This window comes from Cannabis sativa, chromosome 1, assembly GCF_029168945.1.
Source record: "Cannabis sativa cultivar Pink pepper isolate KNU-18-1 chromosome 1, ASM2916894v1, whole genome shotgun sequence".
In the NCBI taxonomy this organism is placed as follows: domain Eukaryota; kingdom Viridiplantae; phylum Streptophyta; class Magnoliopsida; order Rosales; family Cannabaceae; genus Cannabis; species Cannabis sativa.
This window is the reverse complement of record NC_083601.1, coordinates 46,876,426-46,948,514: the sequence shown is the minus strand read 5'-3', so window position 1 is coordinate 46,948,514 and position 72,089 is coordinate 46,876,426. Positions and strand designations below refer to the sequence as shown.

General features: G+C 32.5%; 5 protein-coding genes and 1 long non-coding RNA gene across 6 annotated transcripts; 2 read left to right on the top strand and 4 right to left on the bottom strand.

Annotated features, from left to right (window-relative positions):
- Positions 1-354: 354 nt before the first annotated feature.
- Positions 355-4,960, bottom strand: LOC115707880 (pyrophosphate-energized vacuolar membrane proton pump). Its single transcript, XM_030635971.2, has 8 exons — positions 4,571-4,960; positions 2,695-3,269; positions 2,223-2,602; positions 2,060-2,146; positions 1,650-1,980; positions 1,097-1,507; positions 947-1,006; positions 355-855 (listed from the first exon to the last, which is right to left on the bottom strand). Exons 1-8 carry the CDS (start codon positions 4,824-4,826, stop codon positions 649-651), a joined length of 2,307 nt encoding a protein of 768 aa, XP_030491831.1. The 5' UTR covers positions 4,827-4,960; the 3' UTR covers positions 355-648.
- An 8,060-nt stretch (positions 4,961-13,020) lies between these two features.
- LOC133034822 (protein FAR1-RELATED SEQUENCE 5-like) lies at positions 13,021-14,010 on the bottom strand. Its single transcript, XM_061110243.1, has one exon. It carries the CDS (start codon positions 14,008-14,010, stop codon positions 13,021-13,023), a length of 990 nt encoding a protein of 329 aa, XP_060966226.1.
- A 13,668-nt stretch (positions 14,011-27,678) lies between these two features.
- LOC133029302 (uncharacterized) lies at positions 27,679-28,311 on the bottom strand. Its single transcript, XR_009683447.1, has 3 exons — positions 28,029-28,311; positions 27,818-27,913; positions 27,679-27,703 (listed from the first exon to the last, which is right to left on the bottom strand). It is a non-coding gene; the product is annotated as an uncharacterized LOC133029302 (long non-coding RNA).
- Positions 28,312-42,300: 13,989 nt separating this feature from the next.
- On the top strand, positions 42,301-44,820 carry LOC115707879 (glycerol kinase). Its single transcript, XM_030635970.2, has 4 exons — positions 42,301-42,541; positions 42,633-42,854; positions 43,050-44,016; positions 44,381-44,820. The coding sequence occupies exons 1-4, from the start codon at positions 42,414-42,416 to the stop codon at positions 44,624-44,626; spliced, it is 1,563 nt and encodes a 520-aa protein (XP_030491830.1). The 5' UTR covers positions 42,301-42,413; the 3' UTR covers positions 44,627-44,820.
- A 5,481-nt stretch (positions 44,821-50,301) lies between these two features.
- LOC115704713 (VQ motif-containing protein 11) lies at positions 50,302-51,315 on the top strand. Its single transcript, XM_030631913.2, has one exon. The coding sequence runs from the start codon at positions 50,556-50,558 to the stop codon at positions 51,192-51,194; it is 639 nt and encodes a 212-aa protein (XP_030487773.1). The 5' UTR covers positions 50,302-50,555; the 3' UTR covers positions 51,195-51,315.
- A 482-nt stretch (positions 51,316-51,797) lies between these two features.
- LOC115707876 (protein REDUCED CHLOROPLAST COVERAGE 3) lies at positions 51,798-68,460 on the bottom strand. The gene is made up of 23 exons (XM_061118187.1): positions 68,022-68,460; positions 67,856-67,917; positions 67,668-67,760; positions 67,487-67,559; positions 58,795-59,094; positions 58,642-58,700; positions 57,740-57,871; positions 57,601-57,642; positions 56,994-57,509; positions 56,697-56,851; positions 56,119-56,584; positions 55,960-56,022; positions 55,778-55,879; positions 55,373-55,693; positions 55,189-55,281; positions 55,001-55,102; positions 54,808-54,912; positions 54,585-54,718; positions 54,273-54,456; positions 54,043-54,174; positions 53,836-53,948; positions 53,662-53,743; positions 51,798-53,569 (listed from the first exon to the last, which is right to left on the bottom strand). Exons 1-23 carry the CDS (start codon positions 68,092-68,094, stop codon positions 51,980-51,982), a joined length of 4,992 nt encoding a protein of 1,663 aa, XP_060974170.1. The 5' UTR covers positions 68,095-68,460; the 3' UTR covers positions 51,798-51,979.
- Positions 68,461-72,089: the final 3,629 nt, after the last annotated feature.

Below are 72,089 nucleotides of genomic sequence, written 5' to 3'. Positions count from 1 at the left end.
AAAACAGGAAAACAAAAATGGTCTTTATTTTTCCAAACAAATCAACATTCATGGTCTTATTAGTCAAACTTAGTGTACTCACTCTATTTATATGTTTATTACATTCTGAACCATCATATTGCAACTAGATGAACCCCACAAATTATTGAGTGCAAAAAATTGACCCAAAATAAGTTAATTAAAAAAGACTGAGAATCAATAATGATTATGTTAGTGGGGTGGTAGAGTATACAACTATATCATAAAATGAATTTTTACCTAATTATACTATGTTCTTATTGGCACTAAAGCAAGTAAATAAAGATATATAAGATGATCATATCATAGTGGATTATTTAAAAGGGACAAATATAATGAAAATGAAAATTGTGGGAGCCTATGTAAGCCCCATTTCAACAATCATTTAATATTATCAAAAGGTATTTTTTTTTTTAACTTTCGCAACTAGTGTTTGTAATTGATTCTCAGGGTTCATAATTTTATCCCAAACACTACCTAAGAAGAAGAAGAAGAGGTACCAGTACAAGTACTAGCACAAAGGAAGAAAGAAAGAAAGAAGTCAATTAAAATCTTTCTGCCCCTCAGGGACCAAAAATAGAACAAAATGAGAGATTACTACATCTTTTTCAAACCCATCATCATTTTCACTTAGAAGATCTTGAAAAGAAGTCCACCGTGGGTGGCAAAGAAGGGTGCGAAAACAAGCGACTCGACTGCCATAAGCTTGATGAGGATGTTAAGTGATGGGCCAGAGGTATCCTTGAGTGGGTCACCAATGGTGTCACCAATAACAGCTGCCTTGTGTGGGTCTGAACCCTTGGGGCCAAGACTTCTTGCGTGTTCCGAAGCACCGGCCTGAAAATTTAAAAACAAAAATGTTATCAACTAAATGCGCTTAAGGAGATAAAAAAGTAATCTTTACATGGTAAACTGAAACAATATTTACCTCAATGTACTTCTTGGCATTGTCCCATGCACCACCAGTGTTTGAAGCAGATATTGCGATCTGATAAGACAAGCAAAACGTAACAAAAAGATTAAGTATATCTATGTTTGTATGAATAATGTCTAAAGATGACTTTTTTATTAATGTTACCTGGACACCGGACACAAGGGAACCAGCTAGGACACCGGAGAGGGTCTCAACACCGAAGAGTGTTCCGACAATGAGAGGTGTAAGCATGACAAGGCAACCAGGTGGAATCATCTCCTTGATGGAGGCATCGGTAGAGATCTTGACACATGTAGCGTAATCTGGCTTAGCGGTACCCTCCATGAGACCGGGGATGGTGTTGAACTGTCTGCGGACCTCCTCAACCATCTTAAGAGCTGCACTACCCACACTCTTCATTGTCATAGCTGAGAACCAGTAAGGAAGCATAGCACCCACAAGCAGACCAATAAAGACCTTTGGTGTCAAGACATCAACAGTCGAAACACCTGCACGACTCACGAATGCACCGAACAAGGCTAGAGACACAAGAGCAGCAGATCCAATGGCAAACCCCTAAAAGAGAGACAAGCAGACAAAAAGTTCATGAGCATTTGCCAAATCATACGATGAAGAAAGCAGTTAAAAACTTAAAAAGGTGCACAAGCATATCATAAAGGTAAATGAATATATAATATTTATTTGAAAGAGGAACCACCTTTCCGATTGCAGCAGTGGTGTTTCCAGCAGCATCGAGAGCATCTGTTCGTTCACGGATACGGTGGCTCATACCAGCCATTTCAGCAATACCTCCAGCATTGTCACTGATGGGACCATAAGCATCAATAGCTAAACCAGTAGCAATGGTGCTAAGCATCCCAAGGGCAGCCACAGCAATACCATACATAGCAGCAAAGCTAAAACTAACAAAAATGCTGACTGCAATGGCGAAAATTGGAATGATGACAGATTTGTAACCCAAAGCAAGTCCGAAAATAACATTGGTAGCGGCACCAGTCCTGCAGGAATCAGCCACATCTTGCACTGGGCTGCAAACAGAAGAATGTGTCATGACAAGTGGTTGAAAAGACCTAAAAGAAATTCATTTGAACTCTTAAGAATAAGTACCTGTATGCATTGCTAGTATAGTACTCGGTCACAAATCCAATGATAAGTCCAGCCCACAAACCAACACCCACACACAAAAATAATTGCCTGCAAAACCAGAATAATGTCAACAAGTGAAAGAAACATTACACTGTCTACAAATTGAAAGAAGCCAAATCATTACCAGTTCTTTACTACTTTCTGGGTTCCAAAATTGAAAATTGTGAAGGATGTCGGAAGGGCAATCCAGCTAACAATTGCAATTGCAACAGTCATAAGTACAGTGGAGATGATAAGCTGCTTCTTCAAAGCTGGTTCAATTTCATTGACAGCCTTGATCTCAAAGAAATCAGTCGCAAAGAGGGTTGTGATCAAGCAAACAAGAATTCCTGTAGAACTGATTAGGAGAGGGTAAGACATTGCAGTGAAATCGTGGGTGATACCGAAAGATGAGATGGAAGCAACAACAAGAGCAGCACAAGATGCTTCAGCATATGAACCGAAAAGATCAGACCCCATTCCAGCAATATCTCCAACATTATCACCAACATTGTCAGCAATCACCTGAAGAGAAAAACAAACCAAAAAGTATAAGGAAAAGGAACCAGGAGAAATTAATTGAACATTGAACTCGAAAGAAATATGATATTGCTTACAGCTGGGTTTCTTGGGTCATCCTCAGGAATGTTCCTCTCAACCTTCCCCACTAAATCAGCACCAACATCAGCAGCCTTGGTGTAGATACCACCACCAACTCTACCAAACAAAGCCATGGAAGAACCACCAAGACCATAACCAGTAATAGCCTCAAAAAGACCTTCCCAATCATCACCATAGTACAATCTAAATAGATTGATTGTAATGTAAAGCACCAAAAGACCATTGGCAGCAAGAAGAAAACCCATCACTGCACCAGACCTAAATGCAACAATAAAGGCTTTTCCAACTCCCTTTCTTGCTTCCAATGTTGTCCTTGCATTGGCATAAGTTGCAATCTTCATCCCAAGGAAACCAGAGAGGACTGAGGTAACAGCACCGAGCACGAAAGACACAGTACTGAAGAGTGCAGTGGCAAGTGCTGGCTTGCAAGTCTTTTCCTTATCATAAGTGCAAGCCTTACTCTTAGTGCTGAAGCCCTCAACAGAACCGAGGAAGACGAAGATCAAGATTGCAAAAGCAACCATGAAAACCCCAACATACTGATACATGGTAAATAGAAATGAAGTGGAACCTGTTACATTCAATCAGAGCAAAGTTCATGAGTAAACAATTGGAAAAAGAAGTGACAATGCCATAATATCACTACCACTATATGAACAATCATACAATGTCCAAGACAGTAAATAAGGAAATAGGTAATGCAAAGAAGTAGCACTGCAAAACAAGTTGTTTATACAGCTGGGAGATTTCAACTTCCTCTCCATTTCAATAGTACTTAAAAGACAAGTTGTTAATCATCATGAAAAAAGAAAAACCATGCCAAATTTAAAAATGTCAACCACATGTAAAAGCTAAAGTTATTACTCAATACTACATACAGAAGTAGATTTTTATTTTAATTTTTTTTCCAAAAAAAAAAAAAAACATAGTTTTTCTTTATCAAACTTTTAGAAGTTAATGAAAAAGAATTATTAACAACACATTGTGTTTCTGTTTATTGAAAATTCCACAGATTTATTACACCATATTCCTACAAAAGTGCAAATTCAGAGCAGCAAGAAAAAGAAATAAAGATATAATTTAATCAGCAGATCACTGAAAAAGCTACTTCCAAAACAAATGAAACACTACCCCAAAAAAAATATATAAAAATATCATAGCAATACTCTCAAATCAATAGTACACATGCCAGCTGCCACCCATATAAGATGACATCTCGCACGTGTACTGAACACTCACCAATACTCACAGACAGTAGCCATATTCTAAATTATATCATAAATTGAACACCAGAAAGTGAAAATACCAATTTGCATAAGACGAAAACATTAACTGCGTTAATAATACCAACAACAACATCACGATAAAGATTAAATTTTTAATTCGCTGAGACTGAAAAGCGCTCCCTTTTTTGTTCTTGACAAAGGCTAGATCCACATAAAGTAAACAGAAGAAACTCTATAATAATAAAATAAACATATAAACAAATCAGAACCCTGTCTTCTGCTCAGATTAAACCCTAGAACCTTTGTAATAAAAACTATTCTCCTATGCTATTGGACCGACAAATGCCTCCAAGAGAAAAGGTGCAGAGAGAAAAGGCTACCGCTACTGGGATTTTCACCCCCTAAAACCAGCTTAAGAGGTTAGATTTAGGTTTCAAAACTTTCGCACTGGCAAATCAACTGAACATAAAAAGGGAAAACTACAGATTCAAACTTCCGTTTTGTTTTCCCTTAAACCAAACAAATCATATGTCTCCAATATTTTTGGAGAAACAAATATCAAAAAAAATGAAAAGGTAAAAAGAAAAAACAAAACTTTCAGATCTAAAAAAAATTGAAGCTTACGATCTAAAACTCAAATCTCTACCTTCAGAAATGGCATTCTGTATTTCGGCACACTTAAGGACAACGTTGTGGTCGTTGAGACCTTCTTCCTCTTCAATGAGGTAATCATTGTAGCCATTCTTGTTACTGTTAGGACCCGATGACGACGGGTTGCGCTCCGGCGTAACCTTCACGCGAGAAACAAGGAACCACTGCGCGAGCGAGAATACGATCCCAATGACAGCGCAAATCGGGATCACGATCTCCGTCCCAAGTTCAGAAAGAACCGTACTCCCCATCCTCGCCGGAACCCTAGCTCGACCGGTAATCCGTCGCCGGGAAATACAGAGAGAGCTTCAAACGCTATTAGAAGAGAGAAAAGAGTGTGAAGTGAGTAGAAAATCTGCAAGGCCTATCGCTCGATTTATATTCTAAAACTCTTATTATAATTATTATTATTCTATTTATTTATTTTATTTTCATTTAGATACATCACGTGAGCCGTTGATTTAATCCGCATCGAGATTCGAAAACTTGAACGGTTGAGATTAAAGGAATGGGTATTAAAACGTGGGGCCCGTGACTATTTTGTTCGATCAAGCGGGAACGATGAGCGCGTAGTTCGAACGCATCAATGTCGGAGCATTTTTCTCCTTTTTTTTTTTATTCACTTTAGTTGTTTTTACATTTTTTATTGGGTTTTTATCTCGTGCTTCGCACCGTTATCTTCAATCTTGGACCCTCATTCAATATCGACTAATCAAGACCGTTGATGGATATGTATTGTAGAACAATATTTTTATAAATGACATGTGGATAGCATTTAGTATTAATAATTATATCTTAATCAAAAATGTAAAAAAAATATAATGAAAATCTTGCCTAAATTTGACTTGGAAACCATGGTTTTTTTTTTCATATAATTTTTATTTTAATATTGTAAAAGAGTTTGGTGTCATCATGTGGCCATTATTAATTAGTATTGTAATTTAAAAAGAAACAACTAGCATGTACATTAAGTGATATTAAACTTGAGATTGTAAATGAGATATTAATTCACTATTTATTTTGAGAAAATATTTTTTTTATATAATTAGGTATGTGTATGTTGTAATTATTTATAATTATTTGTAAATTTTTTGAAAATTTTTGAATAATTTATAGTGTTAAAAATTAGATTTAAATTATTACTTAGAACATGTATCAAAAAAATGTGACAGTCAGTAGTCCCGTAATTTGTAAGGGGAAATACTGGGTAAGCTGTGTAATCCCACACCGCCTGGAGAAAGTCAAGTGGGATGATTCTGAGACTGTGTAGGTATGTGACTACACAGTTGAAGATGACTTAAATGGATTGATTGGTACTACCTATATCAACAAGGTGCATCTTGTTTTTCGGTAGCCCATCTCGAAAGAACTCCACAGTTAAGCGTGTTTGGCCTGGAGCAATTTCAAGGATGGGTGACCTCCTGGGAAGATTTTTCAAGATGCGTGTGAGTGAGGACAAAGCACGCTGAAAACACTCGTGTTGGTCTGTAGGGTCAGTCATCAATCCATGAAGCAGCCAGAGTGACGTACTCGTGTATAAGAGTCATTCATTCCGTGGGTATAAGGACCCAATAGAAGCTTGAAGCGGGAACGTTACAAAAAATAACAATATGTGTAACAAAATAAGTAAATTTTACTTTGAGCATATTTTATTCATTTCAAAACTATAATAATAATATATACACATATCTCATACAAAAAATAAATAGTATTCATGTAGAGCATAAATAGTAAATTTAAAAAAACAAAAAAAAATAGAACATTATTTTCTTAATACCATTCTTTCAAAAGTTATTGTGAGTGAGTTTTTTTAAAAAAAGAAAATAAAATAAAATGTAGTGTAAGGGGTATAAAGAGGTTAGAGTGTGGTGTAGCACAGATGATAATATGTGAGGGAAGATGTATGTATGTTGGATTGTTTTTGGAAGGTAGGGTTTCCAGTGACTCTGACGTAGCGTGTGTTGAATGGTGTGCAGAGCATCCTATCGGATAATACCCTTTTTTTTATATTTTTTTATTTTTTATTTTCTAATTTCCTCTTTCCAATTTATTCCTTTCACTAATTTTATAATTAATTCCCTTTTAATTTTTCATGGCTTTGCATTCTTTATATCCACTCAATTAATATCTCATTATTTACCATCTTTCGGACTATTTTAACCCTTAAGTCCCCACCAATTTGGATGATAAGTTTGAGATTAAACAATAATAATTATTATAGGGTAAATACTATTTTGGACCCTATGTTTTACAAAAGTTGATCCTATGCAGGGGCGGACCCACATTGTAGCGAGGGGGGCGGACTGCCCCCCTGAAAAAAAAAATCAAGAAAAAAATGTATATGTATTTTAATTAGTTACAACATATATTTGTATTAAAAGATGATATTTATAGGCATCATAGTAACATTGGTGTAATGGTTAAGGTAATTGGTAAATAGGTTAGAGGGTAAAGGTTCAAACCCCACTAACTACACTTTATATTTTCTTTTTAAATTTATTTACGCCCCCCTCACTTTAAATTCTGGGTCCGCCACTGATCCTATGTTTTGTTAAATGACAAAATGGACCTTGTATTTTCTAAAATAGTACAAATAGGACTCTGAATTGATTTTTTTGTCAAAATAAAGTTTAATTATAATCCGATCTAAAAGTGATATATGACAAAACTGTTTACATTGTATTAAGCATTGTCTTCTAGTTAGTTGTATTAAAAAAAAAGTTATCAAAAATTAAGCTCAGGATCTTATTTTTACTATTTTAGAAAATACATGGTCTATTTTGTCATTTAACAAAATACAGGGTCCAATCTGTAACTTTTGCAAAATAAAAAATCCAAAATGGTATTTACCCATTATTTTATGCTCACTTTTCTTCTTCTTTTAACTAAAAATTGTTGCCACATTGCTATTGGAAGATGAAAACAGTAAGTTTTTCTTACAAAATTATTATAAAAATGCCAACATAAAGTGTCGGTTGTGATGAATTTTTTTTTGTGAAATCATCACAAATTAATTTTTGAAGATCAAAATAAAATATACATAAAATAAGAAATTCATAGTCACTTTAAATAATTTTACTTATGAACAACAATGTTCAATTCAATGATTAGTATTGTGAATTTAGAATTTATGATAAGTACTATAATATACGTATTATATGATTGTAACGTGTAATGATGTTAAAAAATAATATTTGTTTGATTGTTTGTAATGGTGGGGTGAGTGTCATTAAGTATATAAGAAAAAGTACAAAAGAGGTTAAAAGGGACTAGGGTTTGAAGGGTGACCACATCCACATCTAGTGAGTTGGGGTTGGGTGAGTTTGGAGCTTGGGTCCAATGGGTCCATGGCTCTTGGTTGGTTCTAAGCTTGGTTGGGTTTGGTCCACAAAAATTACAAACCCACCTATTTAGTATTTATGTATAAAAGATTGGCTGTCATTGGAATTTGGATTGGACTTAGCTCCAAATTTTCCAGTTGGCTAATGACATTAACATACTACCTTACCTTACTTTCCTATCATTATCATTTGATAACTTCTAATTAAATTTTGTATTCGAAAATACATCTTAGAATATTTTTTTTAATTTTTTTCAGTGATATTTATTATAATTATAATATTATTCTTATATATTTTCAAAAAAATTTGAAAAATTTACATACTAAAAATAAATTTAAACTTTTTTAAATATATTTGTTAAATTGAAATAACAAGAACTCTAATTATAATAGTATAAATTATTTTAAAAATTTATAAAAATAATATTATAATTAAAATGAACACTATAATAAAAAATAATAAAATATTTCAGTGTATAATTTCAATTACAAAAATTGACTAAAAAGTAATTTTTCATTTATTATTTTTCATTTTTGTTACTTGCCAATTCGATCCGAGTGTGATGGGCTTTGATTTGAGTAAGTAAATGACAAAACCCACCTCACAATTACATTAGAGGGACACTTTTTATCATTATCTAAAAACAAAGGATATCAACTGTTTTTACTTTGTTTTTATTTGAATTTAGGCAAACACTTACAACACTACTCACTACTTGCCCTTATCTACTTCGAGTAGAAACTTTTATAAGTATTTTTTTAATTTATAATAATTCCACACAAAATTTTATCAAAAATCTATACACATGATCAAGATTCCTAGGTAAACACACACAAGAGACAAGGTTCCCTTTCTATAATTTTTTTTAAGTAAAAAATTTATGGGTAAGTACTATTTTGGATTCTGTATTTTACAAAATTTACTAATTGAATCTTTTATTTTATTAAATGACATAATGGATTTTGTATTTTATAAAATAGTATAAATAGGACCCTGAACTGATTTTTTGTCAATATAAAATTTAATAATCCGATCTAAAAGTATTTTAACAAAAGTATCTGTTCGTGTTAGGAATTGTCTTCAAGTTGGTTATATTAAAAAAAATTGTCAAAAATTAAGCTCAGGATCCTATTTTTACCATTTTAGGAAATACATGGTTTATTTTATTATTTAACAAAATAGATGGTTCAATTATTAACTTTTACAAAATATAAGATACAAAATAATATTTAGCCACACTTTATTTATTTATTTTTGAAGTGGCAAGCATTTTTATTTGAGTAATGATATATACATATTTGAATTTTTACAATAATTAAGTTTACTAAGTGGAATGTGTAAGGTTGGTTGAAATATTTTGCATATATTATAAATATTTTTTTATTTATTTTTAGTAGTCTCTTCTCTTTGTAGGATTTTTTTAAAGCTTTTGTATGAATTTATTTTTGTGGAGTTACCTCGTATATTATTTTTTTAACTTTTTTTTTTAAAATTTACGGTTTGAGTTTCTAAAGTAGTTACAGCGTTAGTTGCAATAGGAGTTTCAATGTAGAATTCCGTAAAAATGCAAAAAAAAAATTAGTTTGAAATGTAAAAATGGAAAAGCTTCTTTATTTTTTTAGGAAATTCTACAATGTACCCCTTAAAATGGATACATTAATGCACCCTTATCTGTTTTAGCACTTGAAATAATTTTTTAGTCAAATTTTTTCTCATAGTCATATACGTTATAGTTATTTAAGACATCCTGCAAAATTTTAAGAAATTTGGAAAAGTTTAACACGCCGAAAATACGTCCAAACAGTGTGTTGCACGCGTGACTATTTTATTTTATACGCGTGTAAAATAGACTGTTTGAACATTGTTTTCTATATTGTAAATTATTCTAAATTTCTCAAAATTTTGTAAGTTATCTTAAATAGCTATAACGTACATGAATATGAAAAAAAAAATTAGACTAAAAAATTCTTCTGAATGTCGAAACAAGTCAAGAGTCAGTACATCCCTTTTAAGAGGATGCATTGTAGAATCACCATATTTTTTTTTATAGACCTATAAACATAAAGAAACTTAACTCTAGTATTTTCAATAGGTGCATTGATGCACTTTTATTGTTTAGTGTCTAAAAAAATATTTAGTCTATTTTTTATGATCGTATACGTTGTAGTTATTTAAGATGTCTAAATTTTTTTTGCGAAATTTAGAAAAATTAATGTATCGAAAATAGTATTTAAAGAGTGTTGCATGACTTTTTTATTTTATACGTGTGTGAAATAGACGGTTTGAACATTAATTTGTTATTTTGTAAATCATTTCAAATTTCCCAAAATTTTATAAGATGTCTTAAATAATTATAATGTACACGACTATGAAAAACTTAAGGCTAAAAAATTCTTATAGATACAGAAACAGTTAGGGATTGAATTAGTGCACCTATTTTAGTAGAATGCATTGTAGAAGCACCCAATAATTTATGTTGACACAAATAATATAAAAAAATTATACGATGCACCCCTTAAAAAGGGATGCATTAATATATTTATATTTGTTTGGGTATTTTAAATAATTTTTTAATCAAATTATTTCTCATAGTCATATATGTTATAGTTATTTAAGACACTCTGTAAAATTTTAAAAAAATTAAAAAAATTTACATGTTGAAATCAAGGTCAAATATTATGTTACACGTGTGACTATTTGAATTCGTGATCCAAGAGAGTCCTAATTCCCATAGTAAGAGATTTAGGTGCAATTTCAAACTATAACATACACAAAGATGAAAAAAATAATTAGACTAGAAAATTATTCCCAAAATAGGTAAAGGTTTGTGTTATTAATTGATATTTCTGTGTTTACATATTGAGCATTGCTATTGGGAACCAATAGTATTTAACATTTTTTATAGATGACATTCTAAGATCGGTTAACGATATTTTTTAAAAAACTATTTTCTCAAATTATGTAAAATCTGATAATTAATTACACCAATAATAATATAGGCAGCCGATTTTGTGCCCATATATGCAAAACACGGATTGGAATCCGTTGTACGGCAGGGGGGCCCCACCGTACTTTTAAATGTTTTTTAATTTTTAAAATGTAAGTGGTAACCGGTTGTTGTAGGTGTGGTTACCGGTTGGGATTTTATTTTTTTAATTATAAAATAATTAGGTACGGAAAAAGTACAAAATGGTACTGATTGTGTTAGTTAGAGTACAAAAAGGTACATCACTCTTCACTGTTCCTGGCAGTTGATGGTACGAAAACACTGTAGGCAGTGGGTCCATGTTGTCGGATTAAGGCTATTTTGGTATTTTCCTTCATTCATAAGATCATATGTATTTGTGGGATGGTAATTAAGTACATTATATAGAGTACCGTGTACATTACTTATTTCTGCGTGATGTTTAGTAAAATTAGTGTACATAATATCACGTACCGAGTACAAAATTTCACGTACCGAGTACGTTCATTTACGTTTCGTAGTATATTGTTTAGAATTTTTTTTTTTTAGTGATGAAATTATTTGTTGTTATACATTGAGTTTTTAGTTGGTGTAATTTTGTAATTGTAAATATTTCGTATATTAAAAATTACCAGAAAAATATATTTTTTCACCTTATAAGATTCAGTTTTTTTTCCTAGGCATAATTTAGTTGTTCGTCAATAATAATTTTGAGGTTTGGTGAAGATGAGAGAATTACCTTAAACACAGCAAACATAACAAGAAGTATATAAATGTAGATCTTGGGTTGCAATAAGTAGAGTCATAAACGTTAAAACAACAATGGCTAAAAGTAGCTAGTTATAAGAATGACTATAGTAAGACTCTTGTGTGGAGGAAGGCGGTTCCGGGAAATACGCGTTGGAGTGGTCATTGAATGAGTCAGATGGTGGTTGATTGTTTGGAGGTTGTTGCCCCTGAGATCCAGTGTTATGTTGACGATTTGGGCACCGTCGATAATCATGGTCTGATGAGCGACAAATGCGACAATGTCTTGAGTTTCTTGGGATCTGCTCCCCGTTTGGTCCTTCCCTTGTATTTCCCGTACCCTTTGTTCTCACAACTTCGGGGTCTTTAATAATGTTGGGGTTGCTACGATATCTTCCAGGTTGTGGCGTCTCTCCTTCCGGATTGGAATTCAAGTCAAATTCTTCCTTGAACATTAGAGTTAGCCGTTCAAGCTCTTCCTTTGCACGGTTGTACGAGTCCTCTGATTTCGCTGCATAGAAAGTGAAGTTATAAGTCAGTGAACTGAGAGATCCAAACCTAGCCATCTCGTAAATGTGCTGTTGTGGTTGTGCTGGCGGGTTAAAATGTAGGTGGAGATTTATCTTTGCGGATTTGCTCCATCGCTTCATGAGAAGAGAATTAGGTATTCTTCTCATGTTTAATCTTTTCATTGTAGCCCATAAATGTCTACAAGGGTACCCTTGACTTTCATAGAGCAAGCAACTACAGTGTAGTGCTCGTCGGCCTTCACAGTAATGAACTCGGTATTGGACGTCCGGATGCTGGAACTTTCCAATGGTGAATATCTGCCACTCTCCTTCTTGCTCTTGAGTTAGGACAAAATAGTTATTCTCTAAATCAAGCTGCTCAGCAACCTTGTGGTACATAGTTCTTGTGTAGAATTCAAAGACATTGGTTGTAGTAAGTGGTCAAGCAGGTAGGATTAGGTGGGTGAGGTCGAGTGCATCTGCTTTTGAAGTCCTTTGCGGCCTCGTTGTGTCTGAGCTTTGAGACTGTCATATCTATGGTTGTTACAAATTCACGCAAGCAATAATTCTTCTCTAAAAATTTTTTTAGAGCGGAGTTGATGGATTCGCAACGTTGTGTGGTTCTCATTCCTGCAACGAATGAACCCCTTAAATACGTTTCTGCCCATTGTTGTCTTGACTCGAATGTTGTTTGACACCATCATTATCTGTTAGTTGTTGGGTTTGGATGACGTCTAACCATCTTGCTTCAAATTCTTCCTCCTCGTAGTAGTTGTACATGAGATCCTTAAATGTTTTTAAGAAGATCGGATCTTTAACCTTTTTCGAAGCATTTGTATTGAGATGCCAAGCGTAGAGACGGTGCGTAACATCGGGCATGTGTTCAACGATAGCTTTGTTTCATGGCCGCATCTTGGTCGTTAACTACAACACTTGGCTTCTTATCTCCATGGCATTCTAGAAATTTTTGAAGTAGCCAAGAATATGATGGAAGCTTCTCGTGGAGGAGGAGAGCAAATCCGAAGATGCATGTGTTGAAATGGTGGTTGACGCCAATGAGAACAGTGAGGGGCTTATTGTACTCATTCGTCATGTAGGTTGTGTCAAATCCTAGTACATCCCCAAAAGCTACATAGTCCACGCGTGAGTTTCCATCTGCCCAGAATAAGTTAGCCAAGCGATTCTCGTCGTCAACCTGATAGACAACGAAGAAATTAGGATCCTTCTCTGCGAGACAATCAAGAAATCCCAGAGCCCCTTCTGAGTCCGTCTCTATCTTCTCTTCTCGCTTCGCACCAGCAACCCTGTTGTACACATCTCGAAGTTGACATGGCATTTTCTCGTAACCTCCACTTTGCAAAGCAACATGAGACATTATGTTGGCAGTTTTAATTCCTACGGAGTTCATCGACCTGACTTGGGCAAGCAACCCATTGGAGACAACTCTATATGATCTCAAAAATTGTACCTCACTTGATGAAGCCAACTCGTGATTGTGCATTGTGCTGAACTCTTTGCATTTCCAAGTGTTAGACGGTTGTGTGAGTAAAATACGCAATGCTGCCTGACATCCGGTTCTACTGACATCATGAGGTCTTTTTTTTCTTGGTGTGTCCGGTGATGCGATTTTTTTCGAACCCTCTGAACAACAAACCCACCTCCGCATTACAATGACCCCATGAGAACGTCGTACATCGTCTTTCCTTGTGCCGAAACCCATCCGTTTCGCATACATTTCGTAGAATGCTTCCCATTTTTCCAGTTTGTCGAGACTCTTGCCTAGCACGTCCTGTATCTCAATCTCATTCACTGGTTTTATGATGTTTAGCTCTGCTGTGATGGTTTCCCATTCATAAGTGTGTTCGTCATTCATGTTGGCTTGTTATTGATTTGTAAGAATTGTAGATGAGGAGTAAGGTGTAGAGGGTGGTGAGGGGATTGAAATTAGATTTTGTGAGTATAGAAGGCTGAGATAATAGGGTTGTGTGGAGTTGGTGATCACATTTAAAGCTGTTGGGCTGATATTAATGGGCCTCTTCAATATTACAATCTGAACTCAACTCCTCTCGTACGTCATAACAGTATAATAGTACAAATTGTTTTAATTTCATTCCACATGTAATTGTGAAATAAGGTTATTTGACGAAAAATTTGAAGGGTTGATGTTATTGAGTTGAAAGGTTTGGTGGTGGGATTTAAATAGATTGGGGTAATGTTAATGGGCCTTCACCTAAGTTTTTCAATGAGTTGAACCATATTCGTACGTCCGAAATAAAACATTGTACTTTTATTGTTTTTGGAAAAAAATATGTTAAGAAAAGAAGAAAATTTTAATAAATGGTTAGTTGTTCACATTTAAATCCATTGGGCTTATATTAATGGGCCTATACCAACATCTTTTAATGAATTCAACCATTCCTGTACTTTACAAAGATAACGCAGTACTATTATGAAAACCCCATGCGTGTACACGTGTATTAAAGTGATGTCTTATTTTAGTAGAATGGGTAGTTTTACTGATTTATATATGTTGGGGATTTATTTATGTTGGGCTGATATTAATGGGCCCTTCACCTACATCTTCTTATAAGTTAAACCATCGTCGTACGTTAGAACAGTACCGTAGGACATTAGGTTTTTTGGAAAAACGGCATTGATGAATAATGTTGACATTTGACCATACTACGTACGCCTACACGTGTATTTAATTGTGTAATTCAGAGATTTAAGCACCCCTCTTTTGACACATCACATTTGCCCAATGGAGTACATCCCAATGGAGTACGCCTAACTAAAAAACGTACTATAGGGTTATTCTCCACGACTTATATAAGACACTTGAGACGTTTTCCAATCCAAAGCATCAAGTTTATAGAGAAATTAATTTGTAACTTAGTTATTAGCATTACAATATATCAAGTATGAGTTCGTGTCCACACTTTCGGGGTTATTTTCAATGGACCAAATGAAGGTATCTATAGTACGTACGAAGATGCTGTAAGCAAAAACACTACTTCTGATGCGTCCATAAAAATAATTCGTTATGAATCTTTCATAGAAGCTTTTTCTGCTTTATGTCTACATGGAGAGACGGGAGAATGCTTCACCGGCGTAAAGTTAGAGAACTTTGCTGTGTTAATGAGTTTCCCTGCATGTGGGATTCTGATGATGATAATGATGAAGAGGCTATCCTTAATTCTGTTTGCTCACTGTTTGATGAGGGTGAATGTTCTGGTGCAATTAAATCACCCGAACAGGACAATGTGAAAGATTCGACTGAGAAAGGTGAGGACCGAAATGGAGATGATATAGAAGTTGGAGACAAAGGAGGAGTGGATACTTCTCCCAAAAACAGTAAATGATGCACTGTGTTAGTGTCCAAGTTATGTTATTTTATATTTTAAGCTATAATGTTGTACGATCGCATTTGTTATGAAATATGTACTTTGGTTTATTTTGGAGTATTAATGTCACTTTCCTCATTAATTAATTGTGGAAGTAAAAGTGAAGTGAATCATTGTGAAATCACAACTGCAAACAGAAAGCAAAAAAACTTAAAATAATATAGTAAAGTTACAAACAAGTAGATATATAATAGAAGTGCTTCAATCTCATTAAATGGCCTAACAAAAAGTTGATTCAACAGCCATATGAGATGAGTTGTAACAAAAGTACAGTATATATATATATGAAAAATACCACGACTGAAACCGAACGGATGTTCAATCAAGTTCTATAACTTGAGGGAACTTCCTTTGAGACGGAGGGCTATTGTCTCTGAACGGGGACTTTGGTCGTGAAGGGCTTTCTCTTGGAGTAGTGCTTGGTGATTCTTGTTTCACATGAAGTAGGTAGTGGGGAATGGACACCTCGGTGTAGTCGAGAATGTCATCCATGATACCCTCTAATTTTTCTCTTGAACTGTTGGCTTGCATGGCGTGGGCTGAATGGTACAGATGTTCCGCGAGTTTGTATGACTCTTGCTTGGCCTCCGTGGCTCGTAAATGAGCCTTCTTTATAATTTTTTCGTGTTCGTGGAGAACAGACTCGAGCCTTGCACAGTTAGGACATCCTGAGATGGACGCTGAACGAGTCTTGGACTCCGTGACGCGTGTACCTACGTGTCTTGTGGAAGAAAAAGGATGCGGTGGGGATTTTTGAGGACTTGTTTCAAAAGGGTTGAAGTTCTGGTAAGGGTCCATTTGATGTAGGTAACAGTAAAACGGGGTTTGATAAAAATGCTTAGTGAATAGACATAACCTTTACTTATATAGTGGGTTGGTGGGTTGATGTACACGTGATTGGGTTGATGTAATAATATTGGTTTTCTTTTTCCGAATTTAACCATTTCATAGTTAATAAATTTTGACAATGGTAATATTTACCCATTTATTAGTTAACCAATTTTAATAGAAGGAGAAGGTGAATCAAATCCCACAAACAAACTCTAAGCAATATCGGGAAAGTACTAAGTGATGTGACATGTTTATATTAAAAACAAAATTACGTACGGTTTGAGAGATTTAAATAATAATTTGCAGAATTAAAGTAAAAATAAAATGATTTTAAGTATTAGTACAGATGGAAGACATAATGAATGATGTGAATTGATTTATTACAGCCGTATAAAAATGTCACATCACCATCTTTAAGTAATAAGTACACGGTTTGAAACATGAAAAATAGTGATTTTATTTTTCAATCTAAAATTCAAAATAATACCCAGATTTTGTTTTTGAAAATATTTAACTAAATCAAGAATTTGTATGTAGACCCACCTTTTGAGTTTATAAAAACATAAAATTGTTTTCAAATCTTAAATAATAAGAGGAGTCACTCTGAATTTTTCTGGTTTTGTTTTTATTTTTTTTAAAATTGTTTAAAATAATGATAATATAAAACATACTTTGAAGTTTTCAAAAATTAAAAAATATTTGTTTGATGTAATTTTGTAAAAACAGAAATTATTTATTTATTCTTTCTTTTTTTCTTAGAAAATAAACTTCAATAAAAAAATTAATAAATATATTCATAAAAAAGAAATGCATTTTAAAGTAATTTGGAAAAAAAAAATTGATGAAATTAAACTCCGACAAATAACTTTTTGGTGTTCTCAAAATTTTATATTTTATTTATTTTTTTTTTTAAAAAAAATCTTCTGAAAATATTGTCAAACACTTATAATTGTAGGCATTATTAAAAAAAAATTTCAGTTGTTAAGAATAAAATTTATTTTTTAATTATAGTGCCAAAACACCATCTAAATAATTTGTCAAAATGAGTATTTGCCTTCTTTTTTGTTAAATGTTGTATTAATTTAAATTTACTAGCCTAAATTTAAATAAGAACACAAAATGTTTCTAAATAAAATATTATATATAAAAAAAATCAATATTAATTGAACATAAAGATCAAATGTGAGGTCCCATGCACCATATGCATTAAAATTTAGAATTATAAAATTAATTTTCGTAAAAGAAAAAAAAATGAAACTCTATTAAATGTATCAACAATAAATGTTATAATATATTGATATCAAATCATGGTGCTCTTAATTGTATTAATCCTAATTATTTTATTACAAATAAAGTAACTATATGTAGGATGTTTGTCTATTTATAGAGATCAAAATATAAGGTACATAGAATAGAACATTCCCTACAATTATAATAAATAATAAAAACAAGTTTTTTTTTATAATATTTGGCACAATACTCGAAGAATTCACGTGACATGTATGACTTTTTTTTTAATATTTTGGCTCTGATCCCACGAAGGAGTAATTATTTAATGAATACTTTGTCACCTAAATATTTAAATGTTATGGTAATAATAAGTACATGGTTTAAATGGTGAAATTTAAAAAGGTGATGTGACATCTACTCATTTCAGTCGTAAATAATTTATTAAAATTTGACATCATAATCGTTGTTGGTACTACTATCATAATTTATTAAATCTGACCTAATTGATTTGTCCAAATTTTAATAAGAAAAATGTCATATTAGTATATTAGAGCCCAACAAATATTAAATCTCCTTAAGTAATTACTGGTAGGTTTCGTGTTTTGAAATAGTATATTAATTAACTCAAATCAGGGAATCCCATGAGATCTGCATGTCAGAATGTAGTCATTGATTTGATGTTACACTGTGAAATCGCTGACGTACGTTATTTAAAGTGTAGGAAATACTCCATTTAACGTCAGTGAGTACACTGTGGGACGTACACAGAAAATTAAATATTGATAAGACAACTATTGATTTTTTTAGTTAGTATCTACAAATTAAAGAGGAAATAGTCCATACTTGGTTAAGAAGATTACAATATTTGGACAATTTTTAAATAATTCCCAACAACTTTAAAACGTGGTCCTAAATAGGAAATGGTTCAAAATGTATTAAAATAAGTAATGTACGAATAAATATGTTCGAAATTATAGTTTACATTTGAAAAAAAATCTTATTATCTCATTAAATTCAAATATTGAGTAAACATAATTGCAGCGTACTGTATTTCCGATTTAAGGTACTCTGCACGTATATTAATGTACGTTATTTTCAAACTTGAACTTATTGAGATATGGGAGATCCAAATTTTCCGACGTACATTGAAATACGTTCCAAACATATTTTCATATAATTTATTTCGTGATCGTTGAAAATTGATTTTAGGGTTGGAAAGACATACGTAGAAATACGTTATTAGAATAAAGAAATCTTTTATATATGCTAATTAATTTGTAGTAACCACATTACAATTTCTCACTTCGATTACAATAAAGTATTAAACATTACAATTTTCAAATAATAAAAGTGAACAACCAACTAATGGATTTACATTTGGATTAACCCAACAAAATGGATTAATTTTTGTCTTTTGTTAATAAAAACTCCTACAAGACATATGATGTGACATATATATTTAAAACTCACCCAAGTACTCTGCTTTATAATAAAATAATAATTTTACCAAAAAATGTAAAAACGCTGACATTTGCCTCCCGCGTATCATTTTGTTCCAAAGTATGGCGCACCGTAGTGTCAAATATGATAGATAACACTCATCCCTCGGTGGCCTTATTGGAGGTTTAGGTTCGGTTGGATGGCATATTTGGGTGCCATGATTGGAAGTTGTTCGTGCCACCCTACTCCACCCATCCGAAACCTTCGTCAACGTTTCCTGAATATACATATACCACATACATAAAATTTTTAAGAAACAATTCGTAATAATATAATTTTTAAAAAAATAGACGTAAATAGTGGAGTTATTACCGAAATTTCTAATGAGATGATTGATTGAATTGCTGAAATTCCCTTGATGCACCTACAACAAACGGTTGTAGTGCATACCAATCCTTTTGTTTACACATCTTCACTTCGTGCAACAACAATACATAATTTACTATTTTTTTTTATATATATTATCCCTATACATACGTCTACAGATAGGAGTGAGTTTTCTAGGAAAGAAAACAATACTAAATTGAGAGGTGAAGGAGTAAGGAGAGGTAGAGGGGTATATATAGTACTTGTGGATGTGATTGTTGAGTGTAGTCTTGTCAAATATTACAAAATAATAATTAATATAACCCTAGGTACGGCTAAAGGTGGTATAACCCCAAGACAAATTTGATTTTGTCAATCCCTTGAAAAACGTAATTTGAACAAACCCAACCCCCTATTAACTTTTCCTTGGAAGACGTAATTCCAACCAACCAAATTATCGATTTTGTTGTGGTTTGGTTGATTGTGGTTAGAAAAAATTTCTCCTTTATTAATATTATTATTAAAAAAAATGAAATAATGAGCTACTCACATATTCTCACTTTAATAATTTTAAAATATATTAATTCAGCGGTTGTACGTTTTCTTTTTTTTTTTGCCAATTACTTTTTTAGGCATCCCTACTTTTTTATTTATTATTTGTATATGACTCATGACACATATAGTAAAAATATATTTTTTGTAATAATAATAATAAACTTGTCAAACATTCTCTTTTTTTAAATTTTTTTTAAAAATATTTTAGTCTTTTTCTTTTTTTATTTTATATAAGAATATTTAAATTTAAATAAAATTTAATGTATGAAAACAAGTTACTACTTTTAAATTTTTTATATTTGAAATTAGAAAATTAAATTAAAAATAAACTTATTTTTATAAAACTATTTTATCAGACACATTTAAAACATTATAAGAGTTACATTTAAAAAAAAAAAAGTTACTTCAGGGTATCTTAAATAATATAATAACATAATATAGCTTAAAAATATAAAAAACTAACAAAAAAATACTTTTAATATTATTCTTCATTTTATGTTTCTCACATATTAAAATGAGTACATACTGTTACGAATACAATAGTAGTTTGAGAGAACAAGTGAGTGTAGTAATAAAGTCTGGAGAATAATGACTCTGGTACGCTTCATGATTAAATGAGTACATACTGTGCCACACCGGGCCCGTAAACACCGCAAGTCACATTGTGGGTCGTACGAATGGTTGAGTGTCACTCGGACAACCCGAGGTCGAACCGGATTCGGTTAGTTCGTTGGGAGAGTAGTGATTCCGTACCCCAAAGCGAACTTGAGTACATATTGTGTGTCACCGGCCCGTAAACACCGCAAGTCACAATGTCGCAGTAGGAATGGTTGAGTGTCACTCAAGACAACCCGAGGTCGAACTGGATTCGGTTAGTTCGTTGGGAGAGTAGTGATTCCGTACCCCAAAGCGAACTTGAGTACATATTGTGTGTCACCGGCCCGTAAACACCGCAAGTCACAATGTCGTAGTAGGAATGGTTGAGTGTCACTCAAGACAACCCGAGGTCGAACCGCATTCGGTTAGTTCGTTGGGAGAGTAGTGATTCCGTACCCCAAAGCGAACTTGAGTACATATTGTGTGTCACCGGCCCGTAAACACCGCAAGTCACAATGTCGTAGTAGGAATGGTTGAGTGTCACTCAAGACAACCCGAGGTCGAACCGGATTCGGTGAGTTCGTTGGGAGAGTAGTGATTCCGTACCCCAAAGCGAACTTGAGTACATATTGTGTGTCACCGGGCCCGTAAACACCGCAAGTCACAATGTCAGTAGTAGGAATGGTTGAGTGTCACTCAGTACAACCCGAGGTCGAACTGGATTCGGTGAGTTCGTTGGGAGAGTAGTGATTCCGGTACCCCAAAGCGAACTTGAGTACATATTGTGTGTCACCGGGCCCGTAAACACCGCAAGTCACAATGTCGTAGTACGAATGGTTGAGTGTCACTCAGTACAACCCCAGGTCGAACTGGATTCGGTTAGTTCGTTGGGAGAGTAGTGATTCCGTACCCCAAAGCGAACTTGAGTACATATTGTGTGTCACCGGCCCGTAAACACCGCAAGTCACAATGTCAGTAGTAGGAATGGTTGAGTGTCACTCAAGACAACCCGAGGTCGAACTCGGATTCGGTGAGTTCGTTGGGAGAGTAGTGATTCCGTACCCCAAAGCGAACTTGAGTACATATTGTGTGTCACCGGCCCGTAAACACCGCAAGTCACAATGTCGTAGTAGGAATGGTTGAGTGTCACCAAGACAACCCGAGGTCGAACTGGATTCGTGAGTTCGTTGGGAGAGTAGTGATTCCGTACCCCAAAGCGAACTTGAGTACATATTGTGTGTCACCGGCCCGTAAACACCGCAAGTCACAATGTCGTAGTAGGAATGGTTGAGTGTCACTCAAGACAACCCGAGGTCGAACTCGGATTCGGTGAGTTCGTTGGGAGAGTAGTGATTCCGTACCCCAAAGCGAACTTGAGTACATATTGTGTGTCACCGGCCCGTAAACACCGCAAGTCACAATGTCGTAGTAGGAATGGTTGAGTGTCACTCAAGACAACCCGAGGTCGAACTGGATTCGGTGAGTTCGTTGGGAGAGTAGTGATTCCGGTACCCCAAAGCGAACTTGAGTACATATTGTGTGTCACCGGGCCCGTAAACACCGCAAGTCACAATGTCAGTAGTAGGAATGGTTGAGTGTCACTCAGTACAACCCGAGGTCGAACTGGATTCGGTGAGTTCGTTGGGAGAGTAGTGATTCCGGTACCCCAAAGCGAACTTGAGTACATATTGTGTGTCACCGGGCCCGTAAACACCGCAAGTCACAATGTCGTAGTAGGAATGGTTGAGTGTCACTCAGTACAACCCGAGGTCGAACTGGATTCGGTTAGTTCGTTGGGAGAGTAGTGATTCCGGTACCCCAAAGCGAACTTGAGTACATATTGTGTGTCACCGGGCCCGTAAACACCGCAAGTCACAATGTCAGTAGTAGGAATGGTTGAGTGTCACTCAGTACAACCCGAGGTCGAACTGGATTCGGTGAGTTCGTTGGGAGAGTAGTGATTCCGGTACCCCAGGTCGAACTGGATTCGGTGTTTTTTGGTTAAGGTGACACACAGTATGTAGTGAAGTTAGCTTTGGTGTACCGGAGTCACTATCCTCCTAAAAAACTCAATGAATCTAGTTCGAGCTAGGGTTGTACGACGCGACAGTCAACCATTCGTAGTACTGACGTTGTCACTCGCGGTGTTTACATGCGCGGTGACACAGTATGTAGTGAAGTTTGCTGTTGGGTACCGGAGTCACTCCTCTTCTAACGAACTCACCGAATGAAGTTTGACCTAGGGTTGTACAGAGTGACACCGATGCAGTATGGGAGAAGTCGCACTATGAATTTAGGTTGTTTGGGCTGAGTGTGTACTCGCTCATCATGACGCGTACTCGCATTCACTATTCTCTTGATTTTATTACTAGAGTCACTTCTTGTCTTAAACTACTATTGTATTCATAACATTAAACAATTTTGTTATTAAATATCTATATTTATATAGTATTCAAAAAATTATTGTAATCTTGATTCCAACGAGTGATACGTTAATGTAATCTTACAAAAATTATTGCAATATTTACTCCAACGAATAATATTTTAATGAAATATTAAAATCGTATTTAAATAAATATTGAGTTTTCATTATTAGTAAACATCCTAATTTAATTTCTTATTCATTTGGCCACACATGTTTATTTGGACATAATATTAGGATATTTGTTGCTACATGTGATAACAATGGGAGCAACATTTACCTTATTTAAATACATAATTTTTGTTTAGCACAGTGAACCAATTCAATGTTGTGACCGAGCATGCATATTGGTTCCAATTACGTCTTCCAAGGAAAAGTTAGTAGGGGGTTGGGTTTGTTGATACTACGTTTTTCAAGGGATTGAAAAAGTCAAATAAATAGCTTTAGGTTATTTGTAGCCGTACCTAGGGTTATATTATTAATTATTATTTTTAAATTTTTGTGAAGACTACACTCAACAATCACATCCACAAGTACTATATATACCCCTCTACCTCTCCTTACTCCTTCACAATTTCGTATTAAACCCTATCCTAGAGAACTCACTCCCTATATGTAGACGTGTGTATAATATATTAAAAAAATAAATTATGTATTGTTGTTGCACCAAAGTGAAGATGTGTAAACAGAAGGATTGGTATGCACTGCAACCGTGTGTTGTAGGTGCATCAAGGGAATTTCAGCAATTCAATAAATCATCTCATAACAAATTTTGGTAATAACTCAACTCTTTATGTCTATTTATTTCAATATTATATTATTACAAATTGTTTCTTAAAAATTTTATGTATGTGGTACATGTGTATTCAGGAAATGTTGACGAAGGTTTGGGATGGGTGGACTAGGGTGGCGGGAACTACTTCCAAAACGGCCACCCAAATATGTCATCCTACCGAACCTTAACCTCCCGAGTGGACAAGGCGACCGAGGAATGAGTGTTATAATATTTGACACAACGGTGCGCCAGACTCTTGAAGAAAAGATATGCGGGAGGCGAATGTCAGCGTTTTTTACAGTCCTATGTCAAATTGCTTCCTCATGTACAACCTACTGATTTGACCGTATATGGATTGATGGGAAAATATTATTAAAATGTTTATTATTTTAAAATACAAAAAAGGTCTTCCTCATTTATTTAAAATTGTTTTTTAGGGTTTTGAAGGATTTGTTGTTTACTTTAAGTGTTGAAATTATTATTTTATTGTAAAAACGTACTTGGCTGAGTTTTACATAGTTATATGTCACATCATATGTATTGTAGCAACATTCTATTAACATAAGACAAAAATTAAGTTTCATTGATATTAACCCACTCAAAATTCAAAATGTATATTTAAATGACACACATTATTTTCATTCATATTGACTTCAAAGGTTTGTATATTTAAATAAGTATTTTTTATTTTATTAAAGAAGGTAATACATCCTACACATGTCAACTGATTATTGGAAATTAGAATTCCAATACATCCTACATAAAATTAAAATATAAGAAAGTTCATACAATTCCATTAAACCAAACTAAACCGGCTGTATATGTGGTTTATTCATGTGGGGAGAAATATTTATGTGTTGTACTTTTAACTGTTCATAGAGTTAAAATAAAATATTATTTTAATTTGATTGAGTGCTTGTGATTGATTGACACTACTTTTTTGTATATAAGTATAGTGCACCAAAGACTTTGAAGCAAATATTTGAGAGGAAGCACGAAATATGCTCCCCAATTTTAATATACTTTCTAACGTTTTCAAAGAAATTCGGTTTCCCCCCTAAATTTATTTTCACAACCTATTTCCACCATAAGGTCAACGGAAACACTCCTTTTCAAGCCTCACTAACACCCTAATTTGGTTTGTTAAAAAAAAAACATGGTGGTCGGTTCTCGAGAGGACTCTACGGGTTCGAGAGGGATTTCCCTTCATGGAAAAATTCACTTGGGGACACCCCCATTGCTACTGTGGTGATCTAGCTTATGTTTGGACTTCTAGCAGTAGAGCAAATCCGGGTCGTCGCTTCTTTGGATGTCCGCACTATGTAAGACTTCGAACGCCTTAATAATATTTTAAACTAGGCTTTGTAAATATGGTGATGTACTTATTTTAAATTCAGGAGAACAACGAAAGTCGAGGATGTGATTACTTTTGTTGGATCGATCAAGCTCATCCTAAAAAAACCCGTACACTACTCTCGGTTTGCGAAACCAAGTAAGGAGTTTGGAGAAAGAGAAGATGCACCATGAAAACATTATTAAAAAATTATATTTCATTATATTTATTTGCCTCTTCATCATTTGCCAACTTTTATTTCGTTAGAGATATTGTATGTGGTATGATGTTTATTTTATGTTTTTTAAGGACGTAATTCAAAGGAAAGGTAGGCATTTAAGTTGGTTCTATTAAAAATTTCTTAATTACTATTTCGTCATTGATTGTGAATGTCAATATGTGCGTAGTACAAGAATTAATCTAGTGTGAAATACTAGGATTTAAAGATAAATATCGGTAATTTTCACAATATAATCCAAAAAGTGTCATAATAACTTAGTCAACATTGTTGTGTTTCACTAATTTGCATTTTAAAAATACTTCAACTTTTTTTTTCAAAGTTTAATGTTTAATAGATTGCTACCATTTTCAAACGTTGATGTTCAATACATTGCATTTTTTAAAAACACTAACCTTTATTTTTTTTGGTAGCTTTTAATTGCATTATTTAGAAATGGTGAAATTCAGAGTTATTATGTCTCATCACTGTACAGGACTTTAACTATGTGTTTAATGTTGAATAGATTGGTACCAGTGTTTTTAATTTTTAATATGTTGGAGGTATCCACATAATTGTTGTAAAGGTTGATGTTCAATACACTGCATTTTTGGAAAACAGCTTCTTTTTATAGCCTTCAATTACATTATTTAGAAGTGGTAAAATTGTTACAAAGGAAATTGTGTGACAGTAGTTATTATTATTGCTCATAAGCATCTTGTACTTACTCTTTTTGATCCAAATTTATGTCCAAGGCCGTAATTAATGCCTTCGTTGTTGATTGTAGGTATTTTTATTATTTTGGACATAATTGGAGTAAACAATTTCATTTTGAAAATAATGTACTTCACTATCCAAAACCTAATAGTACTGGCAAAATATAACAACGGTAATAATATTCACAATAGTAATGGGAAAGTACATAAGTATAAGTATTATTATTATTTTGGCTATGGACATCATTGGACTAAAACGAGATAGTGCGAAAAGGAATGTAAAATTGGTTAGTTTCATTTTCAGAATAATGTACTTGACATATTGTTATGGTAAAAAAAAATCCAAAACCTAATAGTAATGGCAAAGTATAACAACCTAAATAATATTCACAATAATAGTAATAATGACCATACAATAATAATAATCAGTTCCACCAAATTCTAAAAACTACCACAAGTCTCACCCTATAGTAAATTATAAAATCACCAACATTAGTGCAATTCCAAATCACCTAACAGTAGTATGATGCAAGTATATAACATGACTGAGTAAATATAATTTACGACCTAAAACCTAACTTTTGTAACCATTGTACTGAACATAGTAAATATATAAATAAAGTAACTTTTCTAACCATTGTAATATACTACTTGTTACTTATGGCCACCTTTTAGAATGACGTGTTTTCGGGGACTTGCTCTTGCCGGTCCACATGTTTTCGGACTCGGCCTTCGCCGTGTCGAATCGGGGTCTCGAGGAGACCTTGATGGACTACGTAATGCTATAGTTGTAGATGTTGATGGAAGAACTTTGGTTTTGCTCAATCCAAATTGCTTCTTAACTCCCTCCATCACAAAGATGTCTAGCCTTGTTACTCTCGTGGGTGACAATTTTCCCAACACAATCCAAGTCTCGCTTCAATAGGATCAAACCTGCAGTTGTACATTAGGAAACCAATTCGGTAATACACATGACAACCAAATCCATAGAAACAAATCCATCAAAAAATAGATTGACAACTCAATTTTCACAATATAAACAAGTTAGTTAACGGGATGAAAACTTAAACTAAAGAAATCAACATTACATTACCTCTTCCAATATTTCATTTTCCTCGAACGGTGATTCCATGTACTTCATTACAAACATTCCACAATCGTGGCCATTGTGTTGTTGTGGGTAGTCCTTGCTTGAAGAAATAATTACAAACTCGCCGAAATTCAGTCCGCCGGCTTCACGGGGGCAAACAATTGGTCCAAAGTCCGGAGCCGCAAAAAAATTAAAACAATCACAGCTTGAGATTAGTGCAATTACACTAATAAAACGGCAAACCGTGTACACACGTGCATACCATCTCTACGCAGTGCTCCGACGTGACCTCTTATGCATTGCGAGAAGACAACGAGTCCCTAATTTCCACGTTGTATTAACCATGCTCACATTCGCCGCAAACCGGTGCGGAGCACTCTCGTATCCAAAAGAGGGGTACCACCATCCGCGACAAAGTAAAACAAACAACGTCATCGGAAAATTGAACTACACACATTTGATTCAACACAAAAGTTTCAAGAAAATGCAAATTACGGTGTGACATAAACTCAAATCGCATCGTAATAAAGAGTGGACCACTCTTGCTTCGCCATCCTCTCCACGATCATCGATCTTCCAAGTAACTTGCTCTGCACAATAAGCACACATAATAGATTACATTTTAAATAAAAACATAGATTTAACAGAGTTTACAGCACAAATACAAAAGATTCATGTCCACTTTTAAATATCAAATTTCATACCGAAATTCTGGTGGGCATAAACCAAGTTCTCTTACTTCCAATGCCGTTGCGCTTCTTCTCTCGAAAATTCATGATTTGAGCAAAGCAATCAATGAGCTGACATTTACACAAACAATATCCGTTATGTTGTCATTCATACAATTTGTAAATGGCATTAACTAAAGTAATGAACTAAAAATTTCAAAGCACCCAAAAGCCAACTTCTACGTACACTGTGTGATATATCGGTCTCCGGTTTCATGCATTTGAAATACATCCGCTCGACCTCAACCTTCCCAAAATGGGCTAACACTTCACTGAAATACCAAACAAATAATCAACAACGAAACGAATGTACTAATATCAACTACGTACACAGTAATCATGACACATGAGATTACCTCGGATCATTGGCGGTAGAGAAAATGTAACGGAACAACTCGTACTGTTGATTTGAGTAACCCTTCTTCACAGTGAACGGACCAATCACCTTCCCTCCAGATTCTTTGAATCTTTCGAACGCAAAGATCATCAAAATCATCCTTCACCGCCTGCTCAACTTCCTCTTTTACAATAGCGGGAGATCTTCTCCCCAAAAGTTCATAACCTCAAACGAATCATCAGAAACAACCACCTTAGTTGGAACAACGACCTTCTCTTCTGATAGATTAAGTGAAGGGACACTCTCTACATCATCAACATCCTCTTCCAATTGATCCTTCGTCCCTTCACCATCCTTTTCCTCGACAACCACGTCATCCTTCGTCCCTTCACCATCCTTTTCCTCGACACAGACGTCATCCTTCTTCTCGGTCTCCCCGTTGAACGAAAGCGAGCGCCGAACTTTGCTCGTCTCAGGTCTCTCCAACACTTCTTTCATAGTCCCCTTCCCAAGGGAAGTGGAGAGTACCTTCGCAATGCCTCTTTTGCGCCGCTCACCTTCAAATCAAGCCGAAGACCTCATCTTTCAACTCACACACGGCTTTGTATATTGCGTCATTTGTGGGTTGCCCAACTGCCGACGGATTCAAAACTTGGCAGTAACACATACGTGTTAGTCAACTTCACCTGCTTAGTACACCAAAAAAACTAGTTAGCATATCTCTCAAATAAAATTCTAATGCATTAGAAAATTGAAGTACTAAATGTACCTTTCCACTTGTGTGACCACCCTGGTCTCGAATCCACTTGTACACTGACTTGCAGTGTTTTGTGGTCCAAAAGTCAAATGGAGCCACAGTTCGGTCCACGTGAGTAGCAGATCCGCCTACGTGCGTCAAATATACAAGCTGCCACCAAACAAAAGTGCATACATATATTACCACACCAGTACAAGAGAGAATAAAATTACTACCATCACAATAATTCGAAAACTTACCTGTAAAAATATCGTGCAACCGGAGACATTTTTGGTGTTCTTCGTCTTGTACAGGTGTAGAGAGCTCATTAGATATCGATATCCCGGTCGCCCAATTCTTCTTCTTAATTGACCTTATGTCAACTAAAGAATGCATGTAGCTAGTGCGACCTCGGTACCATTCTTCGGCGGAACACGGTTCCAATACGTACAAGGAGAAACTTAATGAGAAACGTGTAGTCACCGCCATTTGGTTTCCCCGAGCTCATTCTCCGGCAAAGTCAGGGAATACCTATAGTCCTTGGCCTTGAAGAGGACGTCAAACTCAACCAGGTCACGCTCACTTTCGGTTGCCACGGTTCTCCGCCATCCCGATTCCCATGACATCCTCAAACGAAGCTTGGCGGATAGTTGGATTGTTCTTCCAAATATCTCCACTCGAGAAGTGGTTGGATCCACGTGATCGATCGGCCAACTAACTATCTTAGCGTCTATGTACGGGGCATCCTCCCTTAAAAATGTTGAGAAACCGCATTTCTCACCATTTCCTTTTGAGCCTCGTTCGGCGGTGGGACTATTCTCCCCAAACGCTCGAATGAGCAACGACCGTAAACTTGAACGTCCCCCACACCTTCGTTGTTGTCAATCCCCGGCTCGCGAGATAATGTCTCCTTCACCTTCTTCCCTTTCCCTCTACCACCAACCTTGGAGGGGAAGCCTCGACTTCGTATGCGGCCCAATTCTCAATCTCTTCATCGGTAAGAAGCTTGAATTGCTCCTTAAAACTACGAAGCACCCGCAATATTAAGACTCGATTATTAACAAAAGTACGCTAAATCAAAGATAAAAAATAAAAGATCCATAACACAGTCCAAGTCACTCACATCTGCTTTAGGTTTCTCTTTGTGTGCATCAGCATAAGCATAGAAATTGGCTTGGCTGCATCAATTAAAGGTTCACATGGAATTATAAATATTATTTTCAAAACCAAAAAATATTACCACTAAAATAACTGCCACAAATAACTCACTAGTACTTCGGCCAAGCTTCCTTCGGATCCTTCTTCTTTATCTCTCGCCGCATCCTTTTTGTCTGCAGCAGCCCCCTCTTCCGTTTAAATACCATTTTATAAACCTATTACACAAGACAAAATAACTTAAATTAACAAACATTCAAAACACTAAAATATTGGAAGACAAAGACTTTGAATAATTCATGCAATCGTCTAACATTTCAGTGTATTCATGACATCCCAGACACTTAATTTCCTATATGTGTACAATAACGGTAAGCATCTCTTCCTATATAACATACTATCATTATATGTACTATAGTCTATTTCTTAAATGTACTACATGGAAACTGTTAAGTACAATGTACCAATATGCCTAAATAATGGATTCTGTAACTTGTTAGTCTCCCTTCGCAACAAGTAAGCATATTTTCCTTACATACTATACTATTACAATAACATCACAGTAAAGTCAGTTATACAGTATTCACTTTTAACATACAATGATGCCAACATATGTAACATAAAATTTATAAAAAATTATTGACCTTCTCAATTAAATCTTGGAACTCTAGATCTTGAGGTTCTTAGGGCCTCAATTAAGCATGAAGTTTGCCAATGGTCAAAAACATTACAACAATTTCTAATTTTTTGGAAAAGAGACAAACAGGTTCACATGTCCACGGTCACCTCCTCCCAAATATATTGAGACCTCTCACTCATGGTGGAGGAAATCCGTGGACACAAAACACCAACAAAGTACGGTACCAAACTTATGCAAAATGCGAAAGAAAGGCACAAAAAAAAGAAGAAGCATAATTAGTACAGAAAACTTCCCCATTCTCTACAAAGATCTAAGAAAGAAAGTTGTCAAAGTATTTTGTTTTATAAATACAAGTAGCAACCTAGAATTTGATCCTCTCAAGCCACTAAACTGAATTCGAATCACATCTTTCTTACAAGTTGTAAAATATAGTTTCTTGTATGGCCAAAGGATTATACAAAATTTGTAATTGAAAAAGGACAAGCATTTACTAAGGATTTTTGTATGGCCCAAAAGATTATACAAAATTTGTGTTTATAGGCAATGCGAAGGTCAATTGAAGGTGTTTAGGAGTTTGATCTGTACACTCATGAAAAAAGAAAAAAAAAATTGACAAGGAACCTGTAAGACCTGAACCGGATTACAATACCCTCAAGTATGCACATTAAGCTTTGATGGGGTTGCAAAAATTTTAAACAGATATTTTTTTCAGTTATTGTTATCCGAATTTTTAATAGTATTCCTAATTTATGTGTGTTAAGTTTTTAGTTCAATACACAACTTGTTTTGTTTGATACAAATTGTTTGGTTTCATAATATCTCCTATTTATATTAATCTCCTACTTCTATTACGATCTTTAAATTGTATGAGTATAGTGCCTCTAAAATCGGGTACCATACTTACCAATATTTGATGATTTCATATTTTATCCCAAAACAACAAATAAAGCCAAATCATTTCCTCAATCGAACCATCCAAACCCTAATATTATAGAACTCATGCATTATTTTTTTGTCATATTGCTCAAAAAATCTCCATTTATCATATTCCCAAATATTTAAAATCCAACCGAATCAACTAACACATTCCAAAAATACATACATCAAAATACCCAAATCAAAACCCCTAAATTATAGTACAAAGGCAACTAATTCAATTTAAACAATGCAACTCTTTATTCCAACAAACTCAATCAAAATACCAAATCACATATTCATAAATAACTAAAACAAAAACTCATAACACACAAGACATTCCACACTAAGAACCACAACACATGCACGGGGAGACACGAAAGAAATGCAAACTCCCTTAAACACGGAGACCGGACGAGAGAGATAGAGACAAAGAAATACCTCGACAAAAATATGCAAACTCCCTTCACCACCTCAACCTCCACACCTGAGACAAAATGAAACTATTAAGTACACGAAAATGGAAAAACACCACATTCCCTTCAAAAATATATTTTTTTTTCTGTCAATAAGAAAATGTATGTAAAGTATAACGGAGTAATGTATAACTCACCGTCGACACCCCCCTCTAACAACTCCAACAATGGCACTTCGAGTAATGTACACCACAGTCACCACAATGTACAATATGGTTTTTACTACCTCAAACGAAAATAGAAAATGGAAAAACAAAATGGAAAATGAAAAGAAAATAGAAGAGGAAGAACTTTGCCCTAGCAGAGACGAAAATGGAAAAACGAATGATAAATAGAACAATGAAAGAAAATGAAAGTGAAGAAGTGGAGGAGTGGAGGAGTACGACGGTTGATTGGACAAGATTGATGGATAGATGTCACTTTTCACTTTTCCATTTTTAATAAATTTAAATTTCAAAAAAAGTAACCGGTAGCCATTTTTTGATACCTAATTACCCCTACATAAACCCCTACATGAACCCCAACCGTTGGATCAAATTAACTACCCATCCAACGGTTACAGTACATCACGGATTGAAATCCGTGTCCGTACAGTAACGGGACGAAATCCGGTCCCTAATAATATAATATCAAAAAAAAAATATATGCCAGATATTAATAATAGTATTTAGCAATTCTCTTACAAATATTTTTTATTTTCCTTTGGTGAAAGGTCACATCTATTTCATTTTGTGTTAGTTTAGGTTGATATGGAGTGGTATGGAGTGATTCGCATCTTTAAGCATATTCCTCTCCTAACGAATTTGACGTGATACCTTCCTAATTTTAATCCTAATTTTTATTCTATTTACTTTAACCAAATAATAGAATCATTAATAAGAGGGTATCCTATTCCTGCACCCAAACAATATTCTTCTCTATACAATATATTATTATTTATTTTTAAATTATGACCACTTACTCTTTTTTATTTTTATTTTTTGAGAAGAATCACTTACTCTTTACATATATTTAAAAGAATTAAATTAAAAATACACTATTTACTATTCATGTTTTAATAAAATACTGTTCATTATTTTAAAAATATTTTATTAATTGTTAAGGTTTTAATTTTTTTTTATATGAAGAGATATATAAATATTAATATTATTTATTTAAGATGAATAAAATATATTAATTATTTTTTTTTAAAAAAAAAAGAGATTTTGATAATTTATTTTTAAAATATAGTAAAAAAGTTGATAGGTGCTCTAACAATTTTTTTTTCAGAAAAAAAATAAATATTTATTTGATTTTTTGCTGGGATATAATTATTTGATTGATTTACTGTACGTACCTACTACTAAATAGTTGAACCACAATAAATATTGTACCTACTTAGTTCTATTCTATGAATATGTATGTGTGTATAGTGTATATGTATATATATATAAAAACAAATAAATTATATCAACCATGCAAATTAAAATATACGTGATTTACATATATGTGTACAATACAACATTAATATAATTTCACAATATCCAATCCACACATTTTTTGGATTGAGATTTGAGGACAAGAATTTTTGTGACCCATACTTAAATAATAATACAAAAAAGAGTACTTATTAAATATTATTAAAATTACATGTGAATTCATATAGATATATTACATATATTATAGTACTCCCTCACAGTTCTCTTTTGATCAAACTCCTTCAGTTCAATATTTGCTGTCAAGCATATAATTTTTATTCCAAAAATTGAAGACACTTATTTCAATATAAATCTTACTTTTATATATATTATTTCTTTTGTTTCAAACATATGCTTCATTTCTTTTTATTCTCATTCATTCATTTTTCTATTGATTTCCACACTACGATTAATTTTAATGGGCATGTAAATTTATATTATACATTTTAAATTAATACAATAACTTAACAAATTTCTCTACACCTCAATACATTTTATAAGGCTACTTGAGCTAGCCTTTAGTATAGAGAGAACAATCTAGATTTAGGAATTCGTAAAATACTAAAATGTTCATTATGTATATTTTTTACAAAATTGGTAGAATTGGCACTAGTGACAATTATGAGTACTGGAGACCTTTTTTAAAAAAAATGCTAATTAGGTTTTTTGTCCTCTGAACTTTGATATGTATCAAATCATGTCCCCTAAACTTTTATAGTCGTTAAAAATACCCCTGAACTATTGAGATTATTGGATTTAAGGACTTTTTTCTAATTTTAGTAAAAAAATCTAACATGGATGAAAATTCAGGGGCCATAATTTAGTACATGTCGAAATTCGAGAGACATGATTTAGTAGATATCAAAGTTTGGGGAGCATGATGTAGTACATAAACAATCACTGAAATAGTAAAATTGAATGAAATTAGACAAAAGTCCTTAAATCAAACAATCTTAATAGTTCAGGGAGTATTTTTAACGATCTTAAAAGTTCAGAAGGCATGATTTAATACATGTCAAAATTCAGGGGACAAAAATTCTAATTAACCTAAAAAAAATAGTATAACAAATCTCTCAATATATGTTTATGTACATTTTATAATAACAAATCTCTCAGTATTTCTTTTTAATTATTATTGAACGATGATGTGATGTGATACCAATTTGGATAATATTATTTAAACAAAATATAATAGTCTTCTAATAACTCATTCATTGCTCATTATTTTATTGATAATTAATGATTCTCTTCTCTCTCTCTGTTTTATTTTTATGAGTTTGTATATATTGCACATTTCTATTTTTAGGCCATATTTATTATTCTCCACTAGACTTTGATTTATATTTGAATTGTACCTTTAAGTTAGGGTATAAATGAATATAACAATTATGTTATTTGATATAACGGTTGTTAATTATAAAAAAAATTAAAGTACATCAAATCAAACCTAAAAATATATATATAACCTTAATCAAAATATATAAAACAAAGCTTAATGTAAGGGGACAAAATCTATTCCCTACGTATGTAATCCTTTGATAATTAACAAGCCGTTAATTAAGGATTAAACTAGACTAATTACAAATTAATATGATCTAGAGTGTTAGGTTTATTCAAGTTAACGTACATAATGGAGGATATCATTATATTACAAATTAAACCTAAAACCATCATTAATTATATTAGATTTACTTTCAAAAATACCATCCTTTAATTATTCAAAATCCATTAAACTAACCAAAAAAGTGATCCGAGATCATACTATATGTAGTTGCATGTTTCTTTAGATTTAGATATATATATTTTTAGGTATGTTTATAGTGCACTCTTAAATGGGTATTTTCAGTGGACTTATATATTTCAATAATAAAAGATTTAGTTTTTTATAATCGTGTACGTTATAGTTATTTAGAATTATTTGTAAAATTTTAAAAAATTCTAAGTAAGTTAAAATGTTGAAAATAAGATGCATATAATTTCTTGTATACAAGATTGCTTTTTTTATACGTGTGGTATTGTTCAAACCTTATTCTCGGTACTATAAACTATTTAGAATTTTTTAAAAAAATTTATAAGTAGAATTTTATAAAAAAATTTATAATTAGAATTTTTTAAAAAATTTATAAGTAATCTTAAATAGCTACAATGCATGCTATCATGAAAAAAAAAAATTGACTAAAAAACTCTCTTGAATGTTAAAACAAATAGAAAATTTACCAGAACGATTATTTTTGTGATGACTAGTGAACCATTCCATTATAAAGCACATTAAAAAAATAAAAAAGTTTACAACGTAAACGAAAGGTGTGAGGTGTGGTATAGTTTCTCTAAATGAAAATATCTCATATAGTTGTTCTTGTTATGAAAAGTTAGTTGTCTTCCAGAATGGTGTTCTCGAAAGTCTAATTTGACCATCCAAAAAAAGTCTTGTAGAATGATAGATGTCATCCGGAAGAGCATTCCCGGATGTCTATTATGTTCACCTGGAAGGAGTCTTCAGGAAAGCTAGTCTTCCTCCTGAAAAGAATATGGATGGCTAGCTATTCCCTCTTGGAAGGGATTCTCGGATAGTTGACTCCAACTGTCTCTATATTTATCTTAGAATACCCTTCAGCGTGTGCTTTGGTTCTTGGTCCTTGAAGTGTACCTTTCATCTGGAAGCACTTTATCTTGTGTTGATGTAGAGATATTATTACAAGGAGGTTGTTAAGTTTGTTAAGTCGTAATACAACTTAACACTTGCATCCACTGACTTTATGGTCTTTATCTTGAACCTATAAATACTACTAACACTTATTATTTTGGAGGAAAATGAGATTAGATGAGTTTCGAGAGGTGATCTTTAGAGAGAGAGAGAGAGAGAGAGAGAGAGAGAGAGAGAGAGAGAGAGAGAGAGAGAGAGAGAGAGAGAGAGAGAGAGAGAGAGAGAGAGAGAGAGAGAGAGAGAGAGAGAGAGAGAGAGAGAGAGAGAGAGAGAGGTACAGAGAAAAGAGAGAGATTGAGTTTGAGTTTTGTATGAAAAATTTTCTGTAGAAGAAGAAGATATTTAGGTAAGAGTATGAGAGATAAACACTTTGTGAGAATCATCTCGACTGTATTGTACCATGTTCTTAGTCAATCAATAAAGAATATCTGATGGTGTAGAATTATAAATCACATCAATATATAGAACTTGAACTAGTATATATCTAGTATTAATTTTATTCTTTTATTATTTTATTGTTTCTAAAATAAGTACTCTGTTTATCCCTATTTTAATTTTTAATTATTGTGTGTAATTTGTTAATTTTATTATTATTTGTTTATTGATTAAGTTTTAATTAATTTGATTTTCCACATTAATATAATTTTCACACAAAAGGAAAAAAAGGAAAAGTACTAAAATGATCATTAGAAATATGATAGGCAAAGGTATAGTATAATATAGTATTTTATTTTATTTTATTAAAAAAGTACCTTAATATTTATATTTGAATGATATTATAGGAGTGGCAGCCACCCATGTTGTGTCTGTTATATTGAGACAGATAAGTAATAAAGCAAAAATGTCCCTTCCTCACCTCACAGACTTGCCTTACAAATTACTGATCTTTACCATTTTTTATTTGTTTATTTATTATATAATGTGTTTTTTAAGTATTACCATTAAGTAATTAAATCATATTTTATATTTGTATAATTTTAAATATTGTTGTTGATTAGCTGGCCTGTGTGGGTTTCAACTTTCAGCTTTGAAATCCAAAGTAAGAAAAATGTCTATTTGGACTAGAAAAATATTGTTGTTGATTGTATATTAGCTGGCCTAAATCTTAATGAGAAAAATACTGTTTAACAACCATATACTGATATAGTAGCAAATAAATATCAAATCCCATATTAATATTAATATCATAGGTGTAAAATAGATATGAATCTCACATATTTAAATTTAAATTTAAAAAATATATAAGATCTATTACTAAATTATACTAATAACAATTTTACATAACTATAAGAAATGTTAAAGAGCACTTGTTCAACACACTACACCCAATTCAGAGGCGGACGCACATAAAAACGAAGTGTGGCCGTCGTCCCCTAAAAAAACTAGATAAAAAAATATATATACATGCATTTTAGCTAATTACAACATATATTTCTAAATAAAAGTAATTTTTATATACATAATACAAGTTTTAGTATAATGGTAAATCTATTTCATTCACATAGTGGAGTTTATGAGTTTTTATCCCAATAAAATCATGTTTATTTAGTATTTGAATTTTATTTTTTGAATCTCCACCAATAAAATTTATATTCAGCGTCTTAATTATTGAATTTAATATTTTTATTATTTTTTTTTACTTTATACTATATTTAATACTAAAATATAAATTTGTATAATATTAAAAATAAAGACACCTCTCCTCACTTACAAAAAAATGTGTCGTCCCCCTTAATTTAAATCCTAGGTCTACCACTGCCCATATTGATACAATAAATATGGAATCTCCCATATTTTAATACAAATTAAAGTATGTAAGATTCGGTACTTAATTGCACTAATAAAAATATGTGATATATTACAATAATATCAAACATAGGGCGGGTTCGGACTAAAGTGTCTTAAACTTGCGTTTAAGGTCCACCCACCACAGCATCTATTTTTTTTTTAAAAAAATAATTTTAAAAAATGTATACATTATTTTAGAAAATACTATTTTTTATTTTTAAAAGACCTAATAATTTTATTGCTATCTAATAGCAAATAAATCTTTAGAGTGTCTTATAAGAATGCTATTCTAGTATGACTAATATAATTTGAGTGTGAAATTATAGGGTCTACTTTTCTTTAAGTTACCATCTAACAACAATAGATTAATATACATAAATTATAGTGTGATTATAGAATGCTACTTAAAAAGTTTAAAGATTGATTAGCATAAATAATAATAGATTAATATACATATTAAAAAAATGTATAAAATCTCTATTCATGTATATTATATAGAAAATATAAATAGTTGTATCTTACCTATTTTAATAATACCTTACTATCCTCAATAATAAATTAATGGATGGAATTCTAATTAAAAAAATATCATAAATTATCACAAATTGTATATTAAACATTTTATTATAAGATTACAAGTTAGATATTTAGGCATTAATCATAGTAAAATAACGTTGTGTTATTTAGTATTCTCTATTATATACGAGGTTTTGGTTTTGGATATTGAAACAAATAAATAAACAACCCACGTTACTATTGTAAATATATATCACTTTCATTATTATAGTATATTGTATTATATTTTGTCGTATGGGAGACATATAATAATATACATAACACTAACATAAGCTTTTGTTTTTATTTTAAGAATCTAAAATATGAAAATGTGGGAATAATTAATAAGAGAAGGGAAGGCTCATCTAGGCAGGCATGATTTGATTTTGAAACTTTGGCAACTATCTATTATCTAATATAACTAAGCTAGCTAGCTCCCTTTTATGGCTCAAACATATATACTATATAGTATATTGATTTGATCTCATAATTACATACCATAATTGTTAGCTATATAGTATATTGATTTGATCTCTATTTAGATCTCATCTAACTTTTCTCATTTATTCCTTTGTAAAAGAAAAAAAAAAAAAAGAAAGAAAGAACTTTTCTCATTTATTTATTTAATTTAATTTTTAAACCCAGCTCACTTTCCCCAATACCAGCAAGATGAATTTATATATTGCCAAAATGATCATGATAATAAAAATGGAGGAAATTCTATTATAAATTATGTACTAGACTTAAGTAGAAGGTGAAGATATATTGGACAAATCACTTATAAAAATAAGTACATTTTAATGAAATATAATTCGAGAGTATTTTTTATTAAAGTATACAAAAAAAAAAAATTATTTTCAATTTATCCCCAATAAATATAAACAATATATTATAAATTGCAACCTTATCAATCCAAGTCAAATTCATATCGTTTTATATCTTGCTCCAATAATTTCCTTTCACTCCAAATAAATAAATTTTATCTTTATTTTTCCTTAAATTCCCTACAAAATTTAGTCTAAACAAATTAAAAAAGTTGAACAATTCAAACAGCATGGACTTAGTTGGGCCTGTTTCCTAAAACCAACAAAAGAAAGCCCAACAATAAGCCCACTTTTTATACTTTTATATTCTTCAAAATGGGCAAAGTCGAATTGACTAGTTTTCTTTGGTTTGACAATATTTGGTGATTGGTATGTATGGTTGTTTACTTATTTATTAGCTTTACCTTAATAGTGCATTAATTAATAAATGAAATTCAGTTTAATTTTGTAATATAAAAAGTGGTTGGAATATTTCAATACGAAAGGACCAAAGTCTAAACAAATTAGTGTGGGTTGGTAGGAATAAATATGAAGTAAATTAGGCCAAAGTCTGAATTTTTTTACTGCATAATTTATTTACATAAAAAATTGAAAATAGTTGGACACTGTGGTGATAGTCTAACAACAACTCTTGATAGCATTCCCCAACTTTTATTTGTATGATATGTGAGTTATTAAGAGTAGAGTCAAGTAAGTAAGCAACATAACAAGTTACCCCAATTGCAATTATTGCTCTAGTTACAGGTTACAAGTTACAAGTAAGCAACATAACAAGTTACTCTTTCCAAAAAAATTATTGCTCTAGTAAGCATGGTATGGTATCACCGTGACAATATGAGATATTTTTGTATGCATATTTAGGGTGGGTATCGTCTAATCCAATCTAATTGAACCAAACCGAACCGATCAAATCTAATCCAATCACAAAAAGTTGGATATCCAATTACAATTGGATTGGATTAGATGCTAAAAGTTAGATTTTAATTGAATTAGATCGGTTATTGGATGTCAATCTCAAAATCTAATTAAAAACCGATCCAGTCCAATTACATCGGTATATGTTATAAAATTATTTATATAACAAAAAATATTGAAAGATATAATATATATTTATTGGATTTTTTTGTGTGTTGAATTTATAATACTTGGTTGTTTTGTTATATTTTATTACTTATAAATATTATTGTTTTAATTATTTTAAACTTTTGATTACATTACACTTATAACGATAGTATGTTTCAGACGTATTAAACTTAAATAAAAGGTGGATTGGATCGGATGATGATTTTTCAAATCCAATTTTACCGATTGGATTGGATTAGATCGGATGAGGAAAAAATTGTTGGATTGAATCGGATGTCCACCCCTATGCATATTCATCCAAAAATATTTTAAAATAGAATAAAGATATGCTAATAGCTTGATGATAAATAAATTTGTATTTGGTTAACGTTATTTAGGATTTTTACCTTAAATTATACTGGTTAAATTTTTTAATATATTTTGATTTTTTTTTTTTAATTATTGAGATTTTTTTATTTAATTAAGGATTTTTGTCTAATTTACTAATAAATTTGGTACATGTCAGGACTGCGTTTAGTAGATATCAAAGTTGGAGGACACAATTTAGTACATAGACAATCATTGCATTAGTAAAAATGAATAAAATTGAAAATTCAACAATCTTAATAGTTTATGAAATATTTTTAAGAGTAATTTGCGTCATAACCTCCTTAAGTGGCTAGGTTTTTGCAACTAACCCTCAATTCTAAAATTTTGGTGTAAAACCTCTTAAACTCATGTTAACACTTCCATCCATTTTTAACTGTTAACTGCCATGGTGGAATGTCTACGTGTATATAATATACACGTGGCATAATTTTATTGGTCCACGTAAATAAATATTTAAAAAAATAAAAAAATTAATTATTTAATTATTTAAAAATTAAAAAATTAAAAATTAAAAAAATAATTTTAAAAAAATAAAAATTAAAAAATACCCTAATAACCCTAATATCATTAAAAAAAAAAATCTCAACTTAACCTTTCTGAGCTTAAATTCATATTATTTTCGGCTTTTATTTTGGAGAAATCTAGATAATGTGAGTTGTGGGTGGAATCCTTGGGATGAGTTTATAGAGCAAGAGAGATAAGGATGAAATAGAGAGAGTTAAATATTTAAAATGAAAGGAGTAAAATTAAATTTTATAAAATAAAAATCTATTCTATTAATAGGAGTTAATTTAGATTTAGGTAAATCTTTAATTCAATAAATATATAAAAAGCAAAATTTCCCATTAAAAATTATTAGCAATTTTCCTTTTAAAGAAAACGAATCTATTTTTTATTAAAAAAATTGTTGTATGGAGATGGCGAGTGGGTCCAATATAATTCGTTTGAATATTCAACACTCAATAACTACAAACTTTGGTCCGTGAAAATCACTCGAGTAAGGGATAAAGTCAAACCAAACTCACCAATAAAAATCCGCCACGTATACAGATTACGCGGACGCCCACGTGGCATTTCATTCGTTTAGAAAACCAAGAAGTCCGGAGACATGACGTCACGATTACTAAAAAAAATCGAATATTAAAATTTGTCCATTTCTTTAAATAACTAATTGCTCCAAATTAAAAGAGACAGTTTTAATTTAATTTTTTAAATTTCATGAAATGATAATTTAGACGGATATAACGACAATGCATTTTTAATTATTATTATTATTATTATTAATAATAACGGATAAGTAACGACTAATTAATTACTCTCCATTCCCAAAAACAAGAAGAAAAAAAACCTTGAAAAAAGTCTTCCTTTTTAGTTTTACCATTTTAGTATTGCTTTCGTTCTCATCTCTAAGTTAGTCCTTTTTTTTTTATTATTATTTATCTATATATATATATAAAATCCTCTGTTTTTCCTCTGCATTTTCATATCTATTATTAAGAAAAAAAGAAAAGAAGTGATTTTTCGAAAGCGGAGATGTCGTCGAGTTATGTTGGGTCACTTGATCAGGGTACCACTAGTACGAGGTTCATAATCTACGACAAACAAGCTCGCCCTGTTGGATCTCACCAGGTCGAGTTCAAACAGTATTATCCTGAAGCCGGGTAATTGTATATTTATATATATATTGTTTATCTTGTTATCAAAATTGTTTTTTTTTTATAATTATTGATTTTTATTTTGGGTATTGGGTAGATGGGTCGAGCACGATCCAATGGAGATTTTGAAGAGTGCGAAAGATTGTATTGCGAAAGCTGTAGAAAAGGCCAAGGAAGATGGTCACGACGTTGAAAATGGTCTCAAGGCTATTGGGTTGACCAATCAGAGAGAGACTACTCTCGTTTGGAGCAAATCTACTGGTGCTCCTCTCCACCATGCCATTGTTTGGATGGACGTCCGTACAAGTTCCATTTGCAGGTATTCATTTATATAATATATATATGTGTGTGTGTGTGTGTTTCTTGGTTTTGACGAAATGTTTGTAATGTGTTTGTTGTAATAGCTGTAAATCTAAAATGGGTCTTTTTTTTCTCTTTTGGATGAGATTTTACGAATTGGGTTGTTTGGTGTAATTCTGAAATTGGGTTTTTTTGGGATTTGATTTGTGTTTAGAAAATTGGAGAAGGAGTTGTCTGGTGGAAGGACTCATTTCGTTGAAACATGTGGTTTGCCCATAAGCACATATTTCAGTGCTGTGAAGTTGCTTTGGTTACTTGAAAATGTTGAGACTGTTAAGAAAGCTGTGGAGAATGGTGATGCTCTCTTTGGAACCATTGATTCTTGGCTTATCTGGAATTTGACAGGTGGAGTCAATGGAGGTGTACACGTAACTGATGTCTCCAATGCTTCTAGGACTATGCTCATGAACCTCAAAACTCTTGAATGGGACAAACCTACATTGGAAACTTTGGGAATCCAAGCTGGGATTTTGCCAAAGATTGTTAGTAACTCTGAGGTTATTGGGAACATCACAGATGGATGGGGTATCACTGGTGTCCCAATCTCAGGATGTTTGGGTGATCAACATGCTGCTATGTTGGGTCAAGCTTGTAGAAAAGGAGAAGCTAAGAGTACTTACGGAACTGGTGCTTTTATACTTCTCAATACTGGTGAAGAGATAATTCACTCAAAGAATGGTCTTTTGAGCACCTTGGCATACAAGTTAGGCCCTAACTCGTCGGCTAATTATGCTCTCGAGGGCTCGATTGCTATTGCTGGTGCTGCTGTTCAGTGGCTTAGAGATAGCCTTGGTGTTATTAATAGTGCTAGTGAGATCGAGGCTTTGGCAAAGTCTGTTGAGACCACTGGAGGTGTCTACTTTGTACCAGCTTTTAATGGATTGTTTGCTCCTTGGTGGAGAGACGATGCTCGCGGTGTTTGTATTGGGATTACTAGGTTCACCACCAAGGCTCACATTGCTAGAGCTGTGCTTGAGAGTATGTGTTTTCAAGTGAGAGATGTGTTGGAGTCAATGCACAAGGATGCTGGTGAAAAGGGTGAGACTAAGAATGAGAAAGGAGAGTTTTTGCTTAGAGTGGATGGTGGTGCTGCTGTTAATGACCTTCTGATGCAGATTCAGGTTTGGCTTATTCACCTTTTTCACTCTTTTTTTACAATTTTTATTGAATATTTCTGGACTCATTCTAATTTCCCAGAATAAAGGAACTAAACAGTAACAAATCAGTACATTTTTAATATATGTAAAACTTGGTTAAAGGTGTTGTCTTTATTAAAATTTAGAGAGTAAATTGGGCCCCCCTTCTTAATTACTCTATTTGTAACTAAAGTGACTAGTTTTGAATTATGTAAAAAGACACAAACCGAGTAAAAAAGACACCCTTTTGTTTGGTTAATTTGTTATTAAAAGAAATGCCTGTTATAATGCTTTTTGGTTTTTTATCAACTAACTTTTGGATTTTGTTTGTTATAACAAAAATCAATAGGCTGATTTGTTGGGGAGCCCAGTAGTGAGACCAGCTGACATAGAGACCACAGCTCTTGGGGCAGCTTATGCAGCTGGATTAGCTGTTGGGGTTTGGAGTGAAGAGGAAATCTTTGGTTCTGGAGAAAAGGCCAAGACTGACAAAAATTTCAGTCCCAAATTAGATGGAGAAGTTAGGAAGAAGAAGGTTGAGTCTTGGTGTAAAGCTGTTACAAGGACCTTTGACTTGGCTGATCTCTCTCTTTAAAAACTTATTTTCTGTTTATTGATCATTTCTGTTTTTTTTTTTTTTTTTTTTTTTTTACATTTCTATGCTATTCTTGGTAACAAGTGTTGTTTAATGATTGATTTGGCATACACATTTACTTGTACCTTGGTTGATAAAAATATAATAAATGACATTTCTTTTTAGGACATCTCTAATTAGGAGTGTTCATCTAATTCAATTCGCACTATTTTGCTCATACTGCATCCGATTTGTACTAAGTGCGGATTTCATTTTTTGGATCAAATTCAATCCGCACAATAGCTCAAATCCAATCCGCAAAAATACGGATTGAATCGGTTATTTTGGATTGGTTACTTTTTAATATTAAATTATTTAATATTTATGAAACAAATATTTTTTTTTCTTCACATAACTAGTAATAAAATAAAACAAATTATAATTATTTTATGTCTCTAACAACACATTAAAATAAATAAAATAACAAATTATAATTATTTCATGTCTCTAACAACACATCAAAATTTTACTATTTTGATTCCCTTCTTGTAATCAGAATTGGTTTGAAAAGATCTCTTTTTGCATAAGAACCTCAAATAACTCAGCTTTAGCGTTCTTAAAATTTCAAAGAGAATCAACATCTCTACCATTCTTCACTTGGCCTCACTTTTCCAATACTTGATTCGAGGTGAGAAATTAGTAGAATAATCTTTGCCCCAAACAAGTAAAATGCTTTCACAAACACGAATTACAAAATGCTCAAAGTTTGGCTCCAACAAAATAGGACAGTGATTCGAAGTTGGCAACTCTAAATTAAAGAGCTAATATTAGAGACATAGCCTCTAGCCAACCACTAGTGCCACTCAAAATTATGTCCTTTTCAATTTCACTATTGGAGTTGGCCTTACTATACTTGTACGACATGTTTCAGTTAGTAAACTCAAGCACCTTTTCTTGGAAGAAATGGATTTTTGTATGGAGGCTACTGGGCCTATGAATATCTGGCCTTTCTCATTATTGGGCCACCTTATGATCCAAAGCGATTTTTTTTAAAAAAGTGGCAGGTTGTATTTATTGAAATATATACTTGATACGTTATGTTCTTAATAATGCTCATTGGGTACATGTTATTTGAAATTGTACATATACTTTGATACTCTAGACTCAAATTCACCAAATTTTATTAATAAGACTAAATTGCCATAAATTATATGTAATTAATTGTAATTTCCACTAGGGAGAAATAGGTACCTTAAAAATTTTGCTTAGTGATTAATTAATTTGGGCTTGGTTTTAAGAAAGTCACCCAATAATGATTTTTGTAACATTTTAACATTAAAAACCAAATGAAAACAACAAGTACTTACATGTGAGATTTTGGAGTATCAGATTATGAGGTTCTTAGTATTTATCTTTCTCTGTTTTTCTGCCTTGAAATGTTGAAAAAAGAAGTTTCCTTTCATATGTTTATGATTTGTGCTTCCTTTCTAATCTAACCTTTCTCCCAATAGTCACTATCAAAAGTCTTTCTTTGCTCAAATTTAATTTCTTCGGTTTATATTTAGTCTTACCTACTTTTATTCTTTAGTTACATATCATATCAACAATTCCTTTTTTTTTTTAGCTTTTATTACAAAATATGATATTTCTTCTACACACCCTAAGCCTAAATACCACTTACATCATATGCTTGGTAATTAATATGATAATCAATTTAATCAATGTCTCTTCTACAAGTTCCATGTAATGTGACTATATTTTCTCTCCAATAAAAGTCAAACTATTAGTCTTCCATTTAAACCATTCTAGAAAGGGTTAAAATGTCATTTAAAGTCTAAACAAACTCATATACTAGCAATTTCCTAAAGCTTTATTTTCTACTTGGCATTTTACTAAACAATCATTCAAAAGGAGAAATTTTTCAAGTACAATAAGTAAATTTTGTTGCCTTATTATTAAAAGTCAAGCTTTCATTTTCAACAATCCACAAGTATGATGTTTTCATCCTATTAGTAAAGACCCATAACTAATAACATGTCCCCATGACCTAAAAAAAAAGTCATCCACTTGGGGACTTGTTGAAAACCTCATCTAATCTATATAGAGTTCATTAATAAATAATTAATGTTATAAACATGCAAGAACTTTAATTAATTAAGTGGGTTAGTTTGGTATGTTTAAAGCATAATTAATTAATCTTAGTTTGTTAAAGCTCAACCCTAGTTAGTTAAAGCTCAACTCAGCTTTTTGGGTAATGATATTGTTCTCCACATAAAATAGTGACATGATTGAGTGTTCCCTTGGCATCTTCTATTGCTTTCAAGGTATCCAAAACACATAACACATGACATTCTTGTAAGTTATCTTTTTGACTATATATATATAAAAAAGAAATTACCTCAAAAATAATAATAATAATAATAATAATTATAAAAAAAAAGGGTTTACAAAAAATTGTTGGATGCTGAGAATGATGACATAAGAGTGGACCATTCTTTAATCTCAACCATCAAATTTAAGATCATTTTGTAGTGTTGGTTAGTGCTTAATGAGTTAGAGATTAAGAGCTGACTCTTTTATATTATTCTTAGTGGAGAAAACTCTCTAATGGGAATATATTATTCTTGTTTAAAATAAATAAAAGCTTTTTGTTTGGACATCACTTCTTAATTTAGTAAAAGTAAAAGCAATATAATATACAATTAAGATTTAACTATACAAAAGCACCTTTCATAAGTCATTGAAAAATTGGTAGTTGTTATTCTTCTTATCCCTTTTGTACTATCTCTATTGTGTGTTTTCATTTTTCTTCTTTCTCCACCTTTTTATTTAACAAAAAAAAATTGTATATTATAAAATTTAATGTAGAAAAAAAAAAGGAAAGTTACACCTTTGACATGTTAGTAATAAAGATTCTTACAAGTCAAAGTCTTATATCCATGATGTAGAGGTGTGTTTTGGCTTTGTTAGGCATTGCAATATAGATTTCTTTGTATATAATTGGAAAAGAGCAAGAAGATAGTAAAGGTCAAATTTTTACTAACTAGGCAAGAAGTTAAAATAAAAAACAAAAATTCTTTTATGACAACAAAATAAGATAGGTTAGGCATTGAATTTTTTTTAATATCATCATATGGTATAAAAAAAAAAACAGAATTTAGTGTCTCAAAATTTAGTCACTACCCTTTTGGCTTAATATTTTGGAAAAAGAGAAATTAAGAGAAAAGGAAGGAAAAGATGGTGGAAATAGCAAAGAAAGAGTAACAAAAGAGAGGGTATAATTATAATATAACCAAAGAAAAGAAGAAGTAATTTACTTACACAAATTGTCAAAAAAAGAGAGAGAGAAATAGAGAAAAGAACAAAAGAAACCCATTAAAAGCAATCCAAAACTCCACAAAGAAAGAGAAGAGTAAAGCAATGAAAGTATTGTAGAAAGTAAAGAAGAAGCCAAAAAGTGCATTATTTCATCTGAGAGAGAGAGTATGAATGAAATTGCAAAAGCAAACACTGAAACACTGAACACTTTTTTTGTTGGCCTAATGTCAAAGTGCAATCCTGTCACGCAAACAAACAAAGAAACAAAAGCAAAGAAATTCATTTTTGTTTTTAAAAGAATAAATGAATAATGAGATGAGAGAGAAGTCTGACCAAAAAACAGACTACGTTTTTGGGTGTAATAGTGAGTATTAATAGGACAACAGTGAGTCTTCTTGTTTTCTAGTTTCAATATGACTCATCATTCATTGCCAGCAACCCCATTTTCCTTTTCTTCTTCATTTATATCAATCATCACTACTTTCTTCTCACACTCCCCAAAACTCCATCTTTACTCTTTCTTCTTTTTCAAATTCATTCACACATGATATTATTAACATACACAATTAATTAGAGAGGGAAGTAAATGAAATTGGCACTCTATTATATTAAGCATCATCAATAATGAGGAAATAACAATGTTTACTTTTAAAATTTTACTTAATTTTTCATGATTATTTACCCTTTGGTAAACTCTCCCTTCCATTCTCACTAATTATTACATAACCATTAACCACTTATGAATCATGACACAACTTTCTTAACAACCCACAAATTGGTATCTCTCTTTCTCTTTGGATATGATTAATGATTTGTATTTCAATAGTATCTCCAATAGTATATCCTAATAATTTTTGACAAATTAGACCAAAATATGTATGGGAAATTCTATAATGCACCCCCTTAAAAGGGATATACCGATACATCTCTATCTGTTTTAGTATCCGAAATAATTTTTTTGTCAAATTTTTTCTCATGGTCATGTAAATTATACTTATTTAAGACATCCTGTAAAATTTTAAGAAATTCGAAAAAGTTTAACACGCCGAAAATTGCATTCAAGTAGTGTGTTGTACGCGTGACTATTTTATTTTATGCGCGTGTAAAATAAACTGTTTGAACATTGTTTTCTATATTGTAAATTATTTCGAATTTCTTAAAATCTTGTAAGTTATCTCAAATAGCTATAACGTACATGAATATGAAAAAAATTAGACTAAATTTTTTTCCTGGATGCCGAAACAAGTAGATGGTGCATCAATATATCCATTTTAAGGAGGTGCATTGTAGAATCACCCTATATATATATAAAAAATTACTATATAATTTACGTAATTTTGTTAATTCTTCTCTTCGAGCAATATCATTACATAATAAAGTTTATCCCATTTACTTAATTATTGTACAAATTAAGTTTCCGTTTATGAGTTGAGAGAATAAACAAAGTGACAATGTTTGACTTATATTATATATGTAAAACGCGTAAAGTTTGAGAATCAAATTAATAAAAATAAATAAAAGTGTTTGAAACGGCACTCATCAAATTTCTACTTACTTTTCCCACTCTTTTATCTTATTTTATTTATTATTTATTTTTTGAAACTTTATTTTATTTAATTTTGTTGTTAGACCATTTTATTTTCTTTTTTTATTTTTATTTTCACACTTCCGCCGTATATCTGACAAGTCCACCCACACACACACATGACTCAATAAAAATACCAAAACACTCCCACGAAACTCATTTCTTTATTCATTTTTAAAATTCAAAATAAAAATAAAGATATTTCTACAACAATACACACTTCAAAGAGTAAATTGATCCATTAAAAAAAAAATTAGTTTAATTTTTTTCATAGTTGGTAATATTATAAAATTTTAAAAAATTTAATAAAATTTAACATACTACAAATATAATTTAAACAATTATAAGTAAGATTTTTTTTTTTTATTTTATACGTTTATAAAATATATTTTTAGTATCTTAAATTTTAGGGTAAATACTATTTTGGATCCTGTATTTTACAAAAGTTACAGATTGGACCCTGTGTTTTGTTAAATGACAAAATGGACCCTGTATTTTTTAAAATAGTAAAAATAGGACCCTGAGCTTAATTTTTGATAATTTTTTTTTTTTAATACAACCAACTTGAAGACAATGCTTAATACGAACAGATACAAAAAATGTAAACAGTTTTGTCATATAGCACTTTTCGATCGGATTATAATTAAACTTTATTTTGACAAAAAATCAATTCAGGGTCCTATTTGTACTATTTAAAAAATATAGGGTCTATTTTGTCATTTAACAAAACACAAGGTCCAATTGATAACTTTTGTAAAACAGAAGGTCCAAAATGGTATTTACCCTACATTTTATTAAATTTTTTAAAATTTTATAAAATATGTTAAATAACTAGCATACACGTAAAAGATCACACAAAAATAATTACACTAAATTTTTTTCGAATAAACCCTATTAAAGTGTATTATAAAAATAATAATAATAATAATCGATAATTGTATCAATAAAAAGGGTCTCATTTCCCGCTTATGTTGTTTCTCTTCTTCTTTCTCTCTCTCATTATTATTTTTACTTCAACTTCTTTCTCTCTCTACAAACAACAACAATATGAACTCCCCCACATATGGATCTGACCCGGTTTCACCCAACACCACCTTCGTCCAAGCCGACCCATCAACCTTCCGAGCGGTGGTTCAAAAGCTAACCGGAGCACCAGACGACCCATCAGCCCAAAAACTCCCACTCACTCTTCCTTCCCGTTTCAACAACCCCAAACCCGTTTCCACCGATATGGGGCCCCGAAGACCCGCTTTTAAGCTCCACGAACGCAGACAGAACACTAAGAAATTAGAGCTTAATCTCACCACCTCCGCTCCTGCCACCACCGGCTACGGCAACGGCAACGGCGTCTCTACTAATGTCTCTTTGGGCCGTTACAGAAGTGGTGGCTCCCTTACTGGCCTTGTCGGCGGCGGTGATCAGATGATGATGGTTTCGCCTGTTTCGCCGTTTGAATTCTTGGCGCGTGGGAGTCCGAGAACTCCGGTTTCGCCGTCGTGTATGGAGGAGGAAGAGAAGGAGGAAGAGGAGAAAGCGATCGCCGGAAAAGGGTTTTATTTGCACCGGAGCCCGTTGAATACGCCGAGAGGATCGGAACCCCCTGAGCTATTGACTTTGTTTCCTCTGTCTTCTCCAAGAGATAATAATAATACTAATAATCACACTAATTCTTCTTCAACTTCTTAATTAATTAATTAATTAATTATATTTTATTAAGTTAGATAAATTAATCTACTAAACAATTTTTAATTATCTATGTTAATTTAAGTTTATTTATAATGTGAATGAATTAGTTATTTATTTAGTAGTGGACAATTGAGTTTAGATATTTATTTTTCTTGGGCATATTTCACTTTTTATTATCTGACAATTTTATTGATAATTGATTTCATTTTGAAACTATAATTTTTGTTCTTTAATTATTAGAAAGTTTGTCGTTTTGGGAAACTACACAAAAGATTTTTTAAGTTGTGTTTTGTATAGTATAGTAGAATAGTAATAAATCATTAAATTGTAACAAGAATAGTATGTTTTTATGATTACATCAAACCAAACATGCCCATTATAATTTTGTAAGATTAAATTTACTAATGAAAGATATTTAATCAAAAAAGAGGATAGAGGAGCAGAGAAAGAGAATTACTCAATGAAAAATCATAGCATTTTATTATGAAGAGAAGTCTCCAAACAAAATAAAAGAAGATGAAGACTGAATTTATTATTATTATTATTATTATTATTATTATTATTATTATTATAAGGATCCAAACTAAATCAATAGAATGAAAATGACTTGAGACTTGAAAATTCCTCTCTATTGTCATACTTTTTTACATTGTCAAAATGTGAAAGTGAGAACTTGCATTGCATGCCGAAAAGCTTTATTGGTGAAAAAAAAAGAAGAAGAAAATTAAGAGAGAAAAATAAAACTCACTCACTACTCACTATTATTATTATCTATAATAATATCTTCAACGAACAGAAGCACATATGGTTGTTTGATTGTACAAACCATTCACTCCATTACTGAACTGTTGCTTGTTTTTCCTTCTCTTTGTCACTACTATAAATCCTTCACCATCTCCATTTTTCATATTTACATCAGAAGAAGAATCACTTGATTCTGAAACCATGTCGTTTGTTGTATTCTTCCCTTCATTTCCATACTCAATCTTTATAATGGCACTGTCGTTTTCTATTGCATCTGAGTTTTGCTTAAACTTTTTCTTCCCACTGTTTCCAGACTCACTTGGAGAGTCCATGTTATGTTGAACAGACTTGACAATGAAGCTAAGTAGAATTTGCCTTGCAAGCTCTGATTTTTCAGACTCTGATATGATCTTTTTACCACTCTCTTTAGTAGCTTCACCATTGGATTTCACAGCCTCTTGCAGTGTAATTTCAATTGATGAATTCGAATCGGTTGGGACCCCTCCTACAGGGTCAGTTTGCCATGCTCTTCTTGGTACAAACTCAGGTGCATTGGGGTTCATGATTCTTTGAGGCCCTGATCCAATTCTTTCCAATGTGGGGTTTGGAAACTTGAGAAAGTCTCTTCTCATGTGGAAAGAATAGTTGGTTCTGTAATACAACGCCGACCTTGGCCCGCAAGGTACTCTAGCAGCCACAGGAGGAACTACTGGCTCTGCAAGCATTTCTTGACTGACTCTTACATCATAAACACTTGTGGCAGGTACTGAGCTTAAGGGGTGAGACATGGTTACTGGTGCTGGCTTGAATGGCTCAGCTGCTGCAGAAAGTTTGCTTCCATTTTTATCTTTTGATTTTTCATCTTCAACTTCAACTTCTTCTTGTTCAGTTTTGTTATCTCTATGAGTCTCACTAGCAACAGTTTCTTCTTCTGTTTCACTCTTTGTGATTGCTTCAACTACAGAGTTGCTTTTACTTTCTTCAGTCTCTGATGATGGTGTCTCTGGTGGAACAACACTTGGTGTTTTGGTTTCTGGTTTCTCAACTGTTATCTCTTCTTCTTTATCAAACACTGGCTTTAGAACCGTTCCAGGTGGTGCCAAAGCTACTTCCTTGTAAGATAGAGATTTTGAAGCCATGGTACTATGAGTGGTTGGTGAGGAAGAAACTTTAGATACAGAAGCTCTTACCCTTGTTTGTTTCTGTGAAGAAAGCTCAGTAGGAATAGTAGTAGACTTGGGGATCACTTTCTGAGATGGCGAATTGATCACCTTCCCATTTCTGTTTTCTCTAGACTTTGAATGTTCATTCTGTAACTTAAGCTTTGAAAGAGCTGGTTTTCTACGTCCAAACTTTCTACCGGTAGCAGTGTTCCCTGAACGGCTCTTTGAACTTGCTTCTTGCCACCCTTCATCTGAAGTTGTTTCTTCCACAACTTCGCTAGGCGCTATAAACCCGTCATTTTCTTCTAGCTCTTGAGGAGGAGAAGGAGGAGGAAGAGGCGCGTTAACTGAGTTAACTTTCGTATCATCCTCTTTCTCTATGCTATTATCCACTACATCATTTGGTGTGTCATTGTCAGCTATTGGCACTTGATGTTCTTCACTGACCTTATCACCAATCTGTAGTACCTGAAAATTTATGGAACACCAGAAAATTGAAGCATAAATACCAAAGTTACGCAGTGTTCTCAGGTGAACCAAGCAGGAAAATAGCTATGTACCTTTGCTCTTCTTTGCCTCTTTTGTGCGTCGCTTCCTTTAGAATCTTGATCAGGACTTATGAAATCCAGCAGATCAGATACACTGCAAAAAAAAGGTTTAATATGTTATGGTGCCAGGGGAAGTTATGAATTACTTTGAAAGAAAGTTAATATGGGGAATACCATATTTACTACCTAAGATGACCCTTGCTTGCAATTAAGGCATCTGGCTTTGGGGTTCCAGTTCTAGCTGCCTCTTGCTGCTCTAAAGCTTTTGATTCGAAATACTCAAGCCATGCAGCCGCATCCTGCAAAAGAACAGCATAATAAAAGGTCAAAAATCACTACTTTGGATTAAAAACAACAGAACAGATAATAGTACAGCGACATTGATTGAACTACCTGAGTTCGAAGATCTTCAGGCCCAAGTTTGGCTTGAAGTATTTTAAGTGTAGTTTGCTCATGTTGGACACTGAGAGAATATGCTTCCATCAATGAAAGAGCAATAGCTATGGCATGATAACTAGCAGCAGTCTGCAAGTTCAAAACAACAAAGTAGACATAAATATTTAGACTGAGAGAGCCTATAAAGTGTTGGTCTTTGAGAAAGAGGGAGAGAGTGAGAAAGATACTTGTATGTGGTCTGCTCCTAATAGTCTTTGGTTGCACTTGAGAGCTTCATGTAGGTATCTCAGAGCAACATGAACATTGCCCATGCCCTCTTCCATCATAGCCACATTAATGTATGTTGCTGCAGTGTTTGGGTGAGATAGTCCACAGGTAAAATGGAGGAGGAATAAAGCTCGATTCACATACCTACAAGCAATACACAGTTTAATCAAGATAATAATGGAGAAAAGGTAACACAACTAAAGCAATGTAAGTGAGTTATGCTGCCAAAACATGAGAAAGAAAATGGTTGAGGAAATGAAACATATTCCTACTTCAAAGCCAATTCAATATGTTGAAGGCGATAATAGAAAACCGAAAGATCCCCATAGCTTTTCATTGTATCTGGATGATCTAACCCAAGCTCCCTCTCATTAATATCCAAAGCCTTTTGCTGATATACAGTTGCCTTTGAAAGATAAAACAATAGTAATCAGAAAAAAACTATCATCTTAGTTGAGAAACACTGCTATTGTCATAACCACTATTGTTTGTTACCTGATTGAAATCCCCAGTGTGGTAAAGAACCACTGCAAGCAGACTGTAAGCACTAGCAGTAGCACGATGATTGGGACCGCAAACAGCTATCATCTTCGTTAGAGCCTTCAAATTCAGAAGATAATAACAGTTAACTTCTATGGCATTAATAGACCATACATGGCTTCTATGTACAAGATAGTTGAGTTAGTACCTTTGTTCCATAATTAACAGCATCCTCAAGCTTTCCTTTATCGAGAGCAACTTTCGATGACTCAAGAAAATTCCGACCATCAGCTGAAGAGCATGCTACATGCTGTGTAATGAAGGGGATAAAGTTGGTTATAAATTTATAATACACTCTAATCACATTTAGCTCTCCCAGGGAGCTCAAACTCTCACCTTGCACACAGGAACCAAGCTAACAATGTCATATTTTCTGAAGGGGTTTGGGCTTTCCATGTCATAATCTCTGGGGACCAACTCCAACCCAACCTGGGAAAATAGTACATATTCAAGATCATTACAACGTTCTTCATTGAAACTAATAGTGACAGTGACCTATAAGATGATAATGATGATTTACCTTATGGCAAAGTCCTCGAAGAATTGAAAACTTTCTCAAGTAAGGAAGTTCTTCCTTTAGTTTCCAACCAAATTTTCTTGATAGATATGCTTCCAACCATTGCAACTTGAGTGAATGATCACCACTTGGGTTTTGGTCATTTTCTTGTGACTCAGAATTTCCAAGCAGGAAATTTAAAGATGAGGCTATTGCTTCAGACAAGTCTGATTGGTTGTAAACAGAAGCTGCAATAACTGCTTTAAGTACATGCTTGAATGCTCTAGTCACCATCTCATGAATGCAAAGTGACTGTATATGAGGAAGCTTGTCTGCAAGTTCCACCTGTTTTACAATATCATGTTAAAACAAAACAAACTTTTGAGGAAAAAGTTTGAAACTTTGGAATGAAAATCTCAAGTTACTAACCACACGACCCAAAGATCTCATCTGAAGTCCCCTCAAATGCATGAAATCAGTCAGTGTACGGCCATCAACTGGAGAAAGCTCAAGTGACCCGAAATCTGTTACCTAATGTAGTAAAAGATTTAGCTCATAAAACTTGCAGAAAGAATCATAAACTTATGTCAAAACTAAAAACAAAAGATTACCAGCTTTGGTAGAGCAACTTCATCATAATATTTATGTGCCATCTTCATAAGTTCATCTATTGTCTGTTGCAAGAAAGAGACTAAAACTGTTAATTCATCTGAACATATAAGTAAAGATTTTTCTTTTCAAAAAGTACAGTAACAAGAATTTGCATAAACCTTTAGATGAAGACCAGTTCCAGATTCTTTGAGACACGAGTAAGCATCTTCAGAAACTAGTTTCTTCAATGATTCTTCACTGTTAACCTCCCCATTCACTACCTCCCCAGCTTCCATGCTGCTAGTGCAAGAATCAGAGTCTTCTTTACTAATTGTGTCACCGGGTTTCTTCTCTCTCTTCTTCAGCAACTTAAACTGCTTTCCAAGACCTTTAACAGCTGGTTCAACCCCAGAACTTTTTGAATCATCATCTGTTTGATTTTCCTGCTTTTGTAGATGTTGAACCCAACAAGAACCCAATTCCCATCTAATAGGCCTTTCAGAAATTTCAGGCTCTTCCTGTGATCTTTTCAAGCTCTCTTTGATTACAGTTCTGACTAGACTCATGGAAGTTTCTGAATTATCCAAATCAGATTGGCTACTTCCCAAAGGTTCAGCAGTGGGTTTTTGAAGCAGAGCTCTCAGGCTGTAAAATACATGGAAACTCATGAATTTGAACTAGTTTTCCGATTTTGTAATAGCTTTTCTGTGAGACATTAAAAGAACAATTGGCTACAAAAGTTGCATATAGTTCTAACCTGTTGATATTAAGAGCATTTGCTCCTCCATCTGGTTGGTCATCAACTTCAATTTCTTGAGCCTCAAACCTTCTTTTATTCACATTGCCAACAGCTTTAACTGTTGCACTGTATCCACAATGTCTGACATTGACAATGCCCAAGGAAGAAGTATCCTGTAAAAAACAGTCCCAACAATCATAAGTGTTGATCCACATCATTATAGAAATAAAACTTCAAAGCTTCACACAACCTTTTTGAACATATAAGCTATATACCAAATCAATCATAAGAAATGAATACAAGTGCTTTGCTTACATGAACTACAACACTCTCATCTGCTGTTAGTCCCTTGAGTAAACTCTTCTGAGCAAACTCTTTGACAGACAAACCAGATACTTGATCAACCACTTTCACTTGAGAATTTGAACTCACTTCTGTTGAGTCACGTTTCACAGTAATGGACAAGTCCCCTACACGATTCTCATACACAATTGAGGACTCATTCTGTCTCGAATCGGATTCTAACAAACTGCTTATTGCTTCAGTAGCTTTCAATATTGAGACATCGACAAATTTACTATGAAGCAGAAAGGTTTTGCGATCTCTGATCACTCTCTCATCCTCAGTCTTGCAAGGAAGTTTAGCCAATATCGCGAAATCAGTTGCCCATGGTTGATGATCATACTCACCATTTCTTCCCTCTCCACCTCCATTCCCACCCCAATTTTCATCTTCTGTTGGTAAAGGTTGGAAGGTGGATGATGGAGAGTCAGCAAATGATGGAGGAACAAGCCATGTATTGGCTCGAAATCCATAAGGAATATTACCAAACTGAAATCGAAAACAAAAGCATGAATACCATAACTGCTCAAAACAAGAATTAGACAAGTGAAAGAAACTCATTTTTGTGTCAAATTGTCACCTTGTTATGTTCAACAAAAGCTTTCATCAAGGACTCATAAGACTGCAATATGAGCATTCATACCCCATTAGTTAGTAAAGAAAAAGAAAACAGTTTTGTATGATATGATATGATGATATGTTTGCATCAAAGTACACACATTGAGAAAAGCTTGGCTAAGTTGTTGGAGAAGATCAACCAAAGAATGGCTTTGTAGGAATTGCTTTCCCACTGCATAAAAACCTTTGACTGATGCCACCACTTGTATCTGCTTCCCATTGCATATCTTGATCTGTAAAATTCCATAACAAAAGTCAGTTCTTGTAAAAGTCTAAGCAAAACAGAAACATAATAACGGGACACATTGGAGTGAAAGCAAAATCAATGTTTATTTTGTTATTCATAAAAAATTATATAATTAATGTACCGTTTCCATATCAAGGAGAATCTACATTATATTTATTTAAGATATTTTGTAAATTTTTTTTGAGATATTCAAAATAATTTATAATAAAAAAATTAGTGAACAAACAGTCCGTTAAAATAAAAGAATCACGAATGTATGAAGTAGTTTAAATACTATTTTGAGCATGTTAAATTTATTATAATTTTTTAAAATTTTATAAAATATTTTAAATAACCTCAACATGTACTCAACTATAAAAAAAAATTAAGTCAAAAAAAGTTCTTTCAATGAAACAAAATAGGGGTGCATATGCACACTTTTAAACATGTTTTTTTTACCTAAAAATGAATTATGATATAATCAAGTAGTTTGGATTTGGAAATAGATCCTAAATTGGCTATTGAAAAAACTACAATGATATTATTAGCATGCAAAATTGTAAAATAAGTATTTTTGTAGTCAATTTTTGTTTATATAGCCAAATTAAAATAACAATCTAACTATCCTCACGTGCAGTTATATAAATTGAAATTATGTAAACATTTATTTTTTTAATAAATTATAAAATTTTATTAATAACCAAATTATGTAAACTTATCTAAATACATTATATAACCAAATTTTTTATATATGTAAAAAAATCTATTAAAGATCACCTGAATCTGAAAATAATCACCATCGCGCCTTTCTTCCATACATTCACATCTTCTCAAATCTACACAGAAATTTATTTATTTATTTATTTATTAATTAGTTAATTTTTAAGACATTTTTTAATTAAATAATAAATAAAGAAAATTATAACTCACTCAGTACGGGAGGAGAGAGGTGAGAGAAAGAGAAGAAATCATAAAATTCGGAAAGCTTCGGCGTTGGGTGTATGGCTGCCATCCCAAACCCCTCTGAAATCGCCGGAACCGACGGCTCCGCCGGCGGCGATCTTGGTGGGCCAGAGCTCTTATTGCTGTTGGGCCTGTTGAGACTTTTCCTTGACTTCGAATCTGGGCTTGATGGTGACCTCTTGGGCTTAGTAAACCTTGTCGTACAAGCAACAAGGTCCAATAAACGTCGGATATGGGCCACAGCTTGGGCTTCTTCCGTATAGTCCTCTGTTTTAATATTAAAAAACAGTGGCATAATTGTAATTCATAAAGTTTAGTTGAAAAAGGCTAAAAGATTCTACTAATAGCTCAATAATTTCCAAGCTCGAAAAATCTTTGCTACTTTTGTTTGCCACACTCATGGGAGACAAGAATTATTATTATTGTTGTTGTTATTACTTGTACTATAATTAAATTCTTTTATGTATATTCCAAAAGAGTTGTTTCGGTAACCTTGTTTTCAAAAGAATTTTAGTTTTTGTTTTAAAATGATTTTTGTAAAATTTAAATTTTTGTTCTTGAATAATTTACAATGAAAATAAAATTTGAATATTTTATTTTATATTTCATTATTTTTTTTTTGTAACAAATAAGTGGTTGAATCAAAATTATATATTAAATTTTTTATAATCTTAAATAATTAAATAATAACATTGTATATGATTATATGTAATAATTTATTAAGATAGATGAGTTAAATAGTTTAATTTTTAAATTATAGAGAAACAATTATAAAATTAAGCTTCCAATAAGTGAGGTAAAGCTTAATTGTTTTACATTTCAATGAAAATTATAGAGAAACACTTATAAAATTAAGCTTCCAATAAGTGAGGTAAAGCTTAATTGTTTTACATTTCAATGAATAGTACTTAACTAAATGTAGAAATAACTATTTATTGAACTATTCATGTTTTAATATTATTTTCTTAACTTTTCTATATATGTGTAATATTATATGAATTATTTACATAAAATGAATAAAATATATTGAAAATATAATATTTAAATGACATAAAGAAAAAATAAATAAGTTGATGTATGGTATAATGTAAAAATTTGAGGTAAAATAGATAAAGTAAAATTTAAGTGGTGTATTTTAAAGAATAGAGTAGAGAAACTATTGTGAGTGCTCTTATAGGTTAGAGAAAAGAAATTACATAATAAATCAAAAAATTTAAAAAAAGTTATAAAGATACATCGACGGAAATATTTTTATTTTACGCTTTGAATTTTTTTATTTATAAAAATTTATCTTCAGTAAAAATAATAAACCGTTTTTTATATAGTTTATTTATAGTTGTTATGAGATTATTTTTCTAGTTATTTTTTGTTGTTTTATAATTAATTTATAGTTGTGTGAGAAGTTTAGTTCTCTTTATTTTTTAATTATTTTTTTTAAATATATTGTAATTTAAAAACTTTATAAATATATTTTTATAAATAAAATTTTTAAGCTGTAAAATTATAAATAAAATATAAAGAAATAAGTATTTTTAAAAATATTCAAAAAAAACAAAAAGTGATGAGATTCTTTTCATTAAAAAAAACTGTCTATATTAAGGACATGTCAAACTACTATAGATTATGAAAAAGAGAGAAATGGTAAAAGGTATTATTAGTGTCTAACACTCTCTTCGTTATCATATTATTATTTTTTTTTTTATTTTTTTTTTTTGAATAAAAAGTTTCATTAAAAATCAGGCCTCAGCCTGAACAATGTCACACAAGAAAGAAGGAGCATTCAGCTCATTAAACATTCGATCTGACGATAAATAAGAGGCCCTAGCAACACAATGGGCAGCCTTATTTGCAGAACGATTAACAAAAGAGACAAGGACATTATTTAAAGTAGATAAAATAGTACGACAGTCCTCAACTAACAACCCAAATTGAGATGGCATATGAACTGAACTATTAATTGCTTGAACTACAACCAAAGCATCAGACTCAAGAACCACCGCATCCCACCCTTTGCGCTTTATCCAACTAAGCGCCTCCTTGATACCAATCACCTCAGCAATCTCTGCAGACACACAACCCCATCTACTCCCAGAGATAGCTTCAATAAGCCTACCATGACTATCACGAGCAACACAACCAAAACCAAATTTATGATGAGTTTCAAAAGTGGCACCATCAACATTTACCTTGACCGTAAAAACATCAGGTTTACGCCAATTATTACTGTTCGAAACACCCCCCGTAGCAAACATAGCAGTAGGAGCTTCAAACTTTGTAATTTTCCATTGGCCAAGGACATGTTTTGCTGATTTTACCACCTCCAAAGCAGTTCGGTTTTTACTTTGCCATTGCACTTCATTTCGAGTATTCCAAATACTCCAACACAACATGGCAGCTTCACAAGCTATAGTCTCACCGCCGGCAGCAAGAATGTCAAAAAACCAGTCACAAAACTCAGCATTTGTATCATTTGATGACTGGTTTATCGATGATAAAGCCCAGCATGACCGTGAGAAAGAACAGTCCACCAACACATGGACAATTGTCTCCACATGCATATTACACAAAGGACATAAAAGATCAACATTAACATGTTTTGAATGAAGTTGTACCTTTGTTGGGAGGCAACCAGAACAAGCTTTCCAAAGAAAGTGATGAACCTTTGAGGGCACGGGCAGCTTCCAAAGCTTCTTCCAAAAATTATCATCTTGCATGAATAACCAATTTCCTCTCGATGCTTGGAGAAACTTGTAGGCACTTTTAACTGAGTAGAAACCCGAAGATTCCATATTCCAATACCAACCATCAGCAGCCCGAGATTGACTAAGTTGAATACTTCTTATTAAATTAACATCCCGCTCTTCAAACATATCATTAAGAAGCTCAACATCCCAAGAACGCTCCCCCGTTATCATCAAACTAGCCACATATTGATCCACCAGGCCCGGATTAGAGGACAAAACAAAAGGATTAGAGTCATTGGGTAACCAAGGATCATGTAAAATGCTAACCGTGTTACCATTAGCAATAGCTCGTCGAGCTCCTTGTTTTACAAGATCTTGAGCTGCCCAAATACTTCGCCAAATAAAACTTGGGTTTTGTCCTAGTTCAGCATTCAGAAAAGAACCATGAGGAAAGTACCTTGCTTTGTAAATTCTCGCCACTAGAGAGTCTTCCATAGTAAGCAAGCGCCAACCTTGTTTGCCCAAGAAAGAAAGATTATAGTCACGGAGGTCGCGGAAGCCAAGACCACCAATATCCTTATGTTGACAAAGTTTCTTCCAACTTATCCAACTCACTCCCCTACTAGAAGAATTTGATTGGGACTTCCACCAAAACTTCGCCATCATTCCTTCAAGGCTCGAACAGATTTCTTGGGTTAAAAGAAAAACACTCATTGCATAGCTTGGTAAGGCTTGCGCTACTGACTTAATCAAGACTTCTTTGCCAGCTTTTGATAAAAACTTAGTCTCCCAGCTAAAAATCTTCTTCTTCATCTTATCCTTCAAAAAACCCAGAATAGCATTCTTATTTTTCCCCATGATACAAGGAAGCCCCAGATAAAAACTATCATCAGAAGCCGCATTCAACTGCATGAGACCACAAAGCCGATCCCTCACAACCGATGGAACATTTTTGCTAAAGAAAACAGATGATTTAGCAAAATTTACCTGCTGCCCCGAAGCTGACTCATATTGTTGAAGAAGCCGAAGAACATTTTGGGCTTCATTGTCATTGGCCTTACAGAATACATAACTATCATCAGCAAAAAGCATATGAGACACCACAGGAGCACCCCTAGCCACACGACAGCCAGTCAACCAGTGTTGCCGCTCAAAATGTTTCAATAACAAAGAGAGACCCTCCGCACAAATCAAGAACAAGTAAGGCGACAGTGGATCTCCTTGTCGCAACCCTCTGGTAGGAAGAATAGGCCCCATAGAATGGCCTCCATGAGTAATATTGTATGAAACTGAGGTAACACAGGACATGATTAAGTGAACCCAGTGGTGATGAAAGCCCATTCGAAGCAACATATTCTCAATAAAGTTCCACTCAACTCTGTCATATGCTTTACTCATATCAAGCTTGAGAGCCATAAAACCATCCTTCCCAACTCGCTTCCTTTTCAAATAGTGCATAATCTCAAAAGCAACCATTATATTATCCGATATCAATCGGCCCGGGAGAAAAGCACTTTGATGATTAGAAATTACCACAGGCAAAACATCTTTAAATCTATTCGCTAAGACCTTCGAAATGATTTTATAAAGCACATTACATAGGGATATAGGCCTTAAATCAGACATAGACTCCGGATGTTTTTTCTTAGGAATAAGCACAATATTAGTATGATTTAACTCTCTTGGAAAAGAACCAATAACAAAGAAATTCTTAACAAGAGTGATAATATCATTACTTACAGTGCTCCAACATTTTTGATAGAACCCCGGGGTCATTCCATCAGGACCCGGAGACTTGTCGGGATGCATTTGAAAGAGAGCACGACGGACCTCCTCATCCGTAACCGGTTCCAGCAACCGATTATTGTGCTCACTAGTGACAGCCGAAGGAACACACTGAAGAACAACATCATCATGTACGGCATTGGCAGTGAATAGCGAAGAAAAATAGTCCACCATAACCGAAGGAAGACTTCCATTCCAATCCACCCAAACGCCATTTGCATCTTTCAACCTTTGTATCGAGTTTCTGCGTCTTCTAGAAGAAGCCGAAGCATGAAAATATTTAGAATTACTATCCCCTTCACGCAACCAAAGTTGCTTGCTTCTTTGTTTCCAGAAAATCTCTCGTTGCAAAAGCACCTTATTCAGCTTAGCCGAAGCATTGTTAAAGTTCTCAAGAGACATAGCATCACGCCCCCGTTTCCAACGTTGCACTTCCAACTTACATTCTTTAATTCTCTTAGGAAAATTCCCTGAATAATCCTTTCCCCACCGCCCAAGAACCTCACCACAATTCTTAACCTTTGCCATAATTCCACTCGATGCCTCATTCCCCCAACAACTTTTGACAATCTCAAAAAACAATGGTTCTTTCAACCAAGCATTTTCAAAGCGAAACACATGATTTCTAGCAACCACCACTTCATTAACCAACACCAAATTTAAAGGAGTGTGATCCGAAGTAGATACTTCAAGATTAAAAAGTTTGGCTAAAGGAAAGAAATCTAACCAAGATTGGTTCACCAAAGCACGATCAATACGAACTTCCACCCATTCTGGCTTGCCACGGCTCCGTTCCCAAGTGTATGGGTATCCATACAACTCAAGATCATGTAGACCACAGTCCACCAACGTGTCATTAAAACCCTCTACTAACCAACGAGGATAAGGGTTACCACCCTTTTTGTCCTCTTGGGAAGTAACATTATTAAGATCACCAATTATACACCAAGGCAAAGTAGACTTACTTTTCAGCTCCCGAATTAAATCCCAAGTTCGTTTCCGCAAGTTTCGATTTGGTTCACCATACATTCCCGTCATCCGCCAATGACCTTGATCAAAACCACATATGACCACATCAATGTAAGACACCCCATACTCTAGAACTTGGACATCCTCCTCATCCCGCCACAAAAGAGCAACCCCACCACTCTTCCCTTGACAATCTACGGCCAAAGCTCCCTCAAACCCAATCGCCACCCGAACCCTCTCCACCACCTCTTTCTTAGCAAGTGTTTCACATAAAAATAAAAACTTGGGCTTCTTTTGGACCACAAGATCCTTCAAGAATTGTTGAGCCCATGGGTTCCCAAGCCCATGGCAATTCCAAGAGATAATACTCATGATGATGGGTGGGCCTGCACACCAAGGCCCACCTGTGAATCGTTTTTTGTCCCAACAAGCCCATCATCTCCACTTACATTCCTAGCCGAAGCCACCTCTTCACCATGCAGTGCCACGTCACCATGCACTACACCCATCCTTGTACGTCGCCTCTTACTCTCCAACATAACTACCAAATCTTCATCATCATTACTCTCCTCATCAGAAGCCAAACTTTCCATACTTACTACTTTCTTCTTTTGCCCACTTTCCATACATATTTCTTTCTTCTTTTGTCTCCCTAGGATCATGGGATCATGATCACCACTATGGTCAACACAATCTACATCCATGATCTTAGGAGAAGCATTAACTTCAAGATTTTCACCATCCCGACGATCGGCACGGCCTCCAGCCACCACGCCACCATCAACCTCAGTCCGAAGCCATTGAGAACCCACCCGATAGTTTTTCTTCCTCATATCCGCCCGCATCGCTGCCCCATACGGCTTGACCATTTGCTCCACAGTTTGTTCGAATCTTTTCGGACATGAACGCTCCGAGTGGCCAATGATTCCACACACAAAGCAAAAAGTAGGGAGATGTTCATATTTAAAGTTTGCCCAAATCCATTCTCCATTCTCCTTACAAAGCTTCATTCTTCTCTTTAGAGGCTTAGCAATATCAATCGTTGTACGAACACGTAAGTATTCACGCCAAATGCCACTGAAATTCTTCGGATCGGATTTAATATATGTACCCACATAACCGCCAGCACTACGAACCACCTTCTCAAGCATGAAACCCGATTTCAAATCATGTATTTGAACCCAAAAATCAATCTTATGTAGCGGCACTACCTTCGGATCTTCACCTTTTTTCAGTCTATGAAACACAAGCGGACATCGATTAAATGTCCAAGGGCTGCCATCGATGACAGTTTGAACATCAATTTCATGAAAGAATTGAAATAGATATCTATTCGGGCCCAACTCTTTGATGAAAACGCCCTTACCCGGTTGCCAAAGTGAGGCCATCAAGTGCCTCATCGCATCAAAATCCACCGGCCTTCCCGTCAGAAACCTCCCAACCAAACACCACCGGTCATCAAATAGAACATCCTCAGCCTCATCCTCCCCCCCAATCAAGACTCCTTCCTCCTCATCATCCAAGCTTATCTGAGCGTATTGCTCGTTCAAATCGAAATCATGATGACTACTAGACGCCATGAGAATCAAGAGACAAAAGAAAAACCTTAAAAACTTGAGAGAACTTTTACCAACATGTCATACGACAAGACTTTGTTCTAAAATCTCAATTGATGTACAACTTAGATTGTTATCATATCATTATTAGTGTAATTAAATATTGTATTTTATATAACTTAACAAAATAAATTTTAAAAATTATCGCTAACTAATTACAATGTGTCACAGAATGTCCACACAACTCCAAAATTTTGTAATGATGAAGATAAAGAAACTTATTGGGTAGTGGTGAACCCAATCACAATATTATTTTTTTCCTTTTTGATGAATAATATTATGCTATTGCTATCAGATGAGTCGATTCATAATTTAGATTTTTAAGAATAATAACTAAACATCAAATCAATTATAGAAGTAGAAGAAATTATATTAAAATGGTGTGAGTCGCACACGTGTGCGATAAAAATATGAAGAGGCAGCAGTTGTCATTTGTCATCAAATTCTTTACAGGTTTCTCTCTCTCAGACAATACGACACCGTTTCCTATGGTGTCATCTGCTGTCTCACCTTAGGCGATTATAACAGTGAGAAGAAAAAAAAATAAAAAAACATCCTACCACTACTACTATAGCTCTTGCCAACCTGGTTACCAGTCCTACCATTTTTTATTTTATTTTATTTTTTAACATTTTTGTGCCCTATATATAAGATGGTAATGATTTAATTAAATAGGTTTTTAATTTTTTTTATTTCTACATTTTAAATTAATTTTTTTGATATTTTTTTTATAAAATTTAACTTAAATCTTAATTTAAATTCACATAATAATTAGGGGAGTACCAAATTGTAAAAATAAAAAGAAAAAATTAAAAAATATTTAATTTAATTTCTATATTTTTTTAGCTTTTAAATTTGAAATAAAAATAAAACTGTTTATGGTGGTATTTGAATTAAAATACTATTTTTTTTATAAAATTATTTTTAAAAAATCAATTTTTTTTTTCTTATCTTAGTTATTAACAAAAGTATAAAGTTAGTTAAAGAAATAATAAATTACATTAACAATATCATACATTCATACATCTATAGTTAGGGTTGGATAGTGGATATATACCACTCACTAGGTCAATAACATTTCCTTTTTTTTTTATATAGAATTTGTAAATTATTTATAATTGAATTCACCTAAAGAATAATGTAATTATTTTTTAGCATGTTTATAATGTAATGTTGTAATCTATTATTATTTTTTTCTTAATTTTTGTTTTTGCCCCACTTTTATTTTTGATTGTATATTATTTATAGCTGAATTATTCTGAAGAATATTGTGATTATTTTTGACATGTGTAATGTAATGTTTTAATCTAGTTTATATTCTAATTAGGGCCTTTTTCATTTGTAAATGGGGTGAGATTCATACAAAGTTTGAAATCATTGTTTTAAGTTAAAAAAATAATAAGATTTGCCGTACACCAAAATATGCCATTATTTGTTTAATATGTAAATAATTAAAGTTCGTGTGTTTGATTTGTTGGATTTTTCTCATGATAAACATTATTAATTTTGTTTAAAAAATTCAATAGTGGGTTTTCTTTTTATATTTTATAAGCATTTTCCCAAAAATAGAAATATGTAAAAAAAAAAAAAAAAAGCTTCACCTACCTTGAACCATTCTAAGCAAACATGGCTTGAGTGTAGCAACTTCTATTTTGTCATTCAACTTATGACCTTTAACCTTTGAAAAAAAAAAACAAATAGGAGATATAACTATAAATAAATAAATAAAATTGGTATTATTAACTGTATTAAGCTATAATTAAATAATTAATTTATTAATAATTACCTCATGAGAGAGTGAAAAGTTTGTGAGATGGCAAGTTTCTACATTCACAGCCAATAGTCTTCTTACATCAAGTATCTTGTCAGTAGAGATACCCTTCAACCAAACAAAATATCTCAATAATAATCTTTTTTTTTTTTCATTTATATTTATTAACTAATTTTCCAAATTGAATAAATAATATTATTTACCTTAAGAACAACTTGATTGTCATAAGGGGTTATCACTGTAATGTCAAGCACAATAGGAACAACTGACCCCAATACACAAAAAAAAAAAAAAATTAAATTAAATAACAATAACAATAATAATCAAAGAAAGAAAAAATAAAAAATGACATGAAAAAAAGTTTCTTACCTTTTTCTTCTTTTTTCTTCTTATACTCTGCTTTTGATTTACTGGTCTTACCTCTACCTGATTTTGGAGCCATTTTCTTTCTTCTTTTTTTGATTCCCTCTTCTAATTGGAATAAAGGGATTTTTTTTTTTTTTTGGAAAACTATAGTTTTATATATATATGAAAGGAATAAAAGAAAAGGAGGGTATCGAAGAAAAATATACTTAATTTCCAGAAAGAACAGAGAGAATAATAAGATAAGAGAAAAGGAGAGTAGTATAATAGAGTAGTGTATATGAGAAAATCTTTTACAAAAACAAAAAAAAAAAGAAAGAAGAAGATAGGATAAGGGTGTGTTTGGGGGGTTTATTTTGCTCTCTTTTTAGATTTGAGAGCAATCCTGGCCTCTCCTTCTTGCTAAAACAAAAACACACCCTTACCTATTCTCTCTCTCTCTTCTCTCATGTGAGTGAATGAATGTGACGTTATAAGAGCACAGAAGAGAGGTCCCATGCACTCAGACAAAAAAAAAAAAAAAAAAAAAAAAAATAGGTGGGGTTAGAGTTGGTAGAAGGACCGTTAAAATTGTGCCACGTGTCAGATGATGGTGTGGCCGTTTCCATTTTGTTTTTTCACATGTTTTTGACTTAGATTTTCCCACCACAAAGAAAGGAGAGATTATGGAAGAGAAAGGGGTTGAATTGAATCTTGGTTAATTTGGTTTGGTTTAGTTTGGTTTGGTAAATTTTTAGTGTGGTTATTTTATAGAGGGGAGGGTGGCTTTAATGTATGTAGTTAATTGGGTTTGGGGATTAGTATTGTTATGCTTTGGTTTTCATTTAATGTTTTTGGGTGTAATAAGTTAGATTTTTAGGTAGTGATATTTGGTAGTTGCTACTATACTACTAGTACTACTTAGTAGTGTGTCTATGTTAAAAAAAAAAAGCATCTTGTGAGTATTTATTATCTTTTATATTTATTGGGGCAATGAAATTGAAAATAAAGCTTTTCTTCAAAGGAAATGACCAAACCAAACAATGAAAATATGTAAAGCATTAATTCAAACAGATTTTAAGCATTACCTAATACTTTTGGTCCAACAAACCAAACCCATATTAAAAAACCTCACCATTTTCCTTTTTCAAAACTCATATTAAAACAACTCATATTAAAACATTAGTGGTGTTTAGTGCATTCTTAAGTATTATATCGCTATTGATGCAATTAAGTATCATATCTCATATAATTTGATATAATAATTTTTATGAAATATCGCTAATCAATCGCGAAAAAGTTATTTTTGAGTGGTGTTGGGTACCACTAATGCATAATAATAATGCTATATATTTCCTAACATGTTTGATTTTCTAAATTTAAGATTTTTGATAAAATAATACTACTTAAATTTGCATATTTAATCACATTAAAATTGGGCTACTAAAATCCCTAATGATACAATAGTATTACTTGTTAAGACATGGTAAAATATATTATTATAAGTAATAGGAGCCATAATGGAATAATTAGTAAGAGTTAAAGGGTCAAAAGTGAAATTAACTTTCTAAATATTAATTTTAAAAATCTTTATATTTTTGGTGTCATTGAGTTTATATGAGATCATTAAATTGGTTAATTAAAAGTTTGGGCTGAAAAAAGTTTAGTACAAAAATTGGTATCTCTAAATTTTAACTCTCCCGAATATTTTAAAGTGGAATTACTTTCCCACACCCTTTTTACAATTTAACCACAAAATTGACCATTAGTAAATGTTGAGAATCATGGGGTTCCATCTCAAAATCAATTGGCAATGCGTGGAGTAGCCAATATTGAATCGTATCAGAGTGGACATGGTCATAGGATCACTTGCCCGCAAGGGATATGGCTCTGATACCATGTTGAGAATCATGGGGTTCCATCTCAAAACCAATTGGCAATGAGTGGAGTAGCCCATGTTCTTATATATGGCTCAATTCTTTACCATTTATTTTATGTGGGACAATGTCCACAACAGTAAATAATATGAGAAAAATTATTTCATGTTATTATTCATTAATTTTCTTTATTTTTTTAAATATAAATTATCGTAGTATTTTACAATCATGTTTATAATTTTTTTTTGAAAGAAAATCATGTTTATAATTTATACTAATATTTTTGTACAATTTTTTACATTAGAAAAAAAATTAAAATGTGTGATCTTTTGTCCAGATAAATGTGAAATTACTAGATTGTAGTGCACTATATTTTATTATTATTATTGATATTGACTTAATACATTGAGGTGTACTAATTTATGGTTTCATGCCAATATATTTTTTTTTTTTTGAAGCTAAGAATTTTATTAAACCATCATTTTATACAAAGTTCTTTTTTGTAATTATATTTGCACGGTATAAGTAATTTATTGCGTGCATGCAAATAGTCACCCAAAATGACCCAATTCTTATATAAAAAAAAATGATCTAAGACTAATTTATATAATTTGATTTCAAATCAATGGTCACATAATTTATAAATAATTAAGGAGAAAATTCCAAATTAAGCCATAGATTCAATGTGTACTACTTACGATTAATTTACTCTAATTTCCAACAATTAAACAAGATTGAAACTCAATTACCTTAACTTCAAAATTCAAAATTAAGTTTACAAATTTTGTGAAAATTAAAATTATGATTTTTATATCTAGAACATATAAAATGTAATTTAATTCATTAGACAGCTTTAAAATTATATGCCAAGTTGTTCTAGACTAGAAGTACTAATTAATCAAGAGAGGCTTAATTAGTCAAAATTAATATCCCAACTGTAAATTATTGAATGTTGTTGTTTCCTTCCAAATGATTATTTTATTTATATATATATATTTTTATATGCAAAATTTATCAACTTAATTATAATTAGTGTCGGAGAAATAAATGTATTTATATCTGTCTATTACTAATCACAACACAAAGTACCAGCTCAAGCTAGCTTTCTTAATTTGAAGACGGCTCTCATAAATTGCCAAATTCTTATAGAAAATCACTACCTTATATATTAATTACTTTTCATTTTCATAGATAATATAATGATTGGTTACCCATTGATAAAAAACTATATTTAAAATTATTGATCTTATATTGTGTTATTGTAATAAAAATTAATAAAACAGGAGTAAGAAAAATTGGTAATTAATTATCTTTTTTAATTTACTATTAGTATTATATGTTGTTATCATTTATACAATTAGATTATTATAATACAATTAGATTATTATAAAATAAATTAATAAGTCAAATACTCAAATTCCACCTCAAACTAGATATTAATTATATTGTAATATATGCTATATTGTTACATATATATAATTAAAATTAATACAAGCTTAGAAAAATGACTTATATTTAACTATGAGTCTATGATATGATTTCCTCATCTCATGTCCAATTTTTGAGTGATCAAGATAAAAAGTGTTGAATGGAATAATATATGTTATGATCATATATTCTAGCTAGTATTCTTCTATACTATATATTTTTTTTTTTCCATTCAAAAAAAATATATAGTATAGAATAATACTAGCTAGAATATTATTAATCTACTATCATCAACACCTAAAATAAACAACTACTTTTAGTAATTTTTTTTAGTTATAATATAAATTTTTCGTGACTATATGTAACTTTCAGTTAGAACAAAAAATTATTTGTAACTAAAACATAATATTTAAATACAAGCTGCGAATAATTTTGTTTTAATCACAATAAGTATTGTGATTAATATTATATTTAATTAGTATAATAAATTATAATTTTTGTAATTAATACCTTTAGTTATTGATAATATTTTTTTACTTTTAATCACAAATTTTGTTGTAATTAAAAATAAAAAAATTTATGGTGAAAGGAAAAATAACTTTAACTAATACCAAACCTATAATCTCTTGTATAGGTTAAAACCAATGAAAATCAATTAATTTTATAGTATTAATTAATAAATTAAGAATTATGATGTGTACTTAAAGTCATATAGTATACATTGTGGGGTGATGAACTGATGATTTTCTCAACTAATATTTAATAAAATGACCTCTTTACTCTATATTTT

Excerpts from the sequence above, each read along its gene's own strand:
- LOC133034822 (XM_061110243.1), bottom strand. The coding sequence starts at position 14,010 with ATGAATGACGAACACACTTATGAATGGGAAACCATCACAGCAGAGCTA.
- LOC115707880 (XM_030635971.2), bottom strand. The coding sequence starts at position 4,826 with ATGGGGAGTACGGTTCTTTCTGAACTTGGGACGGAGATCGTGATCCCG. Across the intron at positions 1,007-1,096 it reads CCCTTGTGTCCGGTGTCCAG|ATCGCAATATCTGCTTCAAA; the intron begins GTAACATTAATA and ends TTGTCTTATCAG. Across the intron at positions 856-946 it reads ATGCCAAGAAGTACATTGAG|GCCGGTGCTTCGGAACACGC; the intron begins GTAAATATTGTT and ends TTAAATTTTCAG.
- LOC115707879 (XM_030635970.2), top strand. The coding sequence starts at position 42,414 with ATGTCGTCGAGTTATGTTGGGTCACTTGATCAGGGTACCACTAGTACG. Across the intron at positions 42,542-42,632 it reads CAGTATTATCCTGAAGCCGG|ATGGGTCGAGCACGATCCAA; the intron begins GTAATTGTATAT and ends GGTATTGGGTAG. Across the intron at positions 44,017-44,380 it reads ACCTTCTGATGCAGATTCAG|GCTGATTTGTTGGGGAGCCC; the intron begins GTTTGGCTTATT and ends AAAAATCAATAG.
- LOC115707876 (XM_061118187.1), bottom strand. The coding sequence starts at position 68,094 with ATGGCTCCAAAATCAGGTAGAGGTAAGACCAGTAAATCAAAAGCAGAG. Across the intron at positions 59,095-67,486 it reads TTTGCTTAGAATGGTTCAAG|AGGACTATACGGAAGAAGCC; the intron begins GTAGGTGAAGCT and ends ATATTAAAACAG. Across the intron at positions 55,880-55,959 it reads AAGTTGCTCTACCAAAGCTG|GTAACAGATTTCGGGTCACT; the intron begins GTAATCTTTTGT and ends TTACTACATTAG.
- LOC115704713 (XM_030631913.2), top strand. The coding sequence starts at position 50,556 with ATGAACTCCCCCACATATGGATCTGACCCGGTTTCACCCAACACCACC.